The 71219-nt window shown below is 47.1% G+C and overlaps 3 protein-coding genes and 1 pseudogene across 15 annotated transcripts in view; 2 read left to right on the forward strand and 2 right to left on the reverse strand.

Moving 5' to 3' along the window:
• Positions 1 to 20203: 20203 nt before the first annotated feature.
• On the reverse strand, positions 20204 to 47523 carry LOC147976467 (putative hexosyltransferase MUCI70). 13 transcript variants are annotated; one of them, XR_015601539.1, is made up of 11 exons: positions 45841 to 47523; positions 32877 to 33019; positions 32713 to 32788; positions 31852 to 31976; positions 31066 to 31320; positions 23991 to 24168; positions 23436 to 23696; positions 23072 to 23175; positions 22493 to 22613; positions 20943 to 22410; positions 20204 to 20607 (listed from the first exon to the last, which is right to left on the reverse strand). XR_015601539.1 is itself a non-coding variant. In XM_087518811.1 (10 exons), exons 3-6 carry the CDS (start codon positions 32904 to 32906, stop codon positions 31098 to 31100), a joined length of 384 nt encoding a protein of 127 aa, XP_087374937.1. In that variant the 5' UTR covers positions 32907 to 33019; positions 45841 to 46012; positions 46304 to 47523; the 3' UTR covers positions 20204 to 20607; positions 20943 to 23175; positions 23436 to 23696; positions 23991 to 24168; positions 31066 to 31097. The 13 variants fall into 13 exon arrangements, 3 of the variants coding, with proteins under 3 accessions (XP_087374937.1, XP_087374936.1, XP_087374938.1); XR_015601538.1 differs by having other exon boundaries at positions 20943 to 22613; XR_015601533.1 differs by having other exon boundaries at positions 22493 to 23175.
• Positions 47524 to 60131: 12608 nt separating this feature from the next.
• LOC125554101 (putative cyclin-dependent kinase F-2) lies at positions 60132 to 61581 on the reverse strand (annotated as a pseudogene).
• A 4712-nt stretch (positions 61582 to 66293) lies between these two features.
• LOC125552587 (cyclin-like protein) lies at positions 66294 to 69027 on the forward strand. Its single transcript, XM_048716189.2, has 4 exons — positions 66294 to 66478; positions 66656 to 66944; positions 68080 to 68131; positions 68225 to 69027. The coding sequence occupies exons 1-4, from the start codon at positions 66360 to 66362 to the stop codon at positions 68833 to 68835; spliced, it is 1071 nt and encodes a 356-aa protein (XP_048572146.2). The 5' UTR covers positions 66294 to 66359; the 3' UTR covers positions 68836 to 69027.
• A 1540-nt stretch (positions 69028 to 70567) lies between these two features.
• Positions 70568 to 71219, forward strand: part of LOC125552585 (Radical SAM superfamily protein) — a 5476-nt gene continuing 4824 nt past the window's right edge. The window contains exons 1-2 of the mRNA XM_048716188.2: positions 70568 to 70762; positions 70867 to 71032. Of these exons, the coding sequence (XP_048572145.1) occupies positions 70647 to 70762; positions 70867 to 71032 (282 nt within the window). The 5' untranslated portion in view covers positions 70568 to 70646. The remainder of the gene's footprint in view (positions 70763 to 70866; positions 71033 to 71219) is intronic.

Genomic DNA, 71219 nt, shown 5'->3' on the forward strand with positions numbered 1-71219 from the left:
CCCTCCCCCTATATATACTTGGGGTTTGGGGCTGCCCAACACATGTGATTTGCTCTTCCTGTTGGCGCAGCCCTACCCCTCTCCCTCCTCGTCTCTCGTAGTGCTTGGCGAAGCCCTGCTGGAGTCCCGCGCTCCTCCACCACCAGCACGCCGTCGTGCTGCTGCTGGATGGAGTCTTCCCCAACCTCTCCTTCTCCCCTTGCTGGAATCAAGGCGTAGGAGACGTCACCGGGCTGTACGTGTGTTGAACACGGAGGTGCCGTCCGTTCGGCACTAGGATCATCGGTGATTTGGATCACGACGAGTACGACTCCATCAACCCCGTTCACTTGAACGCTTCCGCTTAGCGATCTACAAGGGTATGTAGATGCACTCTCCTTCCCCTCGTTGCTGGTTTCTCCATAGATAGATCTTGGTGACATGTAAGAAAATTTTGAATTTCTGCTACGTTACCCAACATTTACGTGGCTGCTATAGGTTTCTAGCAAGAACGTTTCTTACCTATGCGAAAACCACAACGTGATATGCCAATTTCTATTTACCCTTCATAAGGACCCTTTTCATCGAATCTGATCTGACTAAAGTGGGAGAGACAGACACCCGCTAGCCACCTTATGCATCTAGTGCATGTCAGTCGGTGGAACCAGTCTCACGTAAGAGTACGTGTAAGGTCGGTCTGGGCCGCTTCATCCCACGATGCCGCCGAATCAAGATAAGACTAGTAACGGCAAGTAAATTGACAAAATCGACGCCCACAACTGCTTTGTGTTCTACTCGTGCATAGAAACTACGCATAAACCTGGCTCTGATACCACTGTTGGGGATCGTAGCAGAAATTTAAAATTTTCTACGCATCACCAAGATCAATCTATGGAGTCATCTAGCAACGAGGGAGAGAGGAGTGCATCTACATACCCTTGTAGATCGCTAAGCGGAAGCATTCAAGTGAACGGGGTTGATGGAGTCGTACTCGTCGTGATCCAAATCACAGATGATCCTAGCGCCGAACGGACGGCGCCTCCGCGTTCAACACACATACAACTCGGTGACGTCTCCTACGCCTTGATCCAGCAAGGGGAGAAGGAGAGGTTGGGGAAGACTCCGTCCAGCAGCAGCACGATGGCATGGTGGTGAAGGAGGAGCGTGGTAATCCTGCAGGGCTTCGCCAAGCACCGTAGGAGAAGAGGAGGACTTGGGAGAGGGGGAGGGCTGTGCCAGAACTTGGGTGCGGCTGCCCTCCCAACTCCCACATATATATAGGGGCAAGGGAGAGGGGGGCCGGCCTCCTCAGATCCAATCTGAGGAGGGGGCGGCGGCCAGGGGGGTTGCCTTGCCCCCCAAGGCAAGGGGGCGCCCCCCCTTTAGGGTTCCCCCAAACCCTAGGCGCATGGGCCCTAGGGGGGAGGCGCCCAGCCCACTAAGGGGCTAGTCCCTCTCCACATACAGCCCATAGGGCCCTCCGGGGCAGGTGGACCCTCCCGGTGGACCCCCGGAACCCCTCCAGTGGTCCCGGTACAATACCGGTAAACCCCCGAATTATTCCGGTGACCGTATGATGACTTCCCATATATAAATCTTTACCTCCAGACCATTCCGGAACTCCTCGTGACGTCCGGGATCTCATCCGGGACTCCGAACAACATTCGGTAACCATGTATATCTATTCCCTATAGCCCTAGCGTCATCGAACCTTAAGTGTGTAGACCCTACGGGCTCGGGAGTCATGCAGACATGGCCGAGACAACTCTCCGGTCAATAACCAACAGCGGGATCTGGATACCCATGTTGGCTCCCACATGCTCCACGATGATCTCATCGGATGAACCACGATGTCAAGGATTCAATCAATCCCGTATACAATTCCCTTTGTCTAGCGGTACGATACTTGCCCGAGATTCGATCGTCGGTATCCCGATACCTTGTTCAATCTCGTTACCGGCAAGTCTCTTTACTCGTTCCGTAACACATCATCCCGTGATCAACTCCTTGATCACATTGTGCACATTATGATGATGTCCTACCGAGTGGTGATGAAGACATGTACCTAGGGTAGGGACACGGACCTGACCGAAGAGTCCTACTCTAGGACACCCCTGGGAGAAATCACCTTTCAATCGACTTGAAGGCATCCCACTCGACAGGTTCAAGACACTCGACCAAGAAGCTATCACTCGACCATGAAGCCAACCACTCAACCGCCGGGAGATCTATAGTCACTCCGCAGGCAAACGGTCAGCTGTTAAGTAGTCTTTATGGTCATTATAGCTCTTTATTAAGGGCGTTACCAGTAACGCCCGACCTTAAATGTACCTTAAACCCTGCATTACTGGGGGCAGGAGGGAGCCGGCGAACTCTATATAAGCCACCCCCCTCCTCAGTAAGCAGGGTTCGCACCCCTGTAATCTATACACGCATAATCCAGTCGACCGCCTCCGGGCTCCGAGACGTAGGGCTATTACTTCCTCCGAGAAGGGCCTGAACTCGTAAACCTCGCGTGTAACAACTTCCCAATAGCTAGGATCTGCCTCTCCATACTCACCCCCCTACATCACTGTCAGAGTTAGAACCACGACAGTTGGCGCCCACCGTGGGGCTGGAATCTTAGCGCTTAGTTGGAGAAGTTGTGATTTTTCTCGATCCCTTTGATCATGTTTTCTTGCGGAGTTTTGGTGGAGGACCGCGAGATCCGTCTCGGCGCGCTCACCTTCATCGTCGACGACTCCGCCTGGCTTCAGGAGGCACCGCTCGACATCGACGCGCTCCCCGCCCGCGGTGCGACACATTTCCGCGCATGCGTTCGTGGCATCCTCCTGTGGCAACCATCGACCCAATATGGGTCGGCCCCCGTGTCGTCTCCCCGCCCTGTCTCCCACCAGCGCAAGCGCTCCGGTCGGTCAAGACTTCAGCGGTGGGTGAGGCACGCCGTGGCCCGCCAATCGGCGGCCCCGCAAGTCGCGGCCATCGAGCCCGTCGAATCCCTCTACGGCCTGTTCGACTGGCTCCATGGAGACCGCATCCGAGTGCGACAGCAGCGATCCAGCGGCTGAGGTTCTGGCGGTCGATGGAACACACAGTCCCCCTGGTTTCCCTCGCACTGATGGAGGCGCGGGTGGGGGCGATCCGTCGCATCCCCACGACGAGTATCTCCCCGAACCTCTCACGTCATTGCAGCGAGAGGAGCTTCGCCGTCGGAACATGGACGCGCTCCGCACTCCTATCGTCGGAGAGACCCCTGAGGCCTGGGCCTTGGAGGACGTGCGTTTGGCCAACTTGGCCGAGCGCACTCGACTGGAGAACCTCCAGCGAGCACTCGACGAGCAAGCGCGTCAGTGGGCTCCCGAGTCTAGTCGACGCCAGCTCTTCCCGCCGACGCAGGTATATCGAACCCCAGTTCAGAATCTGGCCGCCGCGGCCCGTATAGCAGAATCGATTCAGCCCTCCCAGTCGGAGGCTGGCAGGGGCTTGTTACAGATCAGAGCATTGCTCCGGGCGGCGGGAGACCAGAATTCCGCTGTCTCACAGTCGCGGAATAGGATCCACAGTCGGTCTGTCACAACAGATACAGTCGAGTCAGCTCACAGCCCGAGATCACCCCCGAGGCGTGAGGGACGTGGTGGCCAGCATGATCAGTACAGGAGGAATGAGCAGTATGATCACCGATTCGACCGTGATGATCGACGTCGAGTGCCAACCCCTCCCCCGAGGAGTGGGTCATATGCGCCTCAACGGCAAGATGACAGACGCCCTCATAGTGTTGGGCAGAGGATTCCAGTCGACCCCAGAGACCCAGGCTTTGATGCGAGATCCATCCTCGTTCAAGGTTTGGTTGACAGGAACAGAGCTCATCGAGAAGGCCACAACAGAGATGCGCCTGCCAGCAGCAGAGTACGTGCTTCAGGGCCAGAGTGTTTCAGTCAAGCCATCAGAGCCGCAGTGATACCTCCCAATTTCAGGTTGGCGACTGGAATCGGCAAGTTCACCGGTGAATCTAAGCCTGACACCTGGCTCGAAGATTACCGAGTGGCTGTACAGATTGGCGGTGGCAATGACGAGGTGGCCATGAAGCATTTGCCTCTCATGTTAGAGGGCTCGGCCAGAGCATGGCTAAATCAGTTGGCACCCGGCAGCATTTACACTTGGGAGGACCTCTCCCGAGTGTTTATCACAACCTTTGAAGGAACATGCAAGCGACCTGCAGGCCTAACCGAGCTGCGGTCTTGCGTGCAGAAGCCGAATGAAACTCTGAGGGAATACATCCAGAGGTGGATCACGCTGCATCACTCGGTTGAGAACGTGCCAGACCATCAAGCAGTTTGTGCCTTCAAGGAAGGTGTTAAATACAGAGAGTTGAATCTGAAGTTCGGTCGAACTGGAGAGATGTCTCTGAATCGGATGATGGAGATTGCCACCAAGTATGCTAACGGAGAAGACGAAGATCGACTCCGGAGTGGCAAGCAGAAAGCAATCGCCCAGGAAACTGGAGGCAATTCCAGTCGGAAGCAGAAGCGGAAGGCCGAGCCAGCCGCTCCTGGAGAGGCCCTGGTCGTAGCCCAGGGAAACTTCAAGGGAAAACCCAAGGGCACCTGGAAGCCCAAAAAAGTCAAGGATCAAGACGGAAATGATGTTTTGGATCTGCCATGTCACATCCACACCAAGAAGGATGAAGAGGGTAATTTTATTTACCCAAAGCATACCACTCGACAGTGCCGGCTCCTGATCCAGCAGTTCCAAGGAAAACAGTCCAAGGATAAGGAAAAAGAGTCGGACAGAGTCGAAGACAAGGAAGACAGTGACGATGGATATCCCCAAGTCAATTCCACCCTGATGATTTTTGCCGATGTCGAAAGCAAAAGTCGACTGAAAGTCATTAACCGAGAGGTGAACATGGTTGCCCCGGCAACACCCAGTTACCTGAAGTGGTCTCAGACTGCCATCACATTCGACCAGTCTGATCACCCGACGCACATTGCCACCCCTAGGAGGCAAGCTTTGGTGGTCGACCCAATTGTTGAAGGCACTCGACTGACTAAAGTCCTGATGGATGGAGGCAGTGGCCTGAACATACTGTATGCTGAAACATTGAAAGGAATGGGCATTCCGATGTCTAGACTCAGCACCAGTAACATGAGTTTCCATGGAGTCATTCCTGGGAAGAAAGCCCAATCACTCGGCCAGATCGCTCTTGATGTGGTTTTCGGTGATTCAAAGAATTACCGCAAGGAAAAGTTGACATTCGAGGTCGTGGACTTCCAAAGTGCTTATCACGCCATTTTGGGTAGGCCAGCTTACGCACGCTTCATGGCCCAGCCATGTTACGTGTACCTCAAACTGAAGATGCCTGGCCCCAAAGGTGTGATCACTGTCACAGGCAATCGGAAGAAGGCGGAAGAGTGCTTTCAGAAGGGCTCAAAGATTGCAGACGCTCAGATGGCAGTGGTCGAGCTGCAAGAGTACCAAAAGACTGCCGACCCAAGCGAGTTGCTACGAGCCAAGAAGCCTGCTTCAGAATCAGCTTTTCAGTCGTCCGGTGAAACAAAAACAGTCGACATTCACCCGACCGACCCCGATGCTGCCCCGACTCACATCTCAACGACGCTTGACTCCAAATAGGAAGAAGTGCTCATCCAGCTCCTCCGTGAGAACTGGGACATCTTCGCATGGAAACCCTCCGACATGCCTGGAGTTCCCAGGGGGCTGGCTGAGCACCGTCTACGGGTCGACCCAAAATTCAAGCCTGTGAAGGAACATCTTCGACGGTTCACCGTCCATAAGAAGCAAGCCATTGGCGAGGAGGTGGCTCGGCTCTTAGCAGCAGAGTTCATCCGAGAAATTTACCACTCCGAGTGGCTCGCCAATGTCGTCATGGTCCCCAAGAAGGACAAGTCACTTCGCATGTGCATTGATTTCAAACATATCAATCGGGCCTGCCCGAAAGATCATTTTCCTCTCCCTCGCATCGACCAAATAGTCGACTCGACTGCGGGATGCGAGAGATTGTCTTTTCTAGATGCTTATTCCGGGTACCATCAGATCCGTCTGTATGGACCCGACGAAATCAAAACAGCTTTCATCACCCCATTCGGATGCTTCTGTTATGTCACTATGTCGTTCGGCCTCAAGAACGCCGGAGCCACGTTCATGAGAATGATTCAGAAGTGTTTACTCACTCAAATCAGTCGGAATGTGGAGGCATACATGGATGATATTGTGGTCAAGTCACGCAAAGGTTCCGACCTGCGAGCTGACCTTGCCGAAACCTTTGCCAACCTCAGGAGGTATGATATCAAGCTCAATCCATCAAAATGCACATTCGGAGTTCCAGGCGGAAAGTTACTCGGTTTTCTCGTTTCCGAACGAGGGATCGAAGCCAATCCTGAGAAAATCGGCACCATACTCCGGATGAAGCGTCCTGTACGCGTGCACGATGTCCAAAAGCTTACAGGCTGCTTGGCCGCTTTAAGTCGATTCATTTCTCGCCTCGGTGAAAAGGCGTTGCCTCTCTACCGACTGATGAAGAAGTCTGACAAGTTCGAGTGGACTCCAGAAGCTGACGCAGCGTTTGCAGAACTCAAAGCTCTGCTCTCCACCCAGCCGGTGCTTGCTGCCCCAATCAGCAAAGAGCCTCTGCTGCTGTACATTGCGGCCACGGGACAAGTTGTCAGTACAGTACTCACGGTCGAGCAGGAAGAAGAAGGAAAGGCCTTCAGAGTTCAGCGCCCAGTCTATTATCTGTCTGAGGTTTTGACCCCTTCAAAACAAAGATACCCTCACTACCAGAAGCTTGTATATGGGATTTACATGACCACGAAGAAGGTTGCACATTACTTCTCTGACCACTCCATTACAGTCGTCAGCGACGCCCCACTGTCAGACATACTGCATAACAGAGATGCAAATGGTCGAGTGGCCAAGTGGGCGATTGAACTCCTTCCCTTAGATATCAGGTTTGAAGCAAAGAAGGCTATTAAGTCCCAAGCAATCGCAGATTTCATCGCCGAGTGGATTGAACAGCAGCTTCCGACTCAAGTTCACTCGGAGCACTGGACCATGTTCTTCGATGGATCTAAGATGCTGAATGGTTCCGGTGCTGGGGTAGTTCTAGTCTCCCCCCGAGGAGAAAAGCTCAGATACGTCCTCCAGATTCACTTTGATTCCTCCAACAATGAAGCAGAGTATGAAGCACTTCTGTATGGGTTGCGCATGGCCATTTCACTCGGCGTCCGTCGCCTCATGGTCTACGGTGACTCAGATTTGGTGGTTAATCAGATAATGAAGGAGTGGGACGTCAGAAGCCCGGCTATGACTGGTTATTGCAACGCAGTGAGAAAGCTAGAAAAGAAATTCGAGGGGTTAGAACTTCATCACATCCCCCGACTCAAAAATCAAGCAGCCGATGATCTGGCAAAGATAGGCTCCAAGAGAGAAGCCATTCCTAGCAATGTATTTTTGGAGCACATCCACTCGCCGTCAGTCTAGGAGGATCCTTTCACAGAAGAAGCCCCACAACCGAAAAGTGCCACAGATCCGACTGAAGTCGAAGTTCCTGCTGTGGTCGACCTGATCATGGAAGTCTTGACCATCACTCCCGACTGGACGATACCATACATCGCATATATCCTAAGGAAAGAGCTCCCAGAGGACGAGGAAGAGGCTCGACAGATCGTCCGCCGATCCAAGGCCTTCACAGTCATAAAGGGGTAGTTGTACAGAGAAAGCGCGACTGGAATCGGTCAGAAGTGCATAACTCCGGAAGAAGGTCAGATGATCCTTGATGAGATCCATTCGGGGACCTGTGGTCACCATGCGTCCTCCCGAACCATTGTGGCCAAAGCATACCGGGCGAGATTTTACTGGCCAAGAGCAAATGAGATGGCAAAGGAGATAGTTGACAAGTGTGAGGGGTGTCAGTTCTACTCCAACATGTCCCACAAGCCCGCATCAGCCCTGAAGACCATTCCACTCGTCTGGCCCTTCGCTGTCTGGGGACTGGACATGGTCGATCCTCTGAGAACAGGCAGGAGTGGTTTCACCCATGTGCTTGTGGCAGTCGACAAGTTTACCAAGTGGATTGAAGCTAAACCCATCAAGAACCTCGATGCTGGCACTGCTATTAGTTTCGTCAGAGGACTAACATTCAGATATGGAGTCCCTCACAGCATCATCACTGACAATGGGTCAAACTTTGATTCAGACCAGTTCAGAGCCTTTTGCGCCTCTCAAGGCACTCGTGTCGACTATGCGTCAGTCGCCCATCCCCAGTCGAATGGACAAGCTGAAAGAGCAAATGGTCTGATCCTCAAAGGACTAAAGCCTCGGCTAATGCGTGATCTCAAGCACGCAGCAGGTGCCTGGGTCGACGAGCTTCCGTCAGTTTTGTGGGGATTAAGGACCACCCCTAACCGGTCGACTGGAAGAACCCCGTTCTTTCTTGTTTATGGAGCCGAAGCCGTTCTGCCAAGTGATCTCCTTCACAACGCTCCCCGAGTCGAGCTTTACACCGAAGATGAAGCAGAACAGGCTCGGCAAGATGCAGTAGACCTCCTGGAAGAAGAAAGAGAGATGGCCATGATCAGATCGACCATTTATCAGCAAGACTTGCGTCGATTCCATGCCCGACATGTGAAGAGTCGAGCCTTCCAAGAAGGAGATTTGGTCCTCCGAGTGGATCAACAGAAACCACACAAGCTTGATCCTACTTGGGAAGGCCCCTTCATCATCACCAGAGTCCTCCACAACGGAGCGTATCACCTCTACAATGTTGATCGCCAGATTGACGAGCCGCGAGCTTGGAATGCGGAACTACTCCGCCCCTTTTATACTTAGGTTCCTTCCCATAAAGATGTAATAAGAGAAACTTCCGCAGTTCATTTTTATCAAAGTCAAGAGTGTTCCAATGATTGCTGTCACTTCTGTTTACATGCGAGAACCCCCAGTGGGTGACTTAGCCACGGACCCGTTTCGCCTAAGTTCAAAAAAAATCCTACCGAGTGGAGAGCAAACCTCCCACTCGGGGGCTTAGCTGCAGTCCAGCACTCGCCTAAGTTCTCCTACGAAGAGACTTAGCTGCGGTCAGCACTCGCCTAAGTTTGAAAAATCCTACCGAGTGGAGAGCAAACCTCCCACTCGGAGGCTTAGCTGCAGTCCAGCACTCGCCTAAGTTCTCCTACGAAGAGACTTAGCTGCGGTCAGCACTCGCCTAAGTTTGAAAAATCCTACCGAGTGGAGAGCAAACCTCCCACTCGGAGGCTTAGCTGCAGTCCAGCACTCGCCTAAGTTCTCCTATGAAGAGACTTAGCTGCGGTCAGCACTCGCCTAAGTTTGAAAAATCCTACCGAGTGGAGAGCAAACCTCCCACTCGGAGGCTTAGCTGCAGTCCAGCACTCGCCTAAGTTCTCCTACGAAGAGACTTAGCTGCGGTCAGCACTCGCCTAAGTTTGAAAAATCCTACCGAGTGGAGAGCAAACCTCCCACTCGGAGGCTTAGCTGCAGTCCAGCACTCGCCTAAGTTCTCCTACGAAGAGACTTAGCTGCGGTCAGCACTCGCCTAAGTTTGAAAAATCCTACAGAGTGGAGAGCAAACCTCCCACTCGGAGGCTTAGCTGCAGTCCAGCACTCGCCTAAGTTCTCTTACGAAGAGACTTAGCTGTGGTCAGCACTCGCCTAAGTTTGAAAAATCCTACCGAGTGGAGAGCAAAACTCTCACTCGGAGGCTTAGCTGCAGTCCAGCACTCGCCTAAGTTCTCCTACGAAGAGACTTAGCTGCGGTCAGCACTCGCCTAAGTTTGAAAATCCTACCGAGTGGAGAGCAAACCTCCCACTCGGAGGCTTAGCTGCAGTCCAGCACTCGCCTAAGTTCTCCTACGAAGAGACTTAGCTGCGGTCAGCACTCGCCTAAGTTTGAAAAATCCTACCGAGTGGAGAGCAAACCTCCCACTCGGAGGCTTAGCTGCAGTCCAGCACTCGCCTAAGTTCTCCTACGAAGAGACTTAGCTGCGGTCAGCACTCGCCTAAGTTTGAAAAATCCTACCGAGTGGAGAGCAAACCTCCCACTCGGAGGCTTAGCTGCAGTCCAGCACTCGCCTAAGTTCTCCTACGAAGAGACTTAGCTGCGGTCAGCACTCGCCTAAGTTTGAAAAATCCTACCGAGTGGAGAGCAAACCTCCCACTCGGGGGCTTAGCTGCAGTCCAGCACTCGCCTAAGTTCTCTTACGAAGAGACTTAGCTGCGGTCAGCACTCGCCTAAGTTTGAAAAATCCTACCGAGTGGAGAGCAAAACTCCCACTCGGAGGCTTAGCTGCAGTCCAGCACTCGCCTAAGTTCTCCTACGAAGAGACTTAGCTGCGGTCAGCACTCGCCTAAGTTTGAAAATCCTACCGAGTGGAGAGCAAAACTCCCACTCGGGGGCTTAGCTGCAGTCCAGCACTCGCCTAAGTTCTCCTACGAAGAGACTTAGCTGCGGTCAGCACTCGCCTAAGTTTGAAAAATCCTACCGAGTGGAGAGCAAACCTCCCACTCGGGGGCTTAGCTGCAGTCCACCGCTCGCCTAAGTTCTCCTACGAAGAGACTTAGCTGCGGTCAGCACTCGCCTAAGTTTGAAAAATCCTACCGAGTGGAGAGCAATCCCCCCACTCGGAGGCTTAGCTGCAGTCCCACACTCGCCTAAGTATGAAACGCTTCTCATTTCCCAAGGACGACGAGAGGCAGGTCGACCGCCACCTTCTCCTTCGGAGCTGCACCACAGACACAAAGTTATTTCGAGTGAAGATCAAATCCCACTCGACGGGTCATCCACAAAGAGATTCAACGACAAATCAAGTTCAAATAAAGCCTAAAATATCCGAGAGACCTCAGATCGAAGTACTCGAGCCCACAGCTCGGCAGAGTTTAACTGTTACACTTCCACTCAGCATTCCGAGGCAAATTTAAGGCAGAGTTTAACGGATTACAAAATACACTCGGCATCCCGAGGCAAGTTTTTTCATTCCTCAGGAGGAGGAGGACTGGCAGGGGCGACGAACTCATCCAAGTCGATCCCATCTGCGATGCGGGTAGCAGCAGCAATAAATGTCTCCATGAAGTCCTGGAAGTTGTGCTTCCTCGTGTTGGCGACTTGGATGGCGGCCAGTTTCTCCTCCCGCACCTCCTTACAATGGACGCGGACCAGGGACAGAGCCACATCAGCGCCATACCGAGCTGAAGACTTCTTCCACTCCTGCACTCGGTCAGAGATTCCATTGAGTCGAGTCATCAGAGACTCGAGATCATTCTGGAGCGTAGATTCCGGCCAAAGTGTCGGGTCGATCCGCGTCATGGCAACCTTCAGTCGAGCCAAGTAATCCACGACGCCGTCAACATGAGACTCCAGATGGAGCACGTTCATTGTGGCCTCGTCCTTCACAAGAGAGTTAACAGGGTCCAAGCTTGGCTCCACTCGACTGGTCTCTTCTTCAAAATTCTGGCAAAGCTCTGCATACAAGATTCAAGGATAAGACAATTTTCACAGAATGAGTCGACTCAAAAACCAATCGGAACTGAATGCGCACCTTCAAGCTTAAGGTACAACTTCTTGGCGAGGCTCCCCAAGTAGCTCTCCAGGTCGTTTCTCCCGTGAGCGAGGCCTTCCAGCTTCTCGCTCAGGGTGAGGTTCTCCTTCTTCCAACGTGAACACTCCCTGTTGGCTTCATTCAGAGCGGTCTTGAGCTTGGTATTCTCTTGTTCTAAGTGATCGACCGAAGCTAGCTTCTGTGCGGCCAGAGCGGTCTTGTCATCAGCCTCCTTACGGGCAGCAGCCAAGTCCTGATCCTTCTTCGCCAGAGCTTCTTTCAGTTTTTCTGCAAAAAATGATGATTGAGTCGGAGAAAGCAAAAAGATACTCAAGCCTAAAAACTAACCAGTCGACAAAGACGTCTTACCTGCGGCGCCGTCTCTGACCGTCTGCAGTTCTGTCCTGGCCAGCTCCAGATCAAGGTTCATTTGAATTTGCTGCTTCTCCAAGTCAGCCAAGCGGGTTCCAAGATCACAAGACTTCTGAAGTCAAAGAGGAGGAGTTACAATTTTAGTAAAAAGGAAAAAGCAACAAAGGCAGTAAATACTAAGACTACGGTCGACTGCCAGCAGTCCACCATAGTCTCGGGGACTACACCCAGTGGGTGCACCCAGCGTGCCCCCACAGGTTCCTATCCCACTCGACCGTTCCCTGAAGTCGAGTCCAAGACAAGCTGCTTCCGAGCAGTTAAGAGACAATAACAGAGTTTCTAAGACTACAGCCGAAGCAAAACATTCGACAGCAGCCTCGGGGGCTACACCCAGTGGGTGCACTCAGCGTGCCCCCACAGTAAAAAAAAGAGAGAAAGACGTTGACTGCCCGCAGTCGACAGGATTCCGTTCCATTCGACATGACCCGATCAGACAGAGCGAAGAAATTCAACTACAACAACTCAATTTAAAGACTACAGTCGACCGCCAGCAGTCCATCGTAGTCTCGGGGACTACACCCAGTGGGTGCACTCAGCGTGCCCCCACTCGTCCAAGAATTGGCAAACACACCCAGTGGGTGTACAAACTTAAAGACCTTCGGAAAAAAGAATCTTCAAAGGACATATCGAAACAGGCCAAGTGTTGAAGTCGACTGACCTGGACATTACTTTGAAGAGCCGAGCTCGCGTCATATGCCGCCTGGCAAGCCTCCCGAGCCACTTTCACCTGTTCCATCATGACTCCAGCCTGGCGTACAGCCTCCTTCGCAGCAGCCGCTTGGTCCTCAGGGACGGGGTACGCAGCAAAAAGCGAAGACGGATCCACAGTCGACGCTGAAGGCCGCACACTCGTCAGAGGAACAGCGAAAGTCACGGAAGCCCGAGTGGGTTCGCCATCGTCCCGAACTGCGGCCTCAGGCGCCGGAGTGGATTGCGGAGTCTTGCCAGCCAACGCCTTCTTCTTCCTCTTCACCCTCAGTGGTCCGTCGTCGTCGTCGTCGTCAGGGAGGTCAATAACATGAGGAGGAGCTGCAAGGAAAACATTCAATCGCAATAAAGTTTCAGTCGACTCAAAATCAGGAACGTCAGTGATCGTACCAGGGTTGGAGGTGACAGCGTCCTCCATCTCGTGATCGTCATTCCTGGCGGAGACCTCAGAAGTTGCACCACTGCAAATCTCGAAAGTTGGTCAATTGGCTCAGTGAATCGACCAAGGATCCGTCCACAGTCGACAAAGGAAAGCAAGTGTTGTTGTTACCCAGAAATGGTGGGAACAGCTATCTTCATCTTGGGCAAGGCCTTGGGCGGCTTGGATGGCGTCGCTCGTGGGTGCTTAGGAGCCTTCCCGGTCGGCGGAGGAGAAGAAGTCCGAGGGCGTTTCGATGACTGCCCAACAGGAGCAGTCGCCTTGTCACGTTCCCGCGCTGGATCGTGGGTGAGCTTGGACCGCCCCTCCGGGCGGGAGGGCTCAGCCTCCTCCTCCTCTTCGCTGGAGAAGATGTCGTCGCCTTCATCTCCCTCACCGTCGGACTCCCACTCGCCCTGGTCGTCCCCGCTCTCGCCTCCGCTCCCCTCACCTTCCTCAGTCGACCCTTGTGCCCCGTTGGGCATCGAGTACATCTCAGTGGTCGCCTGGAAGACAACAAACAGGACGAAAGTCAATCGACTTATCCAAAGAAGACCAATACGGAAGGCCAAATATCCGACACAAAGACATACCTGGTCCACTTCATATGAGTTGTCGAGTGGAATTACCCTTCTGGCTCCTCGGGGGTTGTCTTTGTTCCCCGTGATACTTGACAGCCACCCCTCCAGCATCTCATCGGTGACCTCCTCCGGGTGGATCCGAGTGGTGTCGTCAAGGCCAGAATACAGCCACATCGGGTGGTCTCGCGCCTGGAGCGGTTGAATGCGCCTCTGGAGAAAGACCTCTAACAGGTCCATCCCAGTCACCCCCTCACGGACAAGCTCAACCACTCGACCCGCCAACACCTTGACCTGGGCCCTTTCCTCCAGCGTGACTTTCAGAGAGACAGGCTTCTCGGCTCGGTCGAGGGAAAAAGGAGGAAGACCAGTCGACTGTCCGGGGGTCGCTTGGTCCTGGCAGTAGAACCAGGTCGACTGCCAGCCGCGGACCGACTCCAGGAAGGTGATAGAGGGAAAACAGCTCTTCCCCCTCGTCTGGATCGCCAGGCCCCCGCACAGCTGGATCACTTGCGTCTTTTCATCACTCGACTTGGCCTTTTTAACCGACTGAGAGCGGCAAGTGAAAATATGCTTGAAAAGCCCCCAATGCGGACGGCAACCCAGGAAGGCCTCGCACATGGAAATGAATGCGGCAAGATAGACTATGGAGTTGGGGGTAAAGTGATGGAGCTGCGCTCCGAAGAAATTCAAGAAACTCCGGAAGAAAGGATGGGGCGGCAGAGAAAACCCTCGGTCGATGTGGGTGGCTAGGAGCACGCACTCACCGTCACGGGGTTGAGGTTCGATCTCTCCCTCCGGAAGACGCGCAGCTTCGTGGGGAATGGCTCCCCCCTCGACCATGTCGTCAAGATCCTCTTGCCGGAGCACCGAGGGCATCCAGTCGCCCTGGATCCAACCTTTGGGCAGAGCGGTCCTGGAGGAGGATCCGCCCCGAGCAGATCTCTTCCCTTTCCCCGCCGCCGCTGCCTTCTTCGCGCGCTCCAAAGCGGTGGTCTTGCCCTTCACCATCGTCGCCGGAGAGATCTCGCACGGGCTCGCGGCGTTAGGGTGAGAGCGGAGGTAGCAGAGAGACTGGCAAAGGGAGAGAGGAAGAAGGAAGGAGAAGAGAGCGCACGGCTTGGAAACCCCGAGCCGGCAACTTATAAGGGGCCGCTCCCGAGTGGCTGACCGGTAGGCCCAGGCCATCCAGTCAAATCCCGCAACAGACGCGCGCGCAGTACGTGGCGAAAAAGACGACGCGGAGATCGAGGAACTTCCGCTTTATCGCTTCCGATTACTGCAGCTGCTCCCATCCCGCGCGCTTCCCAAAATCCAAATCCCGCGACATTCGCGGGCCACAGAACAACTTGCTAAAAAACAGAAGACCCCGATCGCGCCGGCACTCGGTATGGCGCAAACAAAGAAATTCACTCGACGGAAGGCCTGGAATGGATCAAGGCGACTGAAAAAGGTTGGCAACGTCATCCGTGACGATTGTCCCGAAACGAGGCGCTCACATAGCCCGAAGAACCAGTCAGAAAGATCTCCAACTCTTTCCCCACTCTAACCTCGATCCATTCGGGGGCTAATGATGAAGACATGTACCTAGGGTAGGGACACGGACCTGACCGAAGAGTCCTACTCTAGGACACCCCTGGGAGAAATCACCTTTCAATCGACTTGAAGGCATCCCACTCGACAGGTTCAAGACACTCGACCAAGAAGCTATCACTCGACCATGAAGCCAACCACTCGACCGCCGGGAGATCTATAGTCACTCCGCAGGCAAACGGTCAGCTGTTAAGTAGTCTTTATGGTCATTATAGCTCTTTATTAAGGGCGTTACCAGTAACGCCCGACCTTAAATGTACCTTAAACCCTGCATTACTGGGGGCAGGAGGGAGCCGGCGAACTCTATATAAGCCACCTCCCTCCTCAGTAAGCAGGGTTCGCACCCCTGTAATCTATACACGCATAATCCAGTTGACCGCCTCCGGGCTCCGAGACGTAGGGCTATTACTTCCTCCGAGAAGGGCCTGAACTCGTAAACCTCGCGTGTAACAACTTCCCAATAGCTAGGATCTGCCTCTCCATACTCACCCCCTACATCACTGTCAGAGTTAGAACCACGACAAGTGGGCCCAGAGATACCTCTCCGTTTACACGGAGTGACAAATCCCAGTCTCGATTCGTGCCAACCCAACAGACACTTTCAGAGATACCTGTAGTGTACCTTTATAGCCACCCAGTTATGTTGTGATGTTTGGCACACCCAAAGCACTCCTACGGTATCCGGGAGTTGCACAATCTCATGGTCTAAGGAAATGATACTTGACATTAGAAAAGCTTTAGCATACGAACTACACGATCTTTGTGCTAGGCTTAGGATTGGGTCTTGTCCATCACATCATTCTCCTAATGATGTGATCCCGTTATCAACGACATCCAATGTCCATGGTCAGGAAACCGTAACCATCTATTGATCAACGAGCTAGTCAACTAGAGGCTTACTAGGGACATGGTGTTGTCTATGTATCCACACATGTATCTGAGTTTCCTATCAATACAATTCTAGCATGGGTAATAAACGATTATCATGAACAATGAAATATAATAATAACTAATTTATTATTGCCTCTAGGGCATATTTCCAACAAAAAATGGGTTGTCTTCCTATCAAATGTTGGTTCTTGCCGTCCTTGGGGTTCTGATTTCAAATATTCCCCCCCTTCCGTTCCAGCTGTTCAAGTGACATATATCACGCTCGTGCGAGGCTACATGGTCACATGATGGAAGCAATTTATAGCCGGTAAAATTTGCTCTTGTTGTTTCAAAATTACACTTATTCATACTGAATATAGAGTGTTGTGATTGTGGTGTTGAATTTGCAAACGTGCAAAAACAAGAACAAGGAGGCCTATGGCTAATGCTTGCACTCACATTTTTCTCACTGGTTTTCACTCCATACTTGGGTATGTTTTGCTTATGGACAGTGGATCGATCCAATTAAAGACTTGATGATAAATTCTACCATTGTTTGCTTGATTAGTATTTTCTTAGTACAGAGCAAAAGAATGTTGTTTTTTGGTCACCTACAATAAAATTTCTTCCTTTAACCTACATATCATTTATTATTCTTCTCTCTGAAACACGAAAAATGCAAAGATTTGCTGAAATTTCAGCTTTGCAAAACCCATGATCCAATCTATTGCTGCCCTTGTCCTTCCAAATAGATAAATACAAGGGATTGAGATGGCTGCTGCAGATGCTTCTTGTCAACATTAGATGATGATTTTGTAAGCGACTATTTTGAAAAATATTTTCTCAGACTACACAGTAGTCTTGTTTTTGAACTGGCTCAGGGGTGTATTTCATATGTGTGCTGGACGCATGAAGTTGCAAGTTTCTTCTTCTTACAAAGGGAAATATCAAGCATTCTTACCAAAGCCTTTGAAAAATAGTCTTGTATGGGACTAAACAAAGATTCATGCTACACCAGTTATTGTGTTCTTTTAGTTGGGTTCATATAGCTTTAAAAAAATTATTTAAATATGTCACACATTTTTTCATGTAAGTATAATTCACAGCACATTATGTAGCCGATGCCACTGATAGATTATTTAGAATGGATATTTTATTTTGAAATGTTGATTTTCAGTTGTTTAGTTTTTTCTTAGAAGACATAAAAGGCATCTAGACTGTAAATTTAGGATCCCATAGTTATTTTTCTATGGAAGAAGATGAGGAAATTCATGCATTATCATTTTGAATTCTATATGTGATTTATCAATTCAAGTCAAATGCAATTAATTATAAACATATGTGAATTTCTCGAGCTTCCAAGTTGTTCCTTTTGATTATTATTAGTTGAAACTTAACACTTGTAATGTTGTCTAGAGCTTCAACATTCTCTCGGGAGAGACACAGGCATTGTTAAATTTTCAACATGAAAGAACTTCATTACACTGTCAAAGTTTACTTTATCAAAATAAGGGTAGTTTAATTTGTCTGAATCCTCTCTTTGCAAGATGAAAGATTTAGCTTCTCTCTATCTTTATGTTTCACTCAAAACGAAAGCTGTGAAAAGACTCCACCAAAATGCATTTTGATTGTCACTTTTAACAAATCAAAATAGCTTGGTGCATACAAATTCAGGAGATCTCCAAGCTCAGAAGCTTGCACCAGCTCGGAAGAACTACAGTAGAAAATTCAGTGCAGCTATAACGTGTTGAGATATTGACACATGAAGGTTACGAAACAATCATCTAGGGTGAAGCGGATCCTTCTGCGGGGGGAGAGCCACAATTGTCGCGTCGGGGCAGCGGCGCCGTTAGCTCGCGTCGGCGACCTGCTCGCCCAACTCCTCTATGGCATCTTTCTGTGACGTTACAAGATGGGGCGACCTAGCTCCATGCAGCATTGGTGCTGGCCGCACCAGCTTCCTGCGGCGGCCCCCTTCGACTGCGTTGTCTCCCTTCAGCAGCTCCTATAGAGTAGAAACGGAAACGGACAGTCCCAAGACATAGCCAACAATTTACCTATAATTTTGAGAGGGGTTATCTACAAAACAAGCTCAAGTGGATGGTCAGAACCACACATGTGATATGCCACCATTCGCTGCCGATCCAATGCTCTACATAGCAAGTTTGCAGATTTTCACTGATTATGGATTTTCTGAATATGTCGCCCAAGAAAAAAATGTGTAGGTATATGATTGGTAATTATAAATGTTCCCCTTTACTTGAATCGGTTAGCTATGTTGTTCCATGAACAATTTGAATTTTAAAGTATTCAAAGTGTTCGAGTAAGTACATATATTAATAATGTTCCCCTCTACTTGAATCGGTTAGCTTCATTGCACGTGCAAGCTTACTAGTAAGAGTAAAAAGTGTTTTATTCCAGAATTATACAGTTACAGTCTTTTTTTATTAAAAAAATTATAGTTACAGTAGAGGCAAGAATTCCTCAATAAATAAGGGTCGTCTGTGTAGCCACGTAGCTGTGCTACGCTCGATACGGTTATATCTCGCCAAACAATCTGCCACTCTATTCTGATTACAATTAAGCTTTTGTCGAATAAACACCCGGATCCCTCTTAGAGACTTTACCTCCAATGCTAGATGACTATACGCAGAGTAAACAAGTGATTCATCTCTGAAAATTGATAGACTCGGGATGAATCGGGCAACACGACAATTGGAAGCTCAGTGTGCTGCATGATCAAGGCCATGCCCTGCATCAAAGCATGTATATCTGCTTCCAGTGCATCATTGCAATGGAACAAGAATCTATAAGCAGCAAAGATGATCGATCCATCATGATGTCATGGTATCATACCAGTCGCTGTCGTATCATCACTTGCCTAAAAAGCCCCATCTAGTGACAGGGCAATGTGGTCCCTAGGAGGCGGAACCGGGGCAGGTTCTAAGATTTCGGGGGCTCGGTGCGAAACTAGCTAGAACCCAGGGCCCCTTAATATAAACATTTAACTCCTCTTGGCAGATTTACCGACCTTATAGCTCCGAAGAAACTCTATAAAAATTTCAAGAGGTATTTCCTTACCGGGTTGGCTACGAAAGAAGTACCTCGCCAATGAATTGCTATAAAAAATTATAGTTTTTCATTATCAAAACTTTTTATTTTCTTCAAACAAAACTAAAAAACTCTATTCATTAGATATCTAGCTAAACTAGTGAGCTCATGAGCCATTATATTAACCTCACTATTACAGTGTTCAAAACTAGCAATAACCTTCAAATTATGAGAGTTAACAACAAGGCGATTACAAGCCGCCTTCTGCACCAAGGATACACCAACAATGAATTTTCCTTTGTCGTCTCTAAGAACCGCTCCACCCGTACCGTTAAGCAATGATAAAAAAAATGCATCAACGTTAAGTTGAGTGTTGAACATATCCTTGGAGGGGGGACTCCAACTTCCTAATAACATAGTTTGTCGTTAGAACACGAATCCCTATAAAAATAGAAATCTAGTTAGCATTTTTAACTTTCTCCTCGTGCACTAGTTTAGGCCTCTCCCGCCATATGTATCAAGTAGTACATGTGATCATTTTGCGGACATTCATAAAAAAAAACAGGTCTCGTCTTGGCCCAGACCGGACTTGCGATGCCGCCGCCCCGCCTCCTCCGCGCCCACCCACACACTGACCGTCTCCTCCCTTGTCAATGCCAGAATCCGTCCAAAAAACACGATATTTATTGTCGCCGCCAACTAGCTCGAGAACCCCGCTGCCGAGCAGGAACAGAACCGCCGGAGCACCGTGAGGCTGCAACCTACCCGCACGCAAGCCCAAGTCGGCCACCAGCGTCGGAATCGACGACAAGTTCTCTATCTTCCCAACTCGTGTCTGCAGCCACCACCGGTCGATCTGCTCTTCCGGCGAGTTACATTGGACCCTCTACGAACATGACTAAACTGAAAAGAAACTGAGATCTCCACTAAGCTCTTGAAGTTGGTTCAGGATGAGGAGAATTGGTGCATTGATATATATACTAGGGGTTGGGGCACCACCTTGTGGCGCCTCCTGAGAGGAAGATGTGCGGTGCTAGGTTGGCAGCCGCCCATTCCAGTTTCTTTTTTCTATCTTTGGTAACACATGGACATGACATTTAGGAAGTTGCACTACAAATATTGAAGGAGCCAAATAAATGACACTCAAATACAAGGAGATTATGGAATCTAAAACACAAAACACTGAAAGGCATGATATAGAATCAGACAGAGGGAGAGAGGCCACACATACTCATGAAGTAATGAATTCAGCATTCAATTGTTACATGAAGTGCTACACCAAAACAATAAGGACACAACTACTGGAAATTTAAGGGCTTCAAGCTGAATATTGTAAAGTCACCAAGAAATGTCACTCAGTTCCATGGAGATCTTTGGCTACCAGTTCTTGACATGATGTATTCTGAGATATGACCTGCAAAGCAACGAGAGGAAGACACTCTTCAGCATGTCTCCTAAGAACAGAGATGGGGATACATGCAGAGAAGAGAGACGGGGAGCTTGTCACCAAGTTTAGTCACCAAATTTGCATTATCCATTTTCTGTTTTAAGAGACAACAGAGCCAATAGTCACATTCCTATGGGCAGAGATCAGGCCATAAGAATTTAAGACAAACAGATAAGCACTAAAGTATATGGGACGTCCTTCAAAATTTGAGTCAACCTTTCATACAAATCCAAGCAAATCTAATAAAGCTCCTTAATCGGAGATGGTGAAAAAATGATGGAAGAGGAGGTGCTGCTACTTACCTCGATGCTGGTGCCATGGATCTAGAGCTCGAGGGAGAGGGGGCGCCGCTGCTTCCCATCTGCCTTGCCTGATCTCGACTGGGAGAGGGGGGCTCCTAATGTTATGCATGTTAGGCTTCTTCAAACTTCCAAATATCCGACACTCAGATTAGGATGGCTGGTTGGGTCCTGATCTTTAGAAATGAGGCTGGTTGTGTCCTGATCTTCAGAAATGACCAGCAGTCCCTGATCTCAGCTTAGCAAGGCAGAAATAGTTACAACATGAATTTAGAAATGACATCTAACATTCATATAAGAGACCTATATCAGTAGCTGCACATACACAATAACAACAAGAATATGTGAATGTCAATGAAAGCACAATCTGAGCATCAAAGATGGCCTGAAGGAGCACAATCGAAATATATGCCAATTGTGCACCTCTTAAGATGCATCCATATGATATTGTTTATTGGGTTTCACCACTTCCTTTATGAGCACATGAATTCACTCTACAAACTTAGTTGCTGTACAACCCGTGCATTCCATAGCCACATCAGTAACCATGCACTTAAATTCGCTACTAAAAATCTCTAAGACATGAGTTAGCTTTTAGCAAGCCTAGGCATGGCGCGACGACTCGATTTGGAGTTTCCTTCAAAGGGAAGGAATCGAGACAAAGACCTTTTTCTATGGAAGCACCTATTCTTCTAACATTGGCAGATGACATATCTCCAGCGAAACTTGAAATCCATGAGGACACAGCCCAGTAAAACTGTAGTAATAAAATATAATCAACAAACTAAATTAGAAACTATCTCAATGAGCTAGAATGGTCCAAATTTCTGTACAAATGAGGCAAACCATTGAATTCATTAAGCACCCTTTTGTAGAGGCATATACTGAGAGGACGATATTTGAGTTTATTGTGCATTAAGGCAACATTAGTACTGTGCCGATAAACTACCAATGTTAACATTGTTACATACCCAGTTATTCTCGTCAATTAGAGAGGTTATTTGTGAGGAAACATTTAATATCACCTATCTTGTCTACAGCCTAGCAAAGAAAAAGATGTAGTTAGTCACTGAAGAAATTGTTCCTTCCATTAAAAACAAAAGTTATTGAGCCAAGATTTATTTGCTAAAATCTTAGGCGTGGGTGGGTGTATTTACAGAAGGCTTATCCTCTGAAGCATAAGTAAATGTATGTTTATTGAAGACTTTAATTCTACAATCACTAAAAGGCAAAATAGAATACAGTGAGAGAAGGGCAAAATATATAAAGAAAATAGCTAGGGGTATTTACCTACTTATGTCTTGATCAAATTCCCTCATGTCGCTACATTATTGATCTTGGTAGCCTGGCAAACCATGGAGGAGGTCCGAGATGGCAGCGTTTCAGTTTTGAGCTACTCATGCTTGCATCTAGCGGACAATATACTTATAATTTTCTGTTTCTAAAGATTAGGTGGAATCTTCTAAGGAGCCTACAATTAGTAAATAGTAGTTGAAACTTTAAGACATTCTTCCATCTTGAAAACTGAAATAGAGCGAGGCCCAAGGACTCACCAGTAGATACACATAGTTCAAATTTTGTGTAAAACACTTGAGGTGATGAATCAAATTAAGCACACTACTAAAGATGAGTACCTCCATTACAGCAGAAGTTTTTTTATTAACTATGATGTATCTGGCACAGAAAGCCGCAAATTAGCAGGGAAGACAAAAATGGAACTGGATTATTAAAACTAATTTGGTTAGTAAAACCAAAGTAAAATTAAACCAGTGTGAGTTTGCATACATATTCTAAATATGCAGAAAAGGTGTTACATACTATCCAAGATTTCACTGTCAAGCTTAATCTTGTAATGGTGGAAATAAAAAGAAAAGCATCAAATGATTAGTACCAGAAGTAAGTACATCTGCAACTATATAAATTATTAATGCAATCAAGCCTAATGTTTGCTATATCTACTTTTATAAAGTTCGGATGCCTGTTCCTTGTATCAAATGATATTTGAACTTTGTATTTGACACTGAGTACATAACACAGATACTACAACAAGCATGTCTATACAGTTCTTCTGAAACCCAAAGCAAAAATCTTGCAGTCTGAATAGTTATGTCTTTAGAGCTAAATGTTCCTACCAAAAAAATACAGAGCATGTTTGCACGAAACAGGGTTCAGTCAGAGTCAGGAGGATATCATGCGTCGAGTACTTCCTATCCGCGGCAGCCGGAGCTATGTGTGCCTGACAAACAAATATGTAAACAGATTTGTTAACTCCAAAATTCCAGAACCTATCATCATGTCAAAAAAATGATAGGAGAAAAAACATTTATATGCTTACAAAGTGCATACAGTCCTCTTAATTTCCAAAAAAAACATGAACACGGTAACAACATTGAGAAGGAAATAAACAGTGCGATCTTTGCATATATAGGCAGAAAGAGAGAGAGAGAGTGACACAGATCAGGAGTTAAAGGGGGAGAAGGATTGACAGGAGCTCACCTTGACATCAGCCATCCCTCGATGACGCTTCACTGCAGATCCATGAGGCTACTGCTCCTTGTCCGTATCGTCGACCTCTCCTCCAAGCCCTGAGGCGTCCCCTGCCTGGGTCTCCAGCCTCACTGCTCCACCCCCACCAGACTGAATGCATGATACATGCATCAAAATGAATAGTATCCCGCCCTCAATTCCTCAATGGCAGTCTAAGATTGGCATCAACGAACGATTTTTTATCCGTACGAAGGTTTGTCGGGGGTGGATCTGTATTTCAATTAGTTTGGTGTGGAACAGTTTAGGTACTGCTCTTCTTTCAGTGTTGTTTTAACAATAAAATGAAAATAACCATATTAAGATTCTATGTGAACCTGTGTAAGCATTGATACGATGAAAAGAAATGTTAACATAGATAACACAAGTTCGACATTTTTTTCCTTTTTGCATAGGCATGTACTACCATTGACAGTAACTATTTATTAAGATTTAACTAAGATAAAATACATCATATCAGGAGGAGCTCAGCCAGCAGAAGGAAGGCTCTATCAGAATATTTATTACCTTAAACATATTTAGGTGAAATATCTTCAAGCGTTCATTCTCGTGAGCTTCAAGCAAGTGTATGTAAAACTCAATTGATCACGGGAGGTGAAACAGTTGACCTCATTGAACCAAAGGCATGAAAATAAATTAGACATTGGTGTAAGGGCACACACGATGAAAGAACCATCGGGCACATCTGCACAATTGTTATACACTTGATCAATTCATTTAGGCTGTGTTTGATAGCAAAGTATCAGAAAAACTAAAGTATCAAAAACTGCAGTAATTTAGTCAGTAGGTACACAATACCATGGTTTTAAGTTAGCAGAGTTTTTTGGAGTATTAAGAATACAAAGCACGTGTTTGGCTACAACACATAAAGTTGTAAAATTTGTTGCCTAGCCATTAGGCAGAAGCATCTAGCTTGTTGTGGTAGCAATGCAAAGACATGCAGCTGGCCGGTTGTCAACTGTTCCCGTTGCGTTAATCTAGCTCGGTAGGTTGGCTAGCCCTTGCCATTCGCGTCCATGCATATGAACTGAAGCAAACAGGTAGCAGCGGCGCAGTGGTCCCCTCCGGTCCCATATGAGGGTGACCTCCGTGGTGCACAGGTAGCAGCGACGCGGTGCTCCCCTCCGGTCGCATATGAGGATGGGTCGCGGCACCATCCGCAGGTACCAGCTGTTAGAATTAATGGGCTAGGCCCATAGCAATTTCTGAAATCTCAAAGCCCATGTGTAAAATGGCAAGTGGTGGTGCTAAGTTTAGTCCCATCTTGGAAGTTGGAGAAGAGTTGGACCTCTTTATATAATGGGTTCTCTCTACCACTCTAAGTGATGTGTGAGAAGAGAAAGAGAAAACCACACGCGCTCGCTCGCCTCGCCTCGCCTGGCCGGGCCGGGCCGGAACTCCATCCCAAACGCCGGCATGCATCGGCGCGTGGGAGAGCAGGTCTCCGGAACCTTTCGTCTTTGCGATCCTGCACCGGGAGAGGATGAATTAGGTTTTTGGGAAGCGCTGTGCGCGACTGCTCAAATTCGTCATCACGGGTCGTCTTCCGTCCAAGTCGGGCGGTGCTATTCATCGCCGTCAACAGCAGATCGTCGCCAACATCGTCATCAACACTGTCGCACCCATAATAGCTAACGATCAGTACGTTCAACATCTTCTGTTCATGTCTGTTTCTACAGCTACTGTTACGTGTTTGCTGCTGTTATGCATGTCTTGCTGTTCTTCTAGTTTGCTAGATTTTTGCATGCTAGTATCTCTTCTAGTCATGAATTATTTACTGGAATTAATCATGAACTTGCCTAATTTTCCAACAATCCAAAAACCTAATTGTAGGCAATTTCCTGAGTTAACTATGGCTGGATTCGCTGATGCACTGAGGCCGGATAAGTTTACCGGTGTGCACTTTAAGAGGTGGCAGGTGAAGACCACGCTCTGGCTTACTGCTCTGAAAGTTTTCCACGCTAGTGTTGGTGCTCCAGAGGGAATGACCGACGAGATCGGAGAAAATTCCAGGAAGCCAATACTATGTTTGTGGGATACATTCTGAGTGTTCTTGCTGACCGTCTGTGTGATGTGTACATGCACATAAACGACGGAAAAATTCTGTGGGATGCACTGAATGCAAAATTCGGTGCAACAGATGCAGGCAGTGAACTGTACATCATGGAGAGTTTTCATGACTACAAGATGGAGAATAACCGTTCTGTGGTTGAACAAGCTCATGAGATACAGTGCATTGTGAAGGAACTTGAACTCCTTAAGTGTGTTCTACCCGACAAATTCGTGGCTGGGTGCATGATTGCAAAGTTGCCTCCTTCATGGAGGAATTTCGCCACAACTCTGAAGCATAAGAGACAGGAGATATCAGTTGAAAATCTGATTGCATCTCTTGATGTTGAAGAAAAAGCTCGGGCTAAAGATACCACTGAAAAAGGAGGTGAGGTTCAGCCTACTGCTAACATGGTGCAGAGGTACCCACAGAACAAGAACAAAGGGAAGAACAAACCTGTTTCCAACAAGCCTACCAAGACTACTACCTTCAAGAAGAAGAAGTTCAACAAGGCTGAGTTAGAGTGCTACGCCTGTGGGAAGCCTGGACACTTTTCCAAGGAATGCCCTGAACGTGCAGACCGCAGAGGGAAAACAAGCTCCAAGACTGTCAACATGGTGACCGCTAGCAATACTGATGGGTATGGTAATTTACCTATTGTGCTTTCAGTATTTCAATCATCTTCGTGGTGGATTGATTCGGGTGCTAACGTTCATGTGTGTGCTGACATCTCCCTGTTTACTTCGTATCAGGTCGCAAGGGATTCTTCCGTCCTAATGGGGAATGGGTCACATGCTTCTGTTCGTGGCATTGGCACGGTGGATCTGAAGTTTACTTCGGGAAAGATCGTGCAACTAAGGAACGTGCAGCATGTCCCTACTATGAACAAGAATCTAGTTAGCGGCTCCCTTCTATGTCGAGATGGATTTAAGGTAGTTTTAGAGTCCAATAAAGTAATCGTGTCAAGATTTGGACAATTTATAGGAAAAGGCTATGAGTGCGGAGGCTTGTTCCGCTTTTCTCTTTCAGATTTTTGCAATAAATCAATAAACCAAATGTGTGCTAGTGTTAATGATGATGCAAGTATTTGGCACTCTCGTTTATGTCATATTAATTTTGGTTTAATGTCTCGGCTATCCAGCATGAGTTTAATTCCGAACTTCACAGTTCCCAAAGGTTCTAAGTGCCATAGTTGTGTGCAATCTAAGCAACCTCGAAAGCCTCATAAGGCTGCCGAGGAGAGAAACTTGGCACCTCTAGAACTCATACATTCTGATCTTTGTGAGATGAATGGTGTGTTGACAAAAGGTGGAAAGAGATATTTCATGACTTTGATTGATGATGCGACTAGATTTTGCTATGTTTATTTGTTGCAAACTAAAGATGAAGCATTAGACTACTTTAAAATCTATAAAGTTGAAGTTGAAAATCAACTAGAGAGAAAGATCAAGCGTCTTAGGTCCGATCGTGGTGGAGAGTATTTTCCAAAAGTTTTTGATGAATTTTGTGAGGAACATGGTATTATTCATGAGAGGACGCCTCCCTATTCACCTCAATCAAATGGAGTGGCCGAGAGAAAAAACCGCACTTTGACTGACTTGGTGAATGCCATGTTAGACACTGCTGGTTTATCTAAGGCATGGTGAGGGGAGGCTCTATTGACTTCATGTCATGTCCTGAATAGAGTTCCCAACAATAATAAAGAGAAAACCCCTTATGAGGAGTGGGTTGGGAGAAAACCATCACTTTCTTATTTGCGCACTTGGGGATGTTTGGCAAAGGTCAATATTCCTATTCCTAAGAAACGCAAACTTGGACCAAAGACAGTGGATTGTGTCTTTCTAGGGTATGCTCAACGGAGCATTGCTTATAGGTTTTTAGTGGTAAAATCTGAAGTACCTGATATGCATGTTGATACTATAATGAAATCTCGTGATGCAACATTTTTTGAGAACATATTTCCTATGAAAGATATGCATAGCATTGCTAGATTTTCTTCTGAGATAATTCCTGAATCTAGTACAACTGATGAATATTTCGAACAATCACATGAGGAAGTCCTTGAGAAGGATAACAATGAAGTTCCTAGAAGGAACAAGAGACAAAGGATTGCAAAATCCTTTGGTGATGATTTCATTGTATACCTTGTGGACAACACACCCAAGACGATTGCAGAAGCATATGCATCTCCGGATGTAGATGATTGGAAAGAAGCTGTTCATAATGAGATGGACTCAATTCTTTCTAATGGAACTTGGGAACTAACTGATAGACCATATGGTTGTAAACCTGTGGGCTGTAAGTGGGTGTTCAAAAAGAAGCTAAAGCCTGATGGTACTATTGATAAATACAAGGCTCGGCTAGTGGCCAAGGGCTACACTCAGAAAGAAGGCGAAGATTACTTTGACACCTATTCACCCGTTGCTAGAATGACCACCATTCGAGTGTTACTTTCCTTGGCTGCCTCTTATGGTCTTATCATTCATCAAATGGATGTAAAGATAGCTTTTCTCAATGGAGAGTTGGAAGAGGAGATCTATATGGACCAGCCTGACGGGTTTGTGGTAAAGGGTGAAGAGAGAAAGGTGTGCAAGTTGTTAAAATCTTTGTATGGTCTGAAACAGGCACCTAAGCAATGGCATGAGAAGTTTGAAAGAACTTTGACTTCTGCAGGATTTGTCATTAACGAGGCTGATAGGTGTGTTTACTATCGCCATGGTGGGGGCAATAGTGTCATATTATGTTTGTATGTGGACGACATACTGATCTTTGGTACAAACATTAATGCAATTAATGAGGTCAAGTCTTTTCTATCAAAAAGTTTTGACATGAAAGATCTGGGAGAAGCCGATGTAATTCTAAACATCAAACTTATTAAGGATGAGAGTGGGATTACATTAACGCAATCTCACTATGTTGAGAAGGTCTTGAACCGATTCGGTTTTATGGATAGCAAGCCTTCTCCAACACCTTATGATCCCAGCGTGACACTCAGAAAGAACAAGAAAGAAACGAGAGATCAATTAAGATACTCTCAAATTGTCGGTTCACTCATGTACTTAGCTAGCGCTACAAGACCAGATATCTCTTTTGCTGTGAGCAAACTGAGTAGGTTCATGTCCAACCCGGGTGATGATCATTGGCATGCACTAGAAAGGGTCTTGCGCTATCTGAGAGGTACTATGAGTTACGGAATTACTTATTCAGGGCATCCTGCTGTGCTAGAAGGATATAGTGATTCAAATTGGATCTCCGATGTTGATGTACTTTACGCAACAAGTGGGTATGTATTTACTCATGGTGGTGGCGCAGTGTCATGGAGGTCTTGCAAGCAAACCATATTGACGAGGTCAACTATGGAAGCAGAATTAACTGCTTTGGACACAGCTACTGTTGAGGCAGAATGGCTGCGTGAGCTCTTGATGGACTTGCCGGATGTTGAAAAACCTGTACCGGCTATTCTTATGAATTGTGATAACCAAACGGTTATCGCTAAAGTGAACAATTCTAAAGATAATGCAAAGTCATCAAGACACGTGAAAAGACGTTTGAAGTCTGTCAGGAAGTTGAGAAACTCCGGAGTAATAACTGTTACGTATATACAAACAGACAAAAACCTGGCAGATCCCTTTACAAAGGGACTATCACGAAATGTGATAGATATTGCATCGAGGGAGATGGGTATGAGACCCATAGATGTTACACCATAGTAGTAACCCAACCTTTGTGATCGGAGATCCCGTGAATTAGGATCTGGGAAGAACAAGCTATTGGTTAACTGAGGAGAGTAATAACTTATGATCGTCTCCAAGTGAAGATGCAAAACTCTCAGAGCTGTAAAGCTCAGATCTGTAAGGCAGGTCGGCAACATGCCTTAATGTGGTTCTATTGGCTATAATTAGCAAAGATGCTATCCTACAGAGCAGTCTTGAAAGAACACACCTATATGAGTTCTGACTGCAAACATCGCAGTCTATAAGATTTGGGTGATCTCTAGTAAACTCACGAAGAGACCAGGGAGTATGACGTATAAGCTCCAAACCGCGGGGTAGCCTACTGGCGGTCAGGTACTGGTTAAGACTTTGAGTGAAACCTGTTCACACAAAACTAGCAATTCAAGGCATAGTCCATTGTCAAGTTGTGAATGGATGTAGCTTAAAGTTCTAGGCAGAAGTTCAACTTAACAGTCTCTGCTGAAACACTGGTATATTAAACAAGTGGTGAGAGAAGGCAAATCTCTAAATGGGTATTTGAGATCTGGTGGGGGATTGTTAGAATTAATGGGCTAGGCCCATAGCAATTTCTGAAATCTCAAAGCCCATGTGTAAAATGGCAAGTGGTGGTGCTAAGTTTAGTCCCACCTTGGAAGTTGGAGAAGAGTTGGACCTCTTTATATAGTGGGTTCTCTCTACCACTCTAAGTGATGTGTGAGAAGAGAAAGGGAAAACCACACGCGCGCGCTCACTCGCCTCGCCTCGCCTGGCCGGGCCGGGCCGGGCCGGGCCGTGCCGAGGCGAGGCGAGGCGAGGCGTACATGCGACATGCGCGTGAATGGTCCGCCGAAATCCGGTCCGTCTCCTTGCAGGAGCGCAGCTTCCTTTTTTGCCGTTTTATTTTTATGTCTTGGCAGACAAGTTTTTGATTTCTTGTCCGGTAAGTATACGAATTAGAAACCGAGTCGGTTTGGGATTGTGGTCGCGACACAATACCGCCTCTGGTCCTAATATATATACAGCTACCGGCTGCGGCCAAAGATACACCGAAAAAAACCTAGGGTTTTGCCTCATCTCACAACTTGCGCCGCCATCGTAGTCTACTCCATCCCAAACGCCGGCGTGCATCGGCGCGTGGGAGAGCAGGTCTCCGGAACCTTTCGTCTTTGCGATCCTGCACCGGGAGAGGACGAATTAGGTTTTTGGGAAGCGCTGTGCGCGACTGCTCAAATTCGTCATCACGGGTCGTCTTCCGTCCAAGTCGGGCGGTGCTACTCATCGTCGTATTCATCGCCGTCAACAGCAGATCGTCGCCAATATCGTCATCAACACTGTCGCACCCATAATAGCTAACGATCAGTATGTCCAACATCCTCTGTTCATGTCTGTTTCTACAGCTACTGTTACGTGTTTGCTGCTGTTATGCATGTCTTGTTGTTCTTCTAGTTTGCTAGATTTTTGCATGCTAATATCTCTTCTAGTCATGAATTATTTACTGAAATTAATCATGAACTTGCCTAATTTTCCAACACCAGCGGCTAGATGGAGCGATTTATTAGCACATCAAGGAAGAAGATAATGACGATAGTACCTTCTTTTCAGCTGCTCTGCTTTTTAAAAAGAGGTTTGGAGTTCTTTTTTTTATACAGAGAAAAAACCACAGTTTATCCAATACTGCAGTTTTAAAACCATTGTTGTTAATGGCAGCCAAACACCTCGTTGTAATTAAAACCATGGTAATCCAAAAAACTGCAGTATTCTTAGAATACTTCAAAAATACCAAGCTAGAATTTATCAAACATAAGTAAATGCTACTTACAACTCGGTAGAACAGGATCTTGGCCAGAGGCATTAAACTTCACAAGCCCTTAGACTGATAAAAGTAAAATTCTCGTCGATAGCAGTGTGATTGTACTTGTTTAAGCGCTTGTTCTGAAGAACTTCCTCCCAGACACATGTGCAATCGTAGTGCGCTGAAATGGCATACTCTGCTTTCTTTCTCCATAAGAAATACTTAATGATAAGCGTTGAATCAACATTAAAACGCAATTTGCTATCCAACCAGATGGAGTACCTAACAGGTAAAATGTGTTATGTTAGCCATGGAACCCAGTCATCTCCACAACAGACAACTTCTACAGTGGGATAGGAGCCTGCATATGAGGCATATCAACAAACCTATCAGCCTTGCAAGCAATTTGTCAGCAAAATCCAACTCTATGCCAAACATAGCAACTAATCATATGCACAACAACTGCGAATCTAGCACATACAGCACCAAAGGACATTGAAATTCGCTCCTGAATTCCAATAAACCAATACAGTCGTGCTTTTTAATTATATCCTTATTTTTTCATAAATTATATGCCTAAAGTTGTTAACTAAGAGCACACTATGAGAACATCTTTGAATTTAAGTTCCAATGCAATGAATTGAAACTAAGTAGTACTGATCCTTAATTGCCAAAAAACGCAGGAAGATGAGCGTCTCATGAAGGATATGGGAATGGATGCATACAGGCTCTCCATCTCATGGACAAGAATTCTTCCAGGTTGATATATTCAGGCTGGATAAAGGTATGTGAAGTACAGCATATAACACTCACAGGGTTAAGTGACTGTGCTCTGCCAAGGCCCACATACACTGAATAATCCCCCAGCCTACAAATCCCAAAAGGCATTGCTATCAGACTATCACCAATATGAGCGAATATTTGGGTGCTGCCGAGACCTGCACCACGACCCAAATTCAGACAATGGATCGCCATCATACAGCGACACAGCCAAATGGCGTAGCACACAGATGAACGCCACCATAACATCATATTAGGAAAACAAATGAGCATATGTCAACTATCGCCGAACTTAATCGACCCTCCCAGTCCTTTTTTATTTACTTGCCGACATGTTTAGTCTACTTGTTGAAAAAAATGCACCTTAAGCCTGATTAGCATTTTTATTAGGTTTTGCTGGAGCCACTTGCGTGACAATGAGTCATGTGCATTAGATGATATCACGTAATGTAGATGATTGATCATACGAAAGAGAATTTGTGATGCACTTCCACCATTCCTTGGCTTATAACCACCACGCATGAGTCCAAAGAAAAAGAAGAGCGCCAAATCACCTTAATAAAATTTGACGTATGCATACAATGGATGTATTGATAAAGGTAGGTTACAATCTATCACACAGAAAGAACTATGGAGAATCTATGATAGAGCACGTGTTCAGCAGAACGGACATGGATAGCTTGATGGACCAGGACATTAACAAGCAACAGCTAATTGGTCTGCTAAGTAAATGGGTGTACACTGTGAAATGTCCATAAATACATATTATAAAACAAACATCTATGTTCTTCTGGGCAAAACTAATAAGTATACAAATCAGTGAATGTACGTATGTTCCATTAGATTGAAGGTCAGTTTGGGTTTTGAATGCAAGTGCTGATAGGAGATAATTACCGGTATCCCAACAGCCCATTGCTTCCTTTGGCATCATCGCCAAATCCCGCAAGGAGGTAGGCACTAAGAAACCAACCTGCAGAAGACCCGAATAAGTTAGTAACCCCTTCATCCAACAGAAGAACAGCAGAGGAAAAAAGAAGAGGCGGACAGGTTTTTCTGACCAGCAATGAACGGTCGGCCATCTTGAACATCTCGGTATCAAGCACGGGTAGGCCATGGCTCAACCTCCCAATCGCGGAGAGGATCAGGGGGTAAAGCAGATCCCCTCTGGCCAGTTTTTATCAGTAACAGAGGTAGACGGCTCCTGCGAAGAAACAAAAATATATATAATGAATAGAGAGCGCAAGCGGCTACAGAAAACTACAACGAAAAGCAGTTAACACAAAATCCAATCCTAGAGTGTGGGGACCCCGACTCATAAGTCGTGATCACCGAATGCACGTGTACAGTGATCCCAGAGATCAATGCTCACTGAACACACAGAAGCTGAATAACAAGAGTCTTACATCCATACATACCGCATTACACAAGTAGGACCATTATGGTCAAGTCTTGAGTATAACATCGCAGCGGAAATCTTCGTCGATAACTTGGACCCATGCCATCTGCCTTAACCCTACAGGCATTCTGACTGGGAAGCGTCCTAGCTCGCATGTTCGTCACCGAGGTACTCTTCTTCATATTATGTTATTTCATGCCTGGCCAATAAAATAACCAGTGGCAAGCCAATGAGTACTTTGAATGTACTCGCAAGCAACCCAAGGGTGATAACAGAATAATTATGCAAGGCACTACTGCTAATTTGGCATTTTTGCGGAAAGCTAGTTTTTCTCATGCAAATATGATCAACATTTATCAAGGATATGAATGCGTCTGCAACAAGTATCAGGAGGTTACAGACATCAACATCGGGATAGAGTTGTGAACAACTCATACTCAAGCTCATCGTGACTTCCTCACGAATCACGTCAACAGATTTACCAAACCGTGTTGTTTGTCAGAAACATATGGACGTAGTCTAAGCAGCAGCACCCAACTGTCCTTGACCGTGGACACGGCTATTCGAATAGTTTTACACTCTGCAGAGGTTGCACACTTTACCCACAAGATCCGGGGAACTTCCGTGTCATCCACGACCCGCGATACCTCAAGTACCCGGGGTAAGCACCCGATCACTATCTTTCCCTAGACAACACTAACAAGGAGTCCACTCGTTGTTCCGTATCCTCACGATGTACATCATACGAGACTCACTCGAGATCGTAACATCCGAGAGGGGACACAACGGTGTATCCGGTGCCCTATGAAAACAGTCATGGCCGCCCTACCTGGCACGACCCCGTCCCGAGAGAGCGCACCAACAACTCTCCCGTCACTAGTAATGTGGGCTCCAAGCTAGTATCGGCCTAGGTAATCAATAATGCCCTTTCCCATATAAGGATAGAGTGGTTGCGCATGTAAGGTTGGGACAGTCGACAAATCTTAAATCTAATCCGTCTCTATAAACAACACTTTTATCGAGCCTCGGTACACTACTTCTCCACCAAGTAGTGACCTAGTTCATCATCATCTCCCAGGGGCATTAGTGGCACCCACTGGGCTTTTTGCAAGTATGTCAAACCACACTTGTTGCTTTCCATGCATAACCCTGATCTACTTTGCGTAGCAACTACTTAGCATCCTATCTACTTCCACCGGCATAACCCTCATAGAAAGGTAGGGTCATGCATCATGCAAGTGTCAACGAGAAAGGCAACGGAGGCACCACCTCAAGTGGCCACCGTTTTATCATGACTTCGATGCAAGCAATAAAAGTGCTATATGACATGCATAAAAAGGGGTTTCATAGACATGATCAAAGGGCTTCTTGCCTTGGTCTTCAAAGTCTTCAAGGTCTTCAAATATCTCTGGTCCATCTCCGAGCATTTCGTCTACTTCGTCAACTATCGTCGAAAACAACCATAATAAGCAACGCAACAAGGCAAGAATAAATGTGCTCTAAAAATATGAAGTTGACTTTTATTGGATACCTCTGGTCATATGAGGAATGACCAAAGTGATTTCATTGGAAGTGGATCAATGGATATTTCTAAACATTTCGATATGATGGAATCAAGGGGTTTATGGAATTGCAAGAAGTGTACAGAAACATATTTTTGAAAAATGAGCAAAGGCACCCATTTAACAGAGGATGATTTTAGAAGCATCTAGGAATTGGTCTCACTGGATTTGGAGTTGAAATGATTTTCCTATGAATTTGCAAAGTTGGCTATATATGAAGAAATAGACCGTTATTTGAGGTGATACAGAAAGTATTAGTAAAAATGTTCAAAAACTAAGTTTTGAACTTATAGACACCTAGGATTTTGAATCATGGAATTTGGATCAAAAATGGGCTCTCTGTGATTTTCTAAAGTTCAGCACAGAAATAAGAAAATAGGATTTATTTAATATGTGTGAAGGGAAATGTGCTAGAAAAATGTGCAAAAAGCACCATGTGATAGGGCATGATTTTAGGAACTACTAGAAATTTGAATCATCAAATTTAGAGTTAATTTGAATTGTTTATGGATTTTTGAAGCTGACTGGAAAAAGAAAAAGGAAATAAGGTTTTAACCTTATCCTGCACACGGGGCAGCAGATAGGCCGTGGGCCGGCCCAGCCGAATAGCCGCACGGGGTGACCGAGGCGACGTCGAAGGCGCCCACGCGAAGTGCGCCTTCACCGTGGGTACGCAAGAGGGGGCGAACCCGCCTCCACTTGCCAGCGTGGCCCGGTGGCTGGGCCACTGACGAGCGGGGCCTGCCTGCAGGGCCTTCGTCTTCCTCTTCCTCCCGCGCACTTGGCTGGCCGAGGGAGCAGAGAGCCCCGACGGCGACTGCCGGCGCTACGGAGCACCTCCGGCGATGCCCTGGCTATGGATGAGCTCGGCTTCGAGCGCCGCATCCATTCGTGTATGCCATGGCTGCTGGGGATGGTCGAGGCGACGGCGGCTTGGATGCCGGCGGACGGTGGCGTCGGGCGAGATTGGGCACGGCGCTACGGTGCGTCCTCGGACGAGGGAAAGAGCGTGGGAGCTCCGCCTTGCTCAGAGGAGCCTGCTGGTGGAGAGAGGAGAGGGAGAAGAGCTCGGGCTTGGCTGAATTTAGGTGGAGGCCGGCGGCTCGGCTCCGGCCTTGGAGGTGGATGGAGGGCTCGGGGAGAGGTTTGGCTTCGTCCCGTGGGTCTCTAGGAGGGAGAGAGGGTGAGTGGTGAGGAGAAGAGGGCTCGGGGAGGCCTTTAAATAGGCGGGCGACGGTCCACCGAGGACTCGTGCGCCGACGAGCTCGTTGCCGTCACCACGGGTCACAGGAGCACGTCGCGGTGTGTCTGGGGCGTTCCTGGATTCGGTCCAGAGCTAGGGGAGAGAAGAGAGAGAGCAGGGGGGCCAGGGGCACCGCACGTGTGAGCTTGCTCACTGGTGTACTCGGGCGGCCGGCGCGCGTGCGAGCAGGGGCAGGAGGAGGGAGAAGGAGGAGGGGGACAGGGGCGTAGCGTGCTGCGGACGTCGAGGCGCGTCGGCAGGCGTGCGGGGGAGGGCCGAGGTGGTCGGAGGCATCGGGCAGAGGGCAGCTACAGTGCAAGGGCGCACTGTAGCGTGCTCCAGAGCATGCATATGGCCGGCATGGCCATTTTAAAAGGTCAGGGGCATGTCCACTTGTGTCCTGGAGCTTCCTTGGATGCTCTAGAGTGGTCAGGAGCTAGGTGGGGGGCTGCATATAGAAATGAGAGAGAGAGGAGGAGTTGCCATGGGTAAACAGAGAGAGAAAGAGATGGGTTTCACCCCAAAAATAATTGAGCTGAGGCTAGGGAAGAGTTACTGGAGATAGGAGAAGACTAGGAGGAGATGTGGTAAAAAGTTGAGCTCAAGGAGATTAGTGGAAGAGGTCAAAATGATGATTTTGGGAAAATGGCAAAAGGTGTTTGTTGTTGGTTTGGGCAAGAAAATTAATTCCACTTGCCATGAGAATTAACAGGATGGAATGGCACATAGAAGTAGGATGTTCCACCAAGTTTGAGCTCATTTGGGCAAAGTAGCCAATGTAACTTTGGTAAACCCTAGAAATCAACAGAAATGGCTTTACCAAGATTTAGTCATGCAAATCTATTCTCCTTGATGCACCACTTGGTGCAGTGTCATCATTTGAGGATTTGAACATGTCCACAAAAATTCAGATCAAAAGGACACACTTGGCAATGTATAGTTGTTCAAATTTGATTCTGGTCAAAGAGGGTTTTGGGGTACTTTGATCAAGATAACATTCTCTCCAACTTGTTCCATTTGGTATAGATGCATTATTACACCATTTGAGCATGTGCACCAAGTTTGAGAGCATTTGGACATGTTTGACAGTGCAAAGTTGTTCAAACTTGAAAAAGGACAGAAGTGGTTTTGAGAGGGTTTCATGGGGTTATACTGTTCTCCATGACATGAGACTTGTCAAGAGCATCAAACATGTCATATGTGACATGCTAGAATTTTCTTGGAAATTTTGGGGAATATTTCCTTTGTAAATATTTCAAAAGCTTGAAATATCCAGAAAGGGTTTTTCAGGGATTTGACCAATATTTTGAACATGACCATGTGTTGAAACTCTTATATATGGGAAACATATGCCCCCTGAGTTTCCCTGATTTTTCTCAAATATTTTTGAAACAATAAAATAATTTTTCCCTATTAAAGACCATTTCTGGCCTTAAGAAAAAGCTTTTAAATAAAATAGGAAAATAACTTCTAAAATTATATTTTTGTGGTTTTGGGGTATCCTGTATCTAATAGGAGTCAAATATATTTTTGGAAAGATTTTTACTACCCTGAATTAAGTACTTGCAGTACAAATCTTAATTCAGGGGTTTTTGGAAAACTAATTTTTGAAAATACTTTTTGGCCAAATTATTTTTGTAAGAAAATACTATATTTCTCTATACACATGGCATGATCATTGGTTCAAGAGTTTGGATCAAGGAGATGAAGTATAGGAGTTGGAGGATTTATTTGATTTCTAGAGCACTTGCAAACAACAGACAAAATCCAAACAAGGCAAGGTCCAAAACACTCAAAAGTTTTTGTCAAACCACATTTTATCATGATTTATTAGCTTAAGTGTTGTGGCATGAAAATCAGGGTGTGACAGACCTACCCCCCTTACAAGAATCTCGTCCCCGAGATTCCCAGACTAGGCGCGGAAAGGAATACGGAAACTTGGATTTGGGGTAGTCTTCACGTCCTCATACTGCTTGTGCTTCCGTTTGGTGCTCCATTGAACCTTGAAGTACTCGATGGCATGGCTTCGTGTTTGTCGTCCTGCTTGATCCAAATTGCAATTGGGATCTCTCGCGTAGGTCATATTGGGCTGGAGGTCGATGGCTCGTGGTCGATGTCCTTGTAGAGACCGGGCTAGTTAGGAAGCTGGAAACATTTCCGGAGTTGTGTCATGTGGAAATATTATGCACAGTGGGTAACTCAAGTGGTAACTCTAGCTGGTAGCCGTCTACTTTTCGTCTCGCAGTGATCTCGAAGAGGGCCGATGAATCTTGGTGTGGGTTTCCTTGTCATGGAAATGCTTGGTTCCTTTGAGAGAAGTGGCTTGCAGATACACCTGGTCTTCAACGCGGACGTTTATTTCTTGGCGATGGTGGTTGGTATAGTTCTTCCTCCTTGGCATGGCGGTCTTCAAATGTTTCTTCACCAGCTCAGTGATTCTTCTTCCGTCTTCGGGTAGACAAGTATGTTACCAAAATAAGGATGACAACTATCTTGTCTAAGCACTCCATGAAAACTTTGTTCACGGGGTACATAAAGTAGGCTGGGGGTATTGGTGGTGGTCACGGTTGAGTATGGTCCGAGGTGTTCTCGATTTAGAGTCAAGACCTATGGTAATGACCCGACCATGTTGTGGCTTAGTAGGGCTTAAGGGTTTCAAGGATTCTATTATGCGAGTGAACATTTTATTATCTTATCCTTACGCACGGTTTCTGAGATGCCAATAGTCTATCTAGTCCTTCCAACAAATAACCTTATACCATCGAAAGCATCATCTCGTATAGGCCAAATCCAATCATCACTCATGATTTACCAAAGTCTCAGATAATTCCTCAGGGTCACTAATACAAACTCATGAAGTCATTTGTCCTCTATTCCTATATCCTCAAATTGGTCTTCCTTATGGCATCGTCAGTTCTTGTGCTATATTAGGGTGACAATGTGCTTGCTCACTACGTCCACTAGTTCCATAATGAACCCAGTGATAAGCAAGGTTACGGAGGCTTAACAGGTCCTCTTGCAATTCTGTGGGTTAAGCACATGGTTAAGGACTCGAGCTGGGGTATCTTGTGAAGTCTCGAAGGGTCTAAGAATGGGTTTCTAGTCTGGAGGGTTAAATATAACTCTACAGGGTTTCACTTGGTCGAGGAGACGGTAGCAAAAGTCTTCATTGCCAGTTGGTTGCCGAGGTAGAATCCTTGGTGCATCTTGTCTTGCTGATCTTCAGTTGATGAAAGAGATGCGGGGGAAAAGTAGCATAGAGGAGGGGAATGCCTAAAGGGGGTTCTATAGTGCAGGTGCAAACAAACAAGTGCCAAAAAGGGCCAATAAAAGGAAAACAAGGAAGGTGATATAGTCGCGTACTTGTTGCCTAGGGCAAAAGTGCGACTTATATCAAAACACAATCAAATAAAAACAAGCAACACACAGTCATGGTTCTATTCGAACCATCATACAGACTCGACTGCGCATAGGGGGTACACGACTCATCCTACCCTAGGGGTTCTCGGACTCAGTAATCGTGCCTTGAGCCTCGTGCAGTCTTCTGGGTTTTCCTCAGGTGTTGCTACGTCTCTTGTAGTTGTTCGATGAAACGATCCAGGTTGAGCCTGAAGATTCTTCAACAACTTCTTGCCTGTTGAAGTGACGGGGTGAAGGTGGCTCCTCGTAGCAGGCATTGACTCGGTCTTCTGTTGTCTTCTTATTCATGACGATCCCGTTTTGTTTTCTAGGGCGTCGATGGTACCAGGTAGGTAATCCTTTATGCAATGACATTAACAAGGCATAGTAGAGATCCAACATGTCGGTTACGTTGATGACAACATCGACACCAAGAGCGGGGGATGAAGAGAACCGTTTTCCTGCTCACTATAGTGAGGCGGACCAAATGGCGAGGTTCTCATCCACCGGTGGTTGCTGATACAACATCGGTAAGCACATGGTTGCTCTATTACCGATGCATATCATGATCTTGCATATTCTATGTCCTGATCATCGTAGGCTAAGGTTGCATCATCTTGGGGCAGTGTCAAGGGTGTCACCATCTCCTGGGTCTTCAGGTCCTCATTCCTCGAGGATGTATCTTCTGTTAGTATCGTCTTGTTGTGATGTCGCCAATCTTCTGTTCAGGAGATGTGGGTGAATGTTTGGCAAGGCATCTTCCTTCTAGATTATCCACGAGGATTACAAGGAATCCAGTGGTTAGAGGCATAAGGGTTCTAGCGACCAAAGGTTTTGAAGGGGAAGAGATCAATAAGGAAAGTATACCTTAGTTTTCAAAAAACTGAGAAGGGAAGAGAAGTATAGATAGTTTTGGAAACTGGTAGTAGTTTTCGAAATAGTTTTACCCTAACTAACAACCATGCTAACTAAGGCTTCCTACAGTCAGGATGGCTCTGATACCAGCTCTGTGGGGACCCCGACTCATAAGTCGTGATCACCGAATGCATGTGTACAGTGATCCCAGAGATCAATGCTCACTGAACACACAGAATCTGAATAACAAGAGTCTTACATCCATACATACCGCATTACACAAGTAGGACCATTATGGTCAAGTCTTGAGTATAACATCGCAGCGGAAATCTTCGTCGATAACTTGGACCCATGCCATCTGCCTTAACCCTACAGGCATTCTGACTGGGAAGCGTCCTAGCTCGCATGTTCGTCACCGAGGTACTCTTCTTCATATTATGTTATTTCATGCCTGGCCAATAAAATAACCAGTGGCAAGCCAATGAGTACTTTGAATGTACTCGCAAGCAACCCAAGGGTGATAACAGAATAATTATGCAAGGCACTACTGCTAATTTGGCATTTTTGCGGAAAGCTAGTTTTTCTCATGCAAGTATGATCAACATTTATCAAGGATATGAATGCGTCTGCAACAAGTATCAGGAGGTTACAGACATCAACATCGGGATAGAGTTGTGAACAACTCATACTCAAGCTCATCGTGACTTCCTCACGAATCACGTTAACAGATTTACCAAACCGTGTTGTTTGTCAGAAACATATGGACGTAGTCTATGCAGCAGCACCCAACTGTCCTTGACCGTGGACACGGCTATTCGAATAGTTTTACACTCTGCAGAGGTTGCACACTTTACCCACAAGATCCGGGGAACTTCCGTGTCATCCACGACCCGCGATACCTCAAGTACCCGGGGTAAGCACCCGATCACTATCTTTCCCTAGACGACACTAACAAGGAGTCCACTCGTTGTTCCGTATCCTCACGATGTACATCATACGAGACTCACTCGAGATCATAACATCCGAGAGGGGACACAACGGTGTATCCGGTGCCCTGTGAAAACAGTCATGGCCGCCCTACCTGGCACGACCCCGTCCCGAGAGAGCGCACCAACAACTCTCCCGTCACTAGTAATGTGGGCTCCAAGCTAGTATCGGCCTAGGTAATCAATAATGCCCTTTCCCATATAAGGGTAGAGTGGTTGCGCATGTAAGGTTGGGACAGTCGACAAATCTTAAATCTAATCCATCTCTATAAACAACACTTTTATCGAGCCTCGGTACACTACTTCTCCACCAAGTAGTGACCTAGTTCATCATCATCTCCCAGGGGCATTAGTGGCACCCACTGGGCTTTTTGCAAGTATGTCAAACCACACTTGTTGCTTTCCATGCATAACCCTGATCTACTTTGCGTAGCAACTACTTAGCATCCTATCTACTTCCACCGGCATAACCCTCATAGAAAGGTAGGGTCATGCATCATGCAAGTGTCAACGAGAAAGGCAATGGAGGCACCACCTCAAGTGGCCACCATTTTATCATGACTTCGATGCAAGCAATAAAAGTGCTATATGACATGCATAAAAAGGGGTTTCATAGACATGGTCAAAGGGCTGCTTGCCTTGGTCTTCAAAGTCTTCAAGGTCTTCAAATATCTCTGGTCCATCTCCGAGCATTTCGTCTACTTCGTCAACTATCGTCGAAAACAACCATAATAAGCAACGCAACAAGGCAAGAATAAATGTGCTCTAAAAATATGAAGTTGACTTTTATTGGATACCTCTGGTCATATGAGGAATGACCAAAGTGATTTCATTGGAAGTGGATCAATGGATATTTCTAAACATTTCGATATGATGGAATCAAGGGGTTTATGGAATTGCGAGAAGTGTACAGAAACATATTTTTGAAAAATGATCAAAGGCACCCATTTAACAGAGGATGATATTAGAAGCATCTAGGAATTGGTCTCACTGGATTTGGAGTTGAAATGATTTTCCTATGAATTTGCAAAGTTGGCTATATATGAAGAAATAGACCATTATTTGAGGTGATACAGAAAGTATTAGTAAAAATGTTCAAAAACTAAGTTTTGAACTTATAGACACCTAGGATTTTGAATCATGGAATTTGGATCAAAAATGGGCTCTCTGTGATTTTCTAAAGTTCAGCACAGAAATAAGAAAATAGGATTTATTTAATATGTGTGAAGGGAAATGTGCTAGAAAAATGTGCAAAAAGCACCATGTGATAGGGCATGATTTTAGGAACTACTAGAAATTTGAATCATCAAATTTGGAGTTAATTTGAATTGTTTATGGATTTTTGAAGCTGACTGGAAAAAGAAAAAGGAAATAAGGTTTTAACCTTATCCTGCACACGGGGCGGCAGATAGGCCGTGGGCCGGCCCAGCCGAATGGCCGCACGGGGTGACCGAGGCGACGTCGAAGGCGCCCACGCGAAGTGCGCCTTCACCGCGGGGACGCGAGAGGGGGTGAACCCGCCTCCACTTGCCAGCGTGGCCCGGTGGCTGGGCCGCCTCCGTCTTCCTCTTCCTCCCGCGCACTTGCCTGGCCGAGGGAGCAGAGAGCCCCGACGGAGACTGTCGGCGCTACGGAGCACCTCCGGCGATGCCCTGGCAATGGATGGGCTCGGCATCGAGCGCCGCATCCATTCGTGTATGCCATGGCTGCCGGGGATGGTCGAGGCGACGGCAGCTTGGATGCCGGCGGACGGTGGCGTCGGGCGAGATTGGGCACGGCGCTACGGTGCGTCCTCGGACGAGGGAAAGAGCGTGGGAGCTCCGCCTTGCTCAGGGGAGCCTGCTGGTGGAGAGAGGAGAGGGAGAAGAGCTCGGGCTAGGCTGAATTTAGGTGGAGGCCGGCGGCTCGGCTCCGACCTTGGAGGTGGATGGAGGGCTCGGGGAGAGGTTTGGCTTCGTCCCGTGGGTCTCTGGGAGGGAGAGAGGGCGAGTGGTGAGGAGAGGAGAGCTCGGGGAGGCCTTTAAATAGGCGGGCGACGGTCCACCGAGGACTCGTGCGCCGACGAGCTCGTTGCCGTCACCACGGGTCACAGGAGCTCGTCACGGTGTGTCTGGGGCGTTCCTGGATTCGGTCCAGAGCTAGGGGAGAGAAGAGAGAGAGCAGGGGGGCCAGGGGCACCGCGCGTGTGAGCTTGCTCACTGGTGTACTCGGGCGGCCGGCGCGCGTGTGAGCAAGGGCAGGAGGAGGGAGAAGGAGGAGGGGGACAGGGGTGTAGCGTGCTGCGGACATCGAGGCGCGTCGGCAGGCGTGCGGGGGAGGGCCGAGGTGGTCGGAGGCATCGGGCAGAGGGCAGCTACAGTGCAAGGGCGCACTGTAGCGTGCTCCAGAGCATGCATATGGCCGGCATGGCCATTTTAAAAGGTCAGGGGCATGTCCACTTGTGTCCTGGAGCTTCCTTGGATGCTCTAGAGTGGTCAGGAGCTAGGTGGGGGGCTGCATATAGAAATGAGAGAGAGAGGAGGAGTTGCCATGGGTAAACAGAGAGAGAAAGAGATGGGTTTCACCCCCAAAATAATTGAGCTGAGGCTAGGGAAGAGTTACTGGAGATAGGAGAAGACTAGGAGGAGATGTGGTAAAAAGTTGAGCTCAAGGAGATTAGTGGAAGAGGTCAAAATGATGATTTTGGGAAAATGGCAAAAGGTGTTTGTTGTTGGTTTGGGCAAGAAAATTAATTCCACTTGCCATGAGAATTAACAGGATGGAATGGCACATAGAAGTAGGATGTTCCACCAAGTTTGAGCTCATTTGGGCAAAGTAGCCAATGTAACTTTGGTAAACCCTAGAAATCAACAGAAATGGCTTTACCAATATTTAGTCATGCAAATCTATTCTCCTTGATGCACCACTTGGTGTAGTGTCATCATTTGAGGATTTGAACATGTCCACAAAAATTCAGATCAAAAGGACATACTTGGCAATGTAGAGTTGTTCAAATTTGATTCTGGTCCGAGAGGGTTTTGGGGTACTTTGATCAATATAACATTCTCTCCAACTTGTGCCATTTGGTCTAGATGCATTATTACACCATTTGAGCATTTGCACCAAGTTTGAGAGCATTTGGACATGTTTGACAGTGCAAAGTTGTTCAAACTTGAAAAAGGACAGAAGTGGTTTTGAGAGGGTTTCATGGGGTTATACTGTTCTCCATGACATAAGACTTGTCAAGAGCATCAATCATGTCATATGTGACATGCTAGAATTTTCTTGGAATTTTTGGGGAATATTTCCTTTGTAAATATTTCAAAAGCTTGAAATATCTAGAAAGGGTTTTTGAGGTATTTGACCAATATTTTGAACATGACCATGTGTTGAAACTCTTATATATGGGAAACATATGCCCCCTGAGTTTCCCTGATTTTTCTCAAATATTGTTGAAACAATAAAATAATTTTTCCCTATTAAAGACCATTTCTGGCCTTAAGAAAAAGCTTTTAAATAAAATAGGAAAATAACTTTTAAATTATATTTTTGTGGTTTTTGGGTATCCTATATCTAATAGGAGTCAAATATATTTTTGAAAAGATTTTTTCTGCCCTGAATTAAGTACTTGCAGTACAAATCTTAATTCAGGGGTTTTTGGAAAACTAATTTTTGAAAATACTTTTTGGCCAAATTATTTTTGTAAGAAAATACTATATTGCTCTATACACATGGCATGATCATTGGTTCAATAGTTTGGATCAAGGAGATGAAGTATAGGAGTTGGAGGATTTATTTGATTTTTAGAGCACTTGCAAACAACAGACAAAATCCAAACAAGGCAGGGTCCAAAACACTCAAAAGTTTTTGTCAAACCATATTTTATCATGATTTATTAGCTTAAGTGTTGTGGCATGAAAATCAGGGTGTGACATAGAGTAAGCAACATAGTATACAATAACAGTCTGAAACATGCCTTATGGTAGCTTGTAAGAGCTGGGATATGTGAGCATACACCAAGCCATTCAATTTTGTTACTGAAATTATTCCAAGAAAATATGCGGATTTTAAACATGCAAAAAGAGAGAACTGTTATTGTCAGATGCACGGCTCAAAGTAAGGTTGTAGTTTTCTATCAGTCTTCAGTGGGTATATTTATTGCTCTTGAGTGAGATAGCAGAAATATTTTAGCCTGAGAAGTCATTGCTCATTGTTGTTTGTAATTAGATTCATGGGGGTATGGTACAAGATACATTCAACTGTAACCTTGATTCCATATTAAATACAGAAATGATCACATAACATTGAAAAGAACCATCCACTAACTGAAATAGTAGTGTTATCTAAATTCATATCCCCCAACCATTTAAGGATAAAGTACTTCTACCTATAAACTGAAGCAGATGATTTCAGCAAACCCCATATTATATCCTACAGATTGCTCTTAGCTGGGCACATGCCTGTTGGTGCAGATTGCACGATGATTGAATTTAACAAATCATGTTATATCTCCAATGCAGTCAGCGGCCATTCATCACATGTCTTCAATAGTTACAGAAAAAGAGGCGTACGAAAGATTAGAAAGGAAAGAAACGCGGTCACCTATACTCGATCTCCAGACGGATCGTCTCTCTCCATTGCCGCGCATGAGGGACAAGGACGACAACGGCGACACCACGGACTGGTCAGCCTCCTGTTCTGTCTCTCCGGCGCATCAGCCTAGCACATTTCCTGTTTATCCCTTGCATCCTACTTGCATTGTTTAAAATTGAACCTGCCTCACTTGTTAAATGATTTCAAATTAAACACTATCTTAAAGAACGACCATGTTATTTATAGCTTTAATGCCATTGAGAATAGAATCCAGATTTCCATTCATGATTTTTTAGCAGACAACGAGGCCAAAAGATTGATATTGAGTTTTTCTGGCAACGAAGGTGGTGGCTTTTCTTTTCTAATGTGTATCATGCATACAAAAGTAATATAATAGGACAAAGGAAATAAGTTTCTGATGTTGCTGTCAATCTGTTATCACCGTAATGCGGAAGTATAAAACATATATAACCTCCAGGTCCTTCCTCTGAAACCATCTTCCCTTGAGCATAAACTCCTACTCCCGTAGATCATCGTTTGGCCTGTAGTCAGCTCTGCAATGCAACAATGTATCAAACAGGTTAACAGAGTACGGACCATTAAGTTAGGGATTTACTTAAAGAAGCATAGCTACTTATGTTCGTCTAATGAATATTTACTTGTAGCCACATCGACTTGTCTAACTCCCGGTAATAGGAAATCTAGGAATTTTTGTATTTAGGAGAATAGAGTAGCTTGCTGAGGTAGAACGGAAGCACTACTTAAAAAAGCATAGGATAGTAGAGTTCAAATACCACAGTACCAATTTCGTGAGCACAACACCACAACATTTGCAGGCAGACAGGCAGGAGGCAACCACTCAAGTTCATTTGTAACCTAAATTAATCGCCATCAATCTGATGAACTGAACTGCTAGTGCCATCTATATCATTAGCGTAATCCAAAAGACAAGGATGAATCTACTGGAATTACGGGACCGCGTGAAGCAATCATCCTACCCCAATTCAACAACAAGCAAATCGTATGGGAGGCAAGCACAATCGACCGCGCAAGTCCAGCGAGCCAAACCGACGCACCTCAAGCCCGCGTGGCTCAGATCCAAACCTACGCCTACCGAATCGAGACAGTGGGGCAGGGTGGGTTGGCTGAAGGAACGGAACATGGGAGATCACCTGGGCGGGCGGATGATGAAATTCACCAGCTGGTCCATCGGTTGAGACTTGAGAAAGAGAAGAATCTCCGGGGAGAGGGAGATTGGGTGCACGAAGCAAAGCAGTCAACTCTGCTCTCTCCCTCTCCTTGCTCGCTGGCCTCCCTCCCTCCTTCTCTCTCTCCTGTGGGGGTGAGAGGATTAACGTAGAAGACGAGCTTGGACCGGGTGTCGGTATGGCCGGCCCACTCGACCTGGATGACGCCCTTGTGGGACATGTAGCCGTCGCTGACGCCGAGGAGGACAGGGTCCTCGGCAGCGGGGGATCTGGAGGACCCCTCGCCCGCAGCTGCGTGGGTGGGAAGGGAAGCGCGGCGGGGCGTGTCCTGCGCGTCGGTGGCTCCCCAAATCCGGTGAGGCTGAGAAACGAGCAGAGGAGGCGGCGGCGGCTGCGTTGGTGTGGGGAATGAGAGGAGATCGCGTGCGTGGGGGAAGAATGCGAGAGGTGGAGAGTGATTTTTTTGTCTCTCTCTTTCTGCCCAATACGCGAGCGTCCCAGTCCCTCCCACCCAATCGTAACGCGTTTTTTATCCCCTCGTGATGACGTGTTTAGCGTGAGAAGCCCCCCTTGATGCGCACCTTATTGTTTTGGATATACACACATGACGTACTCTGTAAACAAATATAAGAGCGTTTAGATCTTTAGTGATCTAAATGTTCTTATATTTCTTTAGAGCATCTCCAACAGGCACGCCAAACTAGCGCCGCGCCACAAAATCCCCCGTTTTAGCGCGCGCGCAACCGGAATAGTTGCTCCAGCGGGCGCGTTTAGATCTTTAGTGATCTAAATGTTCTTATATTTCTTTAGAGCATCTCCAACAGACACGCCAAAGTAGCGCCGCGCCGCAAAATCCCCCGTTTTAGCGCGCGCGCAACCGGAATAGTTGCTCCAGCGGGCGCGCGAAAACAGCGCGCGTGGCATACATAGTCCAGCGCGCAGGCAAAAACGCAATCGCGCGCCGCTTATTTGCTGCGCCCGCTCCCGCGCGCTGGACTCTCGTGCACTCGCTCGCACCTCCCACCCCCTCCCCTCCAGCCGCGCCGCCGCCGCCGACCGCGCCACCCGGCGACCGTTCCGGTGCTTCCCCGGCCTATCCCCGCCCTGCGCGCACTTTCTCCGGGCCCCCTCTAGTCCCGCCGCCCCGCGCGCGTGCTGGTCCTCCGATGAACAGCGCCCGCGCGCTCGCTGCCGCTCGGCGCCCGCAAGGTGTTCGACAAAACGCCTAGAAGGTATGTATTGCTCAAAAGCCATGAATTTCATGCATGTTGATTGTAGTTTTTTATTTATAGCATAGTATTCAACATTGTAGATGAGTTCGTCGTATGATTCTTCCGAAGAAGAATTTGATATGGAAGAGGAGGAGGATCTTGCAATGATCCTAGCTATGCATATTAATAAAAAAAACCGAAGCACGGTGGTTCGGTTATGGGTCGGCAAAAAATTTGGAGGGATAGGATCGATGCCCACAACAGATTGATCAGGCATTATTTTGCGGAGAATCCCACATACCCTGAGTCGTATTTTCGTCGCCGGTTTAGGATGAGCACCGAGTTGTTCAGGCGCATTGCAGAGAAACTAGCGAGCCATGACCGCTTTTTTCAGCAAAGGAGGAATGCCGCCGGAGAGCTCTGGCATAGCACCTTTCAGAAGGTGACAGCCGCTTTTCGTATGTTGGCATACGGTATACCGGCTGATCTAGTTGATGATCACTTGGCTATGGGTGAGAGCCAAGCCATCATGTGTGTCAAGCGCTTCGCAGTCGGAATTGTGCAAGTGTTTGGCGAGGAGTATTTGAGATCTCCCAACGCTGAAGACGTCGCAAGGCTTTTAGCGATGAACAAAGCTCGCGACTTTCCTGGCATGCTTGGCTCAATAGATTGCATGCATTGGACTTGGAAGAATTGTCCAAAGGCATGGCATGGGCAATTCCACGGCCAAAAAAAGGGTTCCACTATAATCCTTGAAGCGGTGGCCGATCAAGAGACTTGGATTTGGCATGCATTCTTTGGAATGCCTGAATCTTTAAATGACATCAATGTTGTCAACCGGTCACCACTGATGAGTAAGATTGCAAATGGGGAGTTGCCACCGGTGCAGTTTGTAGCAAATGGTCGTACATACAACTATGGCTATTATCTAGCGGATGGCATCTATCCAAAGTGGCAAACCTTTGTCAAGCCGTTGAAAAAGCCAGAAGGTAAGAAAAATCTTGATTTCCACAATGCTCAGGCGGCGGCTAGAAAAGATGTGGAGAGATGTTTTGGGATTTTGCAAGACCAATTTGCTATTGTGAGAGGACCGGCTAGATTTTGGGATCAAAAGATGCTTTGGTACATAATGCACGCTTGTGTGATCATGCACAACATGATCATCGAGAACGAGCGTGGCCAAGATGTAGACTACTCTCAGTATAAGCTTTTGGGATTGTAACACCCCGAGACTGTTGTGCCAGGTGTCTTCTTGTTATTCACTGTTGTTGCCATGTCATTTGCTTGCGTGTTGCATCTTATCATGTCATCATGTGCATTGCATCATCAAGTTTTAAAACTTGCATCCACCTCGGCCTCCTCGTTCTTTCTGTTGTCCATTCTGAGTCCAACCACACTCGCAAGCGCCCGCGGCACGTCCGAAATATTATTTTATAAGTGGCTGGATAATGTTCTCGGAATGGGATGAGAGTTGGCGTGCGGACTTATTATAGTGTAGATAGACCGCCTGTCAAATTTCATCGCATTCGGAGTTCGTTTGACGCCCCAACGGATAACTATAGCGGCAGTATAGCCGGTCTATCGTCGGACTTTTTGGTCTCCGGAAACTGTTGCCGGGCCCTCTCTCTCTCTTCTCTCCTCTCAGCCTCGCCACAGTTCACCTAGGCCATGCCTACCATCTCTGCACAGTGCATCGAACCCCTCGCGCGCGTCCGGAAGTTGTCCCGAACCCGACCCGAGCAGTCGTCACCGTTGTGTCCGGATCATCCCCAAACGTCTACAAAACATCACCGTTTTCTTATTTGGACTTCCTAGTGTTTTTTCTCGACCGCTCGATTTTAATTGGAGGGACGGTTTAGCCCCTAAACTTCCCTCTTTTCCATATATATAGTCCACTCCTAGACTATTTTTGGACAACTAAAACCTAGGGCACTTGTCCCATCCATCCCCTCACCCGCCGCCGCCACTTTTCCCACCATCTACATCGGGATCCTTCCTGATCCAGCCAACCACCAGCTCCCCTCCCGATCCACCTACCAGGCATCGCCATTTTTCCCCTTGCTCTCCGTGCCCAACCAACCAGCGCCATGCCCCGCGTCCTTTTCTCCTCCTCCCTGTCTCGCCCGGTGCCCGATCTGCATCACGCCCATGCCCTCGTTCCCCGCTACAGCCAGCCTCCCCGAGCTCCTAGCACCACCAACGCCTCTGGTTGCCTTGCCGGAGCAAGCTTCACAGAAGAAAAGAGCCACCTCGTGTCGCTGGCCTCCTCTGTTTCTCCTCGTGCCCGCAGCAACAGCTAAAACCGAGCACCCCATCGCTGCACGTGGAGCCGCGACCCCCGCCAGAGCTCCTCCCTGCCCGAGGCTGCTGCCTCCTCGTCGTCTTCCTCGAGCTCGAGCTCACACCCGAGCACTTCACCCTCCAGCTTCCTCGCAATCCGCGCCAGGTGCCCCTTCCCTGCGCCTGAAGTCAGTCGGCGCCACCATCTTCAGAGACGGGCTCCCTCCGGCCGGATCTGACGCAGTCCCCGCGTCCCCGGCCATCTCCGGTGTTCCCGCGCCTGCAGCTGCACCAAGAAGCTGCTGCTGCTCTGCTTGCTGACGAGCAGGGGGCGAGGCGTCCGTTCGCCCAGTGCCGCTCGTCGCCTTCGCCAAGTCCCTGCGCCGCCGGAGCCCCGCATAACGCCGAGTCCGCCGATGCGTCCTTCTTCCCGTGCGCTGCTGTTCGTGAGGAGCAGAGTGCAGCGCTCCAGCTGTTTGACCGCGACCGTGAGATTTGGCATGTCGCTGCTGTTGACCCCGGCGCCAAGGCCCAGCCGCCCACACTGCACGTCGGGCCGCTGCTTCCCCTACAGATCCAGCCTGCCCCACCACTGCTTGGACTGGGCCGAAGCCCATGGTGAGACCCAGCGGAGCCTCTGTTGTGTCTTTTCTTTCTGTAGACCCAGTTTGCTTCAGATTCGGCCCGCCTCTGTTTTTTTTCAGATCTGCAATTTGTCTATTTTTCCAGAGGAGAGCATTTTTGCAGGAAAGCCCTTGTGGATCATGCATATAATAACTCCCAATTGGTGCATCGGTTTAAAATGAATTATATATGAAAGTTGCTTAGAATTTTGTCTAGTTTAATAATATGCAACTTTCATCCATGTTTAAAATGTTTAAAATGCTGTTTTTTTAAATTTGTTTAAATAACTTGCTAAAATGCTTTATTTCATAACTAAATAACCGTAGCTCCGAATTAAATAATCTTTATATGTAAATGGGGTAGAAAAATGCCTAGATTTACTTGGTGCACTCATCTTGCATGTTTAACAACTCTAAAATAATGTTTAGGGCAGAACAGTACCAAATCTATAATATGCTCATGAGGAGTTTCCGGAATTGTTGTTCATTGCTTCCGGCCTCATTTAAACTTGACTAGATAGGTAGTTTACTTTGCTTCACCCTTGTCATGTTAATAACATTTAATATTGTTGGGGTACATAAACGAGAGAGAACTAAATAATTGATGTGGTGTTCCGTCAATATGCAACCCGTTGCATATTGAGCTCCACTTAACTTGTAGTGTTGTTTGTGCACTTTGCCATGCCATGCATATTTAAACCGGACATGCATCATACTTGGTTGTGCATCATGCCATGATTATGTGATGGTTGTTTACTATGTTGTTTGCTTCTTTCCGGTGTTGCTTCTTTGGGTTGGTTCCAATAACGTCGCGTTTGTGAGGACTCGTTTGACTACGTCCGTTTGTCTTTTTCATGGACTCGTTCTTCTTCCTTGCGGGATCTCAGGCAAGATGACCATACCCTCGAAATCACTTCTATCTTTGCTTGCTAGTTGCTCGCTCTTTTGCTATGCCTATGCTGTTATACCTACACTTTCTTATCATGCCTCCCATATTGTTGAGCCAAGCCTCTAACCCACCTTGTCCTAGCAAACCGTTGGTTGGCTATGTTACCGCTTTGCTCAGCCCCTCTTATAGCGTTGTTAGTTGCAGGTGAAGATTGGAGCTTGTTCCATGTTGGAACATGGATATTTTGTTGGGATATCACAATATCTCTTATTTAATTAATGCATCTATATACTTGGTAAAGGGTGGAAGTCTCGGCCTTATGCCTGGTGTTTTGTTCCACTCTTGCCGCCCTAGTTTCCGTCATATCGGTGTTATGTTCCCGGATTTTGCGTTCCTTACGCGGTTGGGTTATAATGGGAACCCCTTGACAGTTCGCCTTGAATAAAACTCCTCCAGCAAGGCCCAACCTTGGTTTTACCATTCGCCACCTAGCCTTTTCCCTTGGGAGTCGTGCATCCCGAGGGTCATCTTTATTTTAACCCCCCCCGGGCCAGTGCTTGTCTAAGTGTTGGTCCAAACTAGAGCCACTTGCGGCGCCACCTCGGGGAAACTTGAGGGCTGGTTTTAGCTGTACGTAGTGTTCATCCGGTGTTGCCCTGAGAACGAGATATGTGTAGCTCCCATCAGGATGTCGGCGCATCGGGCGGTCTTGCTGGACTTGTTTTACCATTGTTGAGGATGTCTTGTAACCGGGATTCCGAGCCTGATCGGGTCTTCCCGCTAGAAGGAATATCCTTCGTTGACCGTGAGAGCTTGTGATGGGCTAAGTTGGGACACCCCTGTAGGGATTTGAACTTTCGAAAGTCGTGCCTGCGGTTATGGGCAGATGGGAATTTGTTAACGTCCGGTTGTAGAAAACCTGAAGTTGATCTTAATTAAAATACATCAACCGCGTGTGTAACCGTGATGGTCTCTTTTCGGCGGAGTCCGGGAAGTGAACACGGTGTTGGAGTTATGCTTGACGTAGGTTGTTCTAGGATCAGTTCTTGATCATACTTTTATCGACCGTGCTTTGCCTTCTCTTCTCGCTCTCATTTGCGTATGTTAGCCACCATATATGCTAGTCGCTTGCTGCAGCTCCACCTCACACCTTTTACCTTACCCATAAGCTTAAATAGTCTTGATCGCAAGGGTGTGAGATTGCTGAGTCCCCGTGACTCACAGATACTTCCAAAACCAGCTTGCAGGTGCCGTTGAACCGTGCAGATGACGCAACCAAGCTCAAGGAGGAGCTCGATGAAGATCTTGCCCTTTGTGTTGTTTCGTTCTAGTTGATCAGTAGTGGAGCCCAGTTGGGGTCGATCGGGGACCTTGTCGCATTTGGGGGTTCTTCTTTTATTTTGGTTCCGTAGTCGGACCTTGATTGTATTTGGATGTTGTAATGCTTTATTCATGTATTGTGTGAAGTGGCGATTGTAAGCCAACTATGTATCTCTTTCCCTTATGTATTACATGGGTTGTGTGAAGATTACCTCACTTGCGACATTGCTTTTAATGCGGTTATGCCTCTAAGTCGTGCTTCGACATGTGGGAGATATAGCCGCATCGAGGGCGTTATAAGTTGGTAATCAGAGCCTTCCCCGACCTTAGGAGCCCCCACTGCTTGATCGAATTAGCAGCCGTTGTTGAGTCTAGAAAAAAAATGTTTTGAGTCATTTAGGAATTATATATCGGAGAGTTTAGGAATTCTTTTTACTTACCAGTCCCTTCATTGCTCTGGTAAGGCATCCTGACGTAGAGTTTTGACTCTTCTCTTCTCAAATTTCACTAAATAAATTTAGGATCACGCGGGTATCTTGGAATCGTTCCGATGGTTTTGTGACGAGAACATTGTTCTTGGTGCCTCCTGTCATTTAGGGGTTGTGGCAGTGTCCCGGGGAGTTGAGCTCCGAGGTGTTGTCGTCACAATTTTATCGTTGCAGTTCTGGAATACCTGAGTTTAGTTTCGTCGACATCGAAAATCTCTTTTATGCAGTTGTTGGTGAGATAACCTCGGCGCCACCCAGTACTGGGGCGGGAGTTCGGGAGTATTGCCATAACTCGTATAACGGATGCTTTTAGAAGGTTGAGGTAGATGATTTCCGAGGGTTTCTTGGTTATGTGTTGAAGGATGGATACAGCTGGATGTAGGATTTCCTAGTTTGGGTGAGATATTATGCTTCCCCTGTATCCCCAACACCTGATTGCATAACCGGAAAATTTCGGGAGTTTATAAGTGGGAATTCAAGTAGCTCTTAGGATATCTTTCCGACGGATATATGATATGAAATTGGGGTTCGACGTCTAGTGGTCCGCCTATTCACGGTTGGTTTTACAGTGGTCTCGTTGTGTCTTAAAGAGTCCTTGGCTATGCCGACTCGGGGACGCTTCGTATGTCATGTGCACTGCCTTGTACATGATGGTGATGTACGATCGAGCCCGTGTAGGCCCCACCACGAAAACTTCGGACGAAATCTCTATCATATGTTTGTTCCGGCTTATTCTGCAAGCCAATCCTTTGTTTGTTTTGAGTTGTGGTATTCGAGTTGCTTCGAAGTCAAATGTTGATTCCATACCTTTTCCAAGTGGTGTTCTCATGTTTCCTATGTGAATATCAATCCTTCTTGATCATCGAGTTTGTCATGTCAATCCTTTTCAACCGGTGTGTCTTCTCTTCAAGTGGATCCGATCATTTCGACATCCGCAAGATCAAGTATCAGTTTCTCTGAACGGTGTTTGTTTCATCCGTCTCCAAGTTGCCTTTGTTTTCCCTCCCTCCCACCCTTTTCTTCAAGGAACCAGATTTCTTATTCAAGTATCTTTTTAATGTTGTGAAGTCTCTCCATTCTTTTACGTCAATATTCTTATCCGGTGATTCTCAAGAAGATGCTAACGGAGCTTCAAGTTCTTCATTCTTCATTCTTTTCATCTCCGGTGGTTTCAATTCAAGCTTTATTGATCATATCCTTTCCTCGTTTCAATGCTTTCTCATGCCGGTGCAATTCTTAATCATTCACCTCTCGCTATTCTATTGTCCCGGAGTGCTCAAAATATCTCAGAAGGCTCGTCTTTTCATTCAAGATCAGTTCAACCTATTTCGAGGATGTTATCTCATTCAAGTCATTTAATTCAACCGGTGCAACCTCTCTTTTAAATTGTTCAACGGTGTTTTGTTTTGAGTGGGCCCTAACCCAGAGGTCTTTTTCCAGGATCTTACCTGACTCTTCTTATTTTCCCGGAGCTATCCTCAAATTTCTTTTCGAAGTTTGACGTAAGTATGATTTATCATCACTTAAATGTCTTTCTCCAAGATCTTTCAAATTCCTTTCATTGTTGATTCAACTTTTATATTCTTCTTTATTCCGGTGCCTCAATAATTCTTGGTGGTGTTTCTCGTTGTCATTCTCATCTTTTGAAGACCGAAGAAGAGTTTTCCTCCATATCTTGCCCCATTCTCGGAAATCATCTCATAATTGTTTTTGATTGTGAGAATCCTTTTCACCTATCCGGAGCATTTCAAGAGTTTTTTTCAGTTTGTTTATCCGAAGGCCATCAGTTCGGGATTATCCTTTTCAGCTTCAGCTCTCGTTCTTCAAAATCTTACCGGTGCTTCATTCAAGTGATCTCTAATCAGTTCGTGATCCCTCCGTTCTCATGGATCTGAATTCTCTCATGTATCTTCGTTCATTTGTCAATTCTTACCAGGTGATTCATCCCTTTATTTCATTCATCTCCAATTCTTGCGGTGGTTCGTGCAAGATTCCTCTTCTTTCGTTATCATATCAATTCATTCGTTGTTTCGATTCCATCGGTGTTTCGTTGAAGGCATTCTCAAGTTGACGCTATATCTATCCTAATCCTTTCTTCGAGAATAAGTTGTATGCAATCCGTTTGCTCGTCATCAATTTAATTGGCGAAGGAGGAGCATAACATAATTCTTATTCTTGATTCACCCAAATGATTAATTCTTTATTCCGGAGTCTCATCAAATTCTCGGTTCGAGATGCTTTATCTATTCTTTTCCCGGAGTTCCAAGTTCTCTCAATTATTCCATCGCGAGGATCCATCTAATCATTGCAAGGATTCACCTTGTGTTTTCAACTTCTCCTTCCTTTCGTTTGATCATTCTTTTGTTACCGGAGTTCTTCATCAAGGTTCTACATGATGGTTCATCAAGAATTTAATTCCTTCTCGAAGTGTTCATCAAGATTCTTTTCAGAGAAGTTCAAGCATTCTTCATCTTGCAATCCGGAGTGCAATTCTTTCTTCTGTATCATTGAAGGTGGTATTATGCCATTCTTGATAATTTGAGTTCATGTTTCATGATTCAGATGTTGTTAAGAATGAGGTATTTTAAATCCATCAATCTCTTCTTTGGAGTTATCTTGGGTGACAGTTCACCTAAAGCCTTCCCTAAGGATTGTTGCTATTTATGATGCTCATAAATGACCCAAGTTCTTCTTTTATCCTTCCGGTGAATAAGTTTCTCGTCTTCTTGTTCATATAAATCCAATCTTTTCCGTGAGTGGCAAGTTGTCACCTCATAATGTTGATATGCCTTCTATAAGCCCACTTCAAGCTTGTCCTTCCGTTATTGATGTTCCAACAATTCCGTTTGACCCTTCTCCTAAGGATGCCTTCTCAAGCTCTTTTGGCAGAAGTTGGCATTTTCTCCTCATTTCTCCTATTTCAATTATCTATATTCTATTCTTTCGTTCCGGAGGCATTGTGATGTTGATCTTCTCAACCCATCATCTCGTTTGTCAAAGATCATGTTCTTTACATGATTATCCATTTAACCGGAGTGTTTTCAACTTGGTTCATCTCCGTTGTTTTCTTCTTTTCAATTTGCTCAACCTCTCAAGGTTCTTTGGTTTCACTCGTTTGTCAAAGAAGCAACTTAGTTTTACCTCTTATCTTCCTCTTCCGTTTTGTCCCTCCGGTGCCATTCTAGATCTCGGGACGAGATCCTCTCGTAGTGGTGGAGTGTTGTAACACCCCGAGACCATTGTGCCAAGTGTCTTCCTGTTATTCGCTATTGTTGCCATGTCATTTGCTTGCGTGTTGCATCTTATCATGTCATCATGTGCATTGCATCATCATGTTTTAAAACTTGCATCCGCCCCGGCCTCCTTGTTCTTTCCGTTGTCCGTTCTGAGTCCAACCACACTCGCAAGCGCCCGCGGCACGTCCGAAATATTATTTTATAAGTGGCTGGATAATGTTCTCGGAATGGGATGAGAGTTGGTGTGCGGACTTATTATAGTGTAGATAGACCGCCTGTCAAATTTCATCGCATTTGGAGTTCGTTTGTCTTCTTCATGGACTCGTTCTTCTTCCTTGCGGGATCTCAGGCAAGATGACCATACCCTCAAAATCACTTCTATCTTTGCTTGCTAGTTTCTCGCTCTTTTGCTATGCCTATGCTGCGATACCTACCACTTGCTTATCATGCCTCCCATATTATTGAGCCAAGCCTCTAACCCACCTTGTCCTAGCAAACCGTTGTTTGGCTATGTTACCGCTTTGCTCAGCCCCTCTTATAGCGTTGTTAGTTGCAGGTGAAGATTGGAGCTTGTTCCATGTTGGAACATGGATATTTTGTTGGGATATCATAATATCTCTTATTTAATTAATGCATCTATATACTTGGTAAAGGGTGGAAGGCTCAGCCTTATGCCTGGTGTTTTGTTCCACTTTGCCGCCCTAGTTTCCGTCATATCGGTGTTATGTTCCCGGATTTTGCGTTCCTTACGCGGTTGGGTTATAATGGGAACCCCTTGACAGTTCGCCTTGAATAAAACTCCTCCAGCAAGGCCCAACCTTGGTTTTACCATTCGCCACCTAGCCTTTTCCCTTGGGAGTCGTGCATCCCGAGGGTCATCTTTATTTTAACCCCCCCGGGCCAGTGCTTGTCTAAGTGTTGGTCCAAACTAGAGCCACTTGCGGCGCCACCTCGGGGAAACTTGAGGGCTGGTTTTAGCTGTACGTAGTGTTCATCCGGTGTTGCCCTGAGAACGAGATATGTGCAGCTCCCATCAGGATGTCAGCGCATCGGGCGGTCTTGCTGGACTTGTTTTACCATTGTCGAGGATGTCTTGTAACCGGGATTCCGAGCCTGATCGGGTCTTCCCGCTAGAAGGAATATCCTTCGTTGACCGTGAGAGCTTGTGATGGGCTAAGTTGGGACACCCCTGCAGGGATTTGAACTTTCGAAAGCCGTGCCCACGGTTATGGGAAGATGGGAATTTGTTAACGTCCGGTTGTAGAAAACCTGAAGTTGATCTTAATTAAAATACATCAACCGCGTGTGTAACCGTGATGGTCTCTTTCTGGCGGAGTCCGGAAAGTGAACACGGTGTTGGAGTTATGCTTGACGTAGGTTGTTCTAGGATCAGTTCCTGATCATACTTTTATCGACCATGCTTTGCCTTCTCTTCTCGCTCTCATTTGCGTATGTTAGCCACCATATATGCTAGTCGCTTGCTGCAGCTCCACCTCATACCTTTTACCTTACCCATAAGCTTAAATAGTCTTGATCGCGAGGGTGTGAGATTGCTGAGTCCCCGTGACTCACAGATACTTCCAAAACCAGCTTGCAGGTGCCGTTGAACCGTGCAGATGATGCAACCAAGCTCAAGGAGGAGCTCGATGAAGATCTTGCCCTTTGTATTGTTTCGTTCTAGTTGATCAGTAGTGGAGCCCAGTTGGGGTCGATCGGGGACCTTGTCGCATTTGGGGTTCTTCTTTTATTTTGGTTTCGTAGTTGGACCTTGATTGTATTTGGATGTTGTAATGTTTTATTCATGTATTGTTTGAAGTGGCGATTGTAAGCCAACTATGTATCTCTTTCCCTTATGTATTACATGGGTTGTGTGAAGATTACCTCACTTGCGACATTGCTTTCAATGCGGTTATGCCTCTAAATCGTGCTTCGACACGTGGGAGATATAACCGCATCGAGGGCGTTATAGGGATATCCCGTGCGAGTGCGACGGAGGGCAGAAAGGGTGGCCCGTTTTGTTGCCTCCTATCATACCATTCGATGTCCCGCAGCGCATAATGATCTTCAGAAGGATCTCATTGAGGAGTGGTGGGCATGAAATGGACGACAAAGAGCATCATGATTTGTGTGTTTGTTATTGTATTGTTGAACTATTTGTTGTGCTTAATTGCACTATTTGTTGTATTGGATGATAAACTGTTTGTTTGAGTTGTAATAAACGAAATTGAACTATTTATTTTTGTTTGTTTTGATCTTTTTGCTTCTGTTTTCGAATGTATATGTTGTTTGTGCGAGTCGCGCGCGTTGCATTTTTGCGCTCTACTGGAGCGGCGCGCGCGCTGCATTTTAGCGCGGCTGCTAGAGGCAGCGCTGCGCGCCGCGCCAAACCAGGCGATGCGCGCGCGGCATATTTGTTTTTTGCGCGCGGCGCAACCGGCGCCTGTTGGAGATGCTCTTACGGAGAGAGCAGGTACTTGATTTTCCTATCTACTCCCTCCATTTCAAAATATAGTGCGCCCGCGCTTTTCGAGATCCAACTTTGACCATAAATTAACCAACGAGACCAACTACGGCGGAAGAAAAAATTATATAATTAAAAACTTCTTTCGAATACGAATTCACTGATATAATTTTTGCTTCCGCCGCAATCGGTCTTGATAGTTAAATTTACGGTCAAAGTTGAAGCACGTGGATAGAGGAAGCACTACATTATGGAATGGAGAGAGTATTTCACAGTAAGAAACCTGCATATGGAAAAGATGGTGGAAAATTTGTTTAACTAGTACCAACTCATCCATCACTCTATAGATTTCTGTTGCTTAGAACATTTGCACTGCATATTTATCATCAGTTCATGATTTTGGAAAAACAGCACAAATTGTACAGTATAACTCAATAACAACTGAGCATCTGTAACAAACATGCCAGCACTCAAATGGATCTCTGAACACAACCTCGCAATTACACATCTCTGATTCTCTGAACATGTACACAATGACACATAAAATTCAGAAAAGCAGGCCAACACTAATGGCCGATCCGGCGATCAAGTTCTACTTGATGGCTCATAGATGGCTCATCCAAGCACACAGTTACAATACATCAAGAGTTTATGCAAGCATTTACATTTTTTTTTGAAGCTTATGCAAGCATTTACATAGATGGCTTATCAAAGCACAGTCACATCTAGTAGAGAGTTTTATTACACTCGTTGCGCTGCGTTCCACACGGCCAGTGGGATTTTGAGTAGATTCTTCTGGGGCATGGCCGGCGGGATGAACTTGATCCTTGGTGTCTTCTTTTTCGGAAACGACAGAGCGTCGACCTTCGCAGCGGCGGCGGCGGCAGCGGCGGAACTAGGAGCATCGAACCATGGGTGCTTCAGCGCGGCGGCTGCCGTCAGCCGCTTCTCGGGGTTGCATGTGAGGAGCCCTTGCAACACCTGAAATCCTTCCTCGGATAGCTTGTCTTCAGGGAAAGAATACCGCAGCCGGCTGTACTTGCACCCCGCCGGCAGCCGTCTCAGCGCCTCGGCGTGAGCGGCAGCGAGGTGAACCCTGGCCACGTCCTCTCGTCCGGCATCCCGAGCACACAGAAGATGCTCCACAGCTGCCTTATGTCATTCTTCGTCTTGTCTTCGTCGTCATCTTCGAGGTAGCCCTTGAACATCGTCTTGCCGGTGAGCAGTTCGGCAAAGACGCAGCCGATGGACCACGTGTCCACTTGCGCGTCGTAGTCCTTCTTGCCAAGGATCATCTCGGGCGCCATGTAGGACGTCGTGCCGGCCCGGTTGTACGGCGGCCAGTCGGACATGGACATGGCCAGCCCGAGGTCGCAAATCTTGACGAGCTCCCCGTTTTTCCCGACCAGGATGTTGCCAGGCTTGATGTCGCGGTGGACGATGCGGCGGTCGTGCCCGTGCATCTTTTCCGCACCGGTCAGGAGCTTCCACATGAAGTGGCGCACCGTGGATTCCGGGAGCGGCGGGTCGCTGCGCCTGTCCCACAATAAAGAGTGGAGGCTCGACGCCTCGACGTACTCCATGACGAGGCCGGCGGTGTCGCCGGTGGCCGGGTCGCACAGCAGGTCCTCGAAGCCGACGACGTAAGGGTTTCCGTCGCAGGCCTCGAGGAACCGCGCCTCCCGCTCAAGATCTTCGACGTCGGGGGAGGAGAGGAACTTGACGGCCACGTTCTTTTTGGTGACGCGGTGGCGCATCCTGTGGACGACGCCGAAGCCGCCTTTGCCTAGGCGGGCCACCTTCTCGTAGTCGTCGGTGCTCCCGATGGAGGCGCGGCTCCTCTTGCAGCACGTCGGCGATTGTTGATGTTGAGCCGCCGCGTGGCCGTGGCCGGCGTCGAGGACGGCAGCCGGTCGCTTGCGGTTGCAGGCGGCCATGGCGCTAGCTCGACGAACGAACTGCTTTGGTTGGTGGAGAGGGCGGCGGAACTAAGCAGCAAACAGAGATCGATGATGGAGAGGGGGGAGGGAGGAACTTCCGTATGGATCCATGCTCTGCGTTGGCAATTTGTTTCGACAGGTTGCCTCACCGAGTCGCCATGGAATTCAGTTCAGTTTCAGTCCGAGTTCGTTCGCCTTGCTGCCTGCGTTGTCCGCCCGATGGCGGATTCACGGTTCGTTTGTTTCCGACTCGAATTCAGGTTCTTCGTTTCCGATTCGGTTTCAATATATGCTGACGCGACGATCCGCACGGAAAGCTCGAGCCGAGCGCCATGGCCGTCTGCAACTGCAAGAGACCTGCTGCCATCCTCTACACTGGTCACGCTACGAGCAGCCAAGGACCAGAAACGACCGGCTGCCGCAAGAGGAGGCGCATCCGGATGGAGCAGCGGCACCGAGGACTACGCGGAGACGCACGGCATCGGCAAGGGCGGCTCCGGCATCGTCATCAAGGTGTGCCACCGCGCCACTGGCACGGCATCGGCAAGGGCGGCTCCGGCATGATCGTCGCGATGGAGTTCCTCCGCTGCACCGAGGACCCCGCCGACGCCACTAGGGAGCTCAGGCGCGAGGCCGGCTGACAGGACTATGATCGGTAGCACACGAAATGGATCAACAAACCTCGGGCGTTCCCCACTCACCCTGATTCATAGTTTAATAGTACTACAAAGTATAGCAGTGATCCTGACAATTCTTGAGAAATGTTCAGGTTCAGGTTCACAAAATGGATCTCGGGATTGGCCAGTGTCGGCCGCTATGGAGTTCTTGGGAAATGTTCAGGTTCAGATAGTTCAGGTCCTGACAATTGCCCGTTCCTGAAGATGACCCTTGCCCACTAGGATCATTTTGAGGGAACCAAGATTGGATTGTCTGATTGAAGCATTCTGGAAATGTGAACCACAATTGCTTGTTTTTATGACATGTTTGGGCCAGTTCTTTTAGGCGGCTTAAAAAATAAGCTGCCTCTCTCCAGCTTAAAAAATAAGCCGCTCTCAAAATTTGTTGAGGCTTCTAGATTAATAATCCCATAACTAGTTCAGAAGCCCCAATGAATGAGGGAGACGGCTTATGGGAAAAGCTAGGGAGGAGGCGGCTTTTTTTTTAACCATTGCACCAGCCACTGCGTTACCAATTAGAAGGACAAGGTACTGCTCGAGTGTCAAGTACCAGGACAGGAGCGACCTTGCTTTGCCATGTGGAGCAGGAACAACTAATGGACTCATGTGCTTCTTGAATTGACTGATGTGAAAAACGCCATGTATTTGTGCGATGCCCAGAAGCTGCAGTTTCTATGCTCCTGCGCCAATTTTCTTCGGAACTAGAAATGGTCCATAGAATTTAGTAGCCAGTTTGAGTCCTATACGGAAGCCAAAAGCTGCCATGGTTGCAATTTTTAAGTAAACCAGATGTCTCACTTCATAGTTCATGTCAGCCGTTCTCTCTGTTTATCTGCATACCTTTTCATTCTGGCTTGAGCTTGTTCCAAGTTATTTTTTAATTGAGTTTGTAAAGATTTCTTCTCTTCAAGGAATGATCTAGCCTCACTGTCAACAGGTCAGGGACTGAAACTTCATTTATGCGAGGTGGAAGAAATCCATATAGGAATTGAAACTTGAAAGGGAGTAAATTCAGTAGCTGTGCAGCTGCGGTGACGTTGCTAGACACTAATGTGAACTGTGAAATCATGCTTGCGTTTTAGTACTACTATAGGGAATGGTGGCACTAGGAGCTGTTGTTTATGGTCTCTTGCGCTTGCGTATCATATATCTAGCGGCGAACGGCCTGTTTTCCTTTCTGATGATCCACAAACGGCCTGTTCATTCGTTCGTTCAAGAGATTAAAAGATTAGGAGGCTGCTGTTTTTGTTCTGGCTAATCAATGATCATGCATCTTGCAACCTGTTTCCGCGGAAAAAGAACATTTCTAAGATGAACGAAGCTTGTTAACACGGACGAAAGGTTAAAAGAATAAGGTGATGACATCACAAGAGCGGCAGACAAACGACCGAACATGCAGGATTTTCATAGACACCAGACGAACATACGATCATCTCACATGAACACGAAATCATATGCCACCACCACGACAAAGACAAACACCTCAGAGTGAACACATACATGCTTCCGCATTGCAGAACAAGGTAAAGCATCCATCGTAACCACAAGACTTGGTTCGCATACCACGGGAAAGCTTCTCCCCTTACCATTTACCGGTACCCTTCAGCCAGTTTCAAGGCACAAACTCAGCTACATTTTAAGGTTTGTGACTGATCACCATTAGGAAGGGAACTGAAAACAAGAGGAACTGAAAAAAAAACCTGTTGATGCAAACATTCTCCTGAAATCTTTGCCTTGTGCCAATTGCCCATTTGTACAGCAGTCCTTTCGCCTGCGGAGAATGCAAAAGAGATCAGACATCATGTAAACCTTTTAAAATGAAAATTAGATATACTAAAAAGACATCGAAAGTTTTGAAACCAGATAACATCCAAACCACCATACACAAACAAATTATAGTTAAGAGAGAGAAACCCCATCCTTTATTCATGTTAGATCATTTAGAATGTACCTACATGTATTTAGAAAGAAACAGAAGTTATTTTTATACCAGATTTAGTGGATGGCTCGGGCCAGGGCGAGGGTCGGGGCAGTCTCCGAGGTAGGGGTCGGGCCTGTGGCGTTCTCCAGGGCAGGGGTGGGGCCTGTCGCGATCCGCGGGGCACCTGTCAGGGCAGACGCTTTCCTGTGCACGATAACCTTAGCCCAAGCTTCCTTTGTGATCTTGTCTGCGTGGGTGGCCTCCTTTAAGTCCACTGGGCCTGACATCTGTGTCACTTCCTCCTCATCCTCATCGCTGAACCCACGCTTGATTGCCATCTTAATCTTGTCCCTGGCTCGGAGCCGGTACATGTTGGGAAAGGAGCTGCAATGTCACATAGAAATGTCTCAGCAGAAGACAACTGCAGACCTAAAGAACTGATGCTTCAGAGACAAACGTAAAGAAAATGCATATTTGATGACACAATACTAAGCTACAACAACAACTATGTGCTTCGGGATCTGATTAGATAAACAGTAATGTAACACCAATATGAAGTACACACGAATTCCACGTCTAACCAGCAGTATTTAATGTACCCAACCCTTTTTTAAACTCGGTTAAAACTACAGAATTGAGGAAACAGCTGTGGCATTAATTATTGAAAATTGAGTTAATTCTTGTGTACATTGTCCATGTGGATAACTGACGACATAGTGGAGTACTAAGAAGCAGCATCAACTTATATACTTCTGGAAACAGCAGCATAACACCACAAATCTGAATACAGCATAGTGCTTGCAGATCGCAAGGTCTGACCAGAAGTATTAACAAGGTAAGCTGTACTCGAGTTGCATCGCAGAGGAACATAGATAAACAGTAGTGTAAAAACACAGAACTGTTATAAGGATTTCTGAACTCTGAGTCTGGCAATGTTAAACACAGAACTGTTATAAACAAGGAACTTCCCTAAACAATCTGTCCAGAGAGAAAAGCAAGGAAGAATCACCAATCACTGGACCAGAGAACAGTACTCTTGAATCATTCTGCAGCAGTTCCAACTCTAGATAGTTTCTCTAGCACCATATCTCAAAGTCACCAATCAACCCCATGGCATTTTCTATTTTCTATCTACTGAAGAAATAATCAACCTCGAGATACAAGGGAGACACCTGGGTTTTGTAAACCAAACACCGGTTCGGATTCCCCTGGGTTCTACTATAAACCAATTGGGGTCTACTCGAATTAGCACGGAATTGAACAAGCCTATTTGACAATTTACAGACGACCCATCCAAAGACTTGTAATACTAGAATTGATAAAAACTGAACTAGCATACATGGATAACGAGTCTAGTGGATCTAACAACCACAAGGGTTGGCACACTTCCCGAATGATGTGCTTCTCCATTCCTTGTCCCATGCAATGTTCGTCACTTCATGTGCACAATTCGGATAAACACATGCTGCATGAAAAAAAAAATCCCTGACCGACCACAGCCATATCTAACCAGCTAGGAAAGACAGGCCTATCAAGCACTGATACGGACCATCATAGATGATTGAGCAACATGAACTTGGCATAATCTGGACGGAGTGTATCAGAATTGCAAAAAAAAACAAAAAAACGGAAGGAACAACCTACGCAATCACCCTTTCTCGCTTAGGATGCGTGCAGGTGCAGCAACGGCGGGAGCGCCAAGCAGCAAAATCACGTATCTCCTCCTCACCCATGTCCCCCTCTCGCCTCCCTCTCCCCCTCTCTCCGACTTCCCCATCACCCGCCGCCGCGTCGGCAGCCTCGCCCGCGGTCCCCGGAAAGCCCTAGGTCGGTTCCCCGCCGCCGCCGAACTCAACCGTCGGACCCCTCGTCCAACGGCCCCGAAACACAATGCAGGTCGGAGGGAGATCATACCGAGTCATGTCGCCGGCGAGAGGGCGAGGCGCGCGGAGATCGTCGGCCCAGTCGCTGCGGCGGCAGAAGGCGAAGGCGCGGCAGGCGTCGCTTGCTTCGCCAGGAAGGATGATGCTTCGGGAGACACTCGCTTCGCTCTCTCCAGTCTCGTGCGACGGCCAGCCAAGCACGAATCTTAAAGCAGGCCCGCCAGACCGGCTCGCGGCGCGCGGTCTCGTACGGTCTGGTCTGCCCCGGTCCGGTCGGGCTCGGGTCCGCACCGCACCGCACCCTTCCGGCTCGGGGTAAAAACCCTAGCTCGCGCTCCAGGCCGGGGGAAGCGAAGTGGTGGGGAAAGAAGAACCGATAGAGAAGAAGAGGATGACGACGACGGAGACGGCGACGGCGAGGGAGCCGCGCGAGGCGTCCCGGCGGGAGGGCCGCGACTCGCACGGGAGGCGCCCGCACTCCTCGTCCAGGTCGCGCCGGGACGACCCCAGGTAAGCGCCCAGACCAACCCACCGCAACCCCCGTCGTCTCCCCCGATCCGTCTCGCTAGAATTTTTCAGATTAGTAACCAGTTCCTTGCGCTTGCGATTCCCGATCGGCGCATCGTGCTCGCGCGGCAATGCGATCCGCGCCCGTGCTGACCCCATTCCGGAACTCGTTTTTGGTAGCCCGAGGAGGCGGAGAGACGACATGAGGCATGAGTCCGACAGGAGCCAGCACAGGCGTCGGGCCGAGGAGGGCGCCGATGATGCGGGCGACCGTGATGAGGGGAGGAACAGGCACCTGCAAGACGTTAAGGCGCGGAGCGATGGTCCTGATCCGGGCCGCGGGGAGGGGAAGCCGCCGCGGGGCGACGCAAAGGAGGACCCTCCGGCGAGGCACGAGAGGTCTCCCAGGGGAACCAAGCGGTTCTCCGAGACGAGGGAGGCATGGCGGCCTAGATCTTCGTTCTTTCAGGTTCTTGTCTTCTATACACGTGTGCAGAAAAGGGATTGTTGTCAGTGGGTTATGTTCTTTGCTCTCAGTGGTTTGATAGCTGTTAGCTTAATAGCTAGTGGAGGATCGCGGCATGAATGTTTATGTGTGCTGGAGCAGTAACTGTCAATTCTTGTGCAGGTTCCGTTATGAAATGTCTATCTTTAATGCTATCTAGGAATTAGGAGTATAAACTAGCAAGAAGGCTAATTGTCTTAAATTACACCTCATCAGCCCACTTTGTTCTGTATTTGTTCACACATATTGATATATATATATATATATATATATATATATGTTACTTCCTTACATGTTGGGTTGCAAACTTTCAGCTATTTCTGTATGTAGTGATGATTTATTCCAATGGTATAGTTTCCTCTCTAGAAGTCAAGTGTATAGAATTATATAGTAATATAACTTGTACCTCCTTATTATGCACTTCCTCCATCTGCAGATGTAAGTCGTAATTTTGTTTTCTGCGGTCCACAAGACCACAATGCAAGATCTATACTATGTGTTCTGTTATATTATAATATAGGTAATAGTTTGTGTTAGTATTTTGCAAGAGAAAGCCAGTGCTAAAATTTTCATGTATGTATTCACATATACTGATGGTCAAACTTTTGAAGGTTGATCATGGATCCCATGGCACCTGTATATTTAGAGACGGAGGGAGTACTATTCTACTCATTTTAGTGGCTTTCTGATTCAATTTGGTTGAGCCTATATTGTAGTTTACAAAGAAGTTCTAGAGTCCATATGCTCTCCCATAACGTTTATTTATTTAAATCAAATTATGCTTATTCATTTTTGTAAGAGTCCAGTTGTATTAAAACACATATACTTAGGTGATCTACCTTGTACAACACATGGATGCTGAGCAAAGACTATGTGTTTTCTTTTACATTGTTATTCATGTTCATGTTAATTGCTTGTACTGTTACGGAACTAGTTGTGGTCAGAATGTTGGGTTGTTGCTAAAGAATATCTCTCTGTTGTCAGGTCATCATGCATAAGTGCTATATTTCTGGTGATTTAGTGGTAGTTCTCTTGTGACACATACCTTCAAATGTCCACTTTATTAACAACATTAGGCTACTTGTACTTGTATGTACAGCATGATGAGCGTGAACGTGCTAGGCAAGGTGGTCGACACTATGGTCGCCAAGGTAGTGGGGAGCTGCCTTACTGGTTCTTACTTTCTGCACTACTTTATCTTTCTATCCCTTTGCTTAGGGTATTTTTTGTTTTTCATTTTAAAGATTATGGAAGACAAAGGGATCAAAATGAGCATCTCAATGATAGAGATAGACACAAGTCTGAGGGACATGGTTTTCAGGAAAAGGTTGGGCAGGCTCACCAACAGAGTGATGTTGATTCTACATGGAAGCACGATGGGTTTTTCAAGTTGCAGGAAGACACTCCGGTTGCCAAAAGGAGGCCAGGGTTTAAGGAGATGAGAATGCCACTGGAGGGGCAAGAATCAGCTCATGCTGTTACAGAACCGAATTCAAGATCACGTATACCTGATCAACCTGGGTGGACCTCTGGAATGGGAGAAGAAAGGATAAACTACCATTCACGGGAATTCATAAGGCCTGATGATCGAGATACCAGGAGGGGATATTCTGATTACCGGAGTGTTGGTCAGAGAAATGGCTATGATCCAAGAGGGCGTTTTGCTGGCAGAGGGGGAAGGGGCAGAGACAGGTTTGACTACCAGTATGGTGGAAGAAGCAACATGCACGAGGAGGCCGGTGATCATCAGACAGAAAAATGGAAGCATGACCTTTATGATGAGACGAACAGTACCCCAGCTCCGATGACTGAAGAAGAGCAGATTGCAAAAGTCGAAGCACTGTTGGCGCTTTAGTTACCATTTTTGTTGTTGCCTGGAGTTATTTGCGATGGGTAAATGATAGTTATCTTTCCTCATTGTTGTCTGGACTCTGGAGCTGTTTGGGATGGCTCGATGGTTATGTACTTGGTCTAGTTGTTATTGAATCTAACTATATGGCGCTCTGCTGGAATTTGGTGTCTTATCTATGAATTTTCATTTACATGATATTTTCTTCCCCCCTTTGAACTCATGAACTCTTGATTTGGATTGAAAATGTTCTCTTCTTCCCTTTGGTGTGAAAGTGTTTGTAACAAACATTATCAGTCTGTCAGATCCACTGAACAAGTATGCTCTTTAACATGTTACTATTGAATTTGTGTCTGTCCATTATCTTGGAAGTATTATTCTATTTGTCCAGCACATCCCTACTGCTGGTGGATGATCACCTAATATACTCTACCACTGCCAGTTTAGCTTGGTTTGATGATCTGTCGCAAAATAGCCTGTTTTGTTTGATGAAAAAACTGCCCTGACTAGAAGGCAAAATTACCTAGTACACTCTGCCAGTTTAGCTTGGTTTGATGATCACCTAGTATACTCAGTTCTCTTTTGGGGTGTGCCCTTGCGCCTCAAACTGAGAGGGCAACACACCAAGTTATAGCGCAACATTCTAACAGCACCAAGTTATAACGCAACACTCCGGCAGCTTGGTAGGGAATGAGAATTCAAAGGATACAAGACATAATCCATTGTTTGGTTGGGGCAAGGGAATTGTGGAAGGATGGGAAACTGAATTAAGAAGGTCAAATCTCAAGTATCTCTTCCGTGCCCCCTATTAATTCTCTTGAGTTCCCACTGCTAATTCGCAACACACACACTAAAATATTGGATTGGGACTAGCAATCAACTCTCCAAACCTAATGCCCCAACAAACTCCCTCCTGTACTCTCATTCCCTTTCTCCGAAGTAACCAAACACGCTAAGTGATACACACCGAGGGAAGTTCGTCGGTAGACCCACCACCTTTGTACTTACCGGCTACTCCATGCTACGATACTTCTAATTCCACCATGCCGCATGCTTGTGACCTCCTCCTTGATTTGCGATGGGACGGAGATGTTGGGCCGCTCGTTGTCGAAGATGCCACGTTTCGCTACTTTTAAATTCGCCACGTAGGGAGTAGGATAACGAAATATGTGCTCTTTTGGGCGTTAGGGGATGGGCCTCTGCCTTGATTGTCCCGAGTAGATTGGCGATGTTGGTCCGCTCCTTGTCGAAGATGACACATTACACTACATCCAAATCCACCACGCGCGGGAGCATGATAACCGAAGACGCTCTTTCGTGTCGTGTCAGGGAAGGGGCCTCCGCCTTGATTGTGTCGAGTAGGCTGACGATGTTGGGCTTCTCATCATAAAAAAAGCTATGTTTTGCTACTTCTACATCCACCACACCACAGGCATGATAACCGAAAGAGGTGCCCTTCCACGGGCCATCGGGAGGAGGGGGACCTTTCTCGTTATCATATCATTAACTCGAAGGTAGAGCAAAAGTAAGCTACTCCCTCCCATCCGCAACAATTAATACAAATTGGAGGGAGTATAATTTTTTAGTATATCTTAAACTTGACGCTACTACTGCATATAGATCATCTCATCCTTAATTTGGAAAACCTAAATCTCATCCTTAAATTCTGGCTCCCAAATTAATCATTACCTGGCCCGTTTCATTTCTACAAGCAACTCCCACTCAAAACCCCCACAAACCCACACATTGCTTCACCCCCCTCCCCTTCCCCTTCTCCCCTCCGCTCCCTCCCCTCCGCTCCCCCCTACCGAACCCCAATGTCGTCCTCGTCGTCGTCGCCGCCGGCGCGCCGCTCCGTGTTCGACGCCGCCTACATCCGCGCGGAGTTCGACGCCGCCGGCATCTCCCCCACCTTCATCCCTACCATCTGGAAGTACGCCTTTCTAGCCCCTTGAACCCTACGCGCGCGCCGCGCCCCATATCTCCGTTCCCCCCTTGTTTCGAGCGGCGGTGCTCACTCTGTGTCGGCGTGTGCAGGTACGTGCTGCAGAACCCTAGGTGCAGCGACCTCGACGGCGTCCCGTCCCTCTCGGCGGCCGCGTACGCGCTCCTGCGGAACAAGTTCCGGCCGACCACCTCGACCCTCACCGCCGCCGCCGAATCCAAGGACCGCACCACCACCAAGCTGCTCATCCGCCTCCAGGTGACTGCTTAGCTGCTCGCGTCAGATCAATTTTGGGGATGGTGATGTAGGATGCGACGGTTTGGTCTTGTAAGCCTTTTAGGTCTTGTATAAGCCTTTTAGGCCTGATGATTGCTATGAGATTCGCATCGTTTCACCCTTCCTGATTTTTTCCCTGCACATTTGCATGACATCGCGCCATTCTAGT

Source organism: Triticum urartu, chromosome 4A (assembly GCF_056163025.1).
Source record: "Triticum urartu cultivar PI428250 chromosome 4A, HENAU_Tu73, whole genome shotgun sequence".
NCBI lineage: Eukaryota > Viridiplantae > Streptophyta > Magnoliopsida > Poales > Poaceae > Triticum > Triticum urartu.

Excerpts from the sequence above, each read along its gene's own strand:
- LOC147976467 (XM_087518811.1), bottom strand. The coding sequence starts at position 32,906 with ATGTTCAAGATGGCCGACCGTTCATTGCTG. Across the intron at positions 32,789-32,876 it reads TGGCCGACCGTTCATTGCTG|GTTGGTTTCTTAGTGCCTAC; the intron begins GTCAGAAAAACC and ends GGTCTTCTGCAG. Across the intron at positions 31,321-31,851 it reads GAGCACAGTCACTTAACCCT|GTACTCCATCTGGTTGGATA; the intron begins GTGAGTGTTATA and ends TTTACCTGTTAG.
- LOC125552587 (XM_048716189.2), top strand. The coding sequence starts at position 66,360 with ATGACGACGACGGAGACGGCGACGGCGAGGGAGCCGCGCGAGGCGTCC. Across the intron at positions 66,479-66,655 it reads TCGCGCCGGGACGACCCCAG|CCCGAGGAGGCGGAGAGACG; the intron begins GTAAGCGCCCAG and ends CGTTTTTGGTAG. Across the intron at positions 66,945-68,079 it reads CTAGATCTTCGTTCTTTCAG|CATGATGAGCGTGAACGTGC; the intron begins GTTCTTGTCTTC and ends TTGTATGTACAG.